Source organism: Gadus macrocephalus, chromosome 6, assembly GCF_031168955.1.
Source record: "Gadus macrocephalus chromosome 6, ASM3116895v1".
Lineage (NCBI taxonomy): Eukaryota > Metazoa > Chordata > Actinopteri > Gadiformes > Gadidae > Gadus > Gadus macrocephalus.
In genome coordinates, this window is record NC_082387.1 from 5952739 (window position 1) to 6024827 (window position 72089).

General features: G+C 44.2%; 1 protein-coding gene and 2 long non-coding RNA genes across 5 annotated transcripts; 2 read left to right on the plus strand and 1 right to left on the minus strand.

The window, feature by feature from the left end:
• The first annotated feature begins 19920 nt into the window (after positions 1-19920).
• On the plus strand, positions 19921-21195 carry LOC132459258 (uncharacterized). The gene is made up of 2 exons (XR_009526180.1): positions 19921-20138; positions 20670-21195. It is a non-coding gene; the product is annotated as an uncharacterized LOC132459258 (long non-coding RNA).
• LOC132459257 (uncharacterized) lies at positions 21106-25101 on the minus strand. Of its 3 annotated transcripts, XM_060053658.1 has the most exons (8): positions 24660-25101; positions 23781-23990; positions 23639-23695; positions 23059-23380; positions 22691-22980; positions 21864-22092; positions 21470-21616; positions 21106-21365 (listed from the first exon to the last, which is right to left on the minus strand). In XM_060053658.1, the coding sequence occupies exons 1-8, from the start codon at positions 24948-24950 to the stop codon at positions 21106-21108; spliced, it is 1806 nt and encodes a 601-aa protein (XP_059909641.1). In that variant the 5' UTR covers positions 24951-25101. The 3 variants fall into 3 exon arrangements, with proteins under 3 accessions (XP_059909641.1, XP_059909642.1, XP_059909643.1); XM_060053660.1 differs by lacking the exons at positions 21106-21365; positions 21470-21616 and adding exons at positions 22198-22320; positions 22416-22602 and having other exon boundaries at positions 21953-22092; positions 22691-23380; XM_060053659.1 differs by lacking the exon at positions 23781-23990 and having other exon boundaries at positions 22691-23380.
• Positions 25102-38871: 13770 nt separating this feature from the next.
• On the plus strand, positions 38872-42331 carry LOC132459259 (uncharacterized). Its single transcript, XR_009526181.1, has 4 exons — positions 38872-39152; positions 39242-39416; positions 39816-39940; positions 40228-42331. It is a non-coding gene; the product is annotated as an uncharacterized LOC132459259 (long non-coding RNA).
• Positions 42332-72089: the final 29758 nt, after the last annotated feature.

The following is a 72089-nucleotide window of genomic DNA, read 5'->3' on the forward strand; positions in this document are numbered from 1 at the left end:
AATATATAAAATACCAAACAAAATTATATTTAAACTTTCTTGGCACATTTTTATGAGTGATGAGATTTAGATATTAAAAGGACATTGAGTTATTGTTATGTTTTGATATTGAAATCGTTAGGGGACTTTTGTCCCAAATAGTCAGTTCATTAGAGGTCATTCAGTGTAATGAGATCAAGAAGCTAGGTCAGAAACTGATGTCATGTGACAATCTGTGACATCATCAAGAGGACCCCTGGAGACCCCTGAGGTGACACAGCAAGGTAAGTATATCCCATTACATTTTTTGAAATTGCATCTTTTCATGTTGTGGTAACTTGATATAGAAATCCACATGTCATTCAGTGTAATGCTAGCAAACACTTTTATTGTTAGATATTCCTCTAAACAAGTGTATTTAGTAAATAACTGTTATAAACTTTGTAGGTCAAGGTCATTGTTTGATATAGGTGGCTAACTGTTTGCCTGTAAAACATGTTTACTTATTAAAATGTCATTCAGTGTAATGGATGTCATTCAGTGTAATAATTAGAATTCATATAATGAGTAATGCTAATGTAGTAATACCCGATGCCCCGATCAGCATTTTCGGGCCCGATCACTGATTACCGATCACCAAAATCATGATCTGCCAATTGCCGATCACTGCCTATGAAAAATATGGAATATATATATAAAAAATATATAAAAACGTTTTTTTTTCCAGTTTTTTTCACATATAATGTGGTGGCATTTTACTCAACGATTAAAAAAACAACAAGGTAATTAACTATCTAATATTAATATTATATAATTCGGACAGATGTGAAGTAAGTAAGTCTAGTCGCGAGTCGTTGGAGAGTTGAGTCTTTTTGGTTCATCCTGCTCTGCTCTGGATAGGCTTGAAGGCATTTTACATTGTGCAAAGTAAATCCTCCACCCCAAAACAAGAAAGTAAAACACAAAGACTCAAAAACCAAAATGTTGCACTGAAGAGAGAACTTTTCCAACTTAGAAAACAATTGGCTCAAGCACAAAGAAGGAGTGAAAACCTAAGGAAGGGTTTGCAAAGGGAGAAGAAAAAGCTCCAACCAAAAAAGAAGAATCTGAAGAAAGTGAATCTGAAAAAATTGTAACTCGGCGACAGAAGGTCTCTGCTTTTCTAAGCAGAGACGAGAACAGCAGACAGCTCGCAGGTAAGAAGGATACCATCACGAGAAACAAGGTCAAACTTCAGAGACGCATTCTCTGCAGAACACTGAAGGAACTCCATGGTGTCTACAACACAGAGGCGGCCAAAGAGGACTCCATATCCTACAGGCAGTTCTTACGCCTCAGACCGTTCCATATAACCGAGCCGAAAGCAAGTGATCGGAACACATGCACTTGCATACACCACGAGAACATGGGCCTCCTGGTGGAAAGACTCAGGCAAAAGGGATTGCTCAAAACCTCAAGCATCTCTCAACTTCTAGCAGCTATAGTGTGTGATCCCAAAGAAAAAAAATGCATGTACCGCCTGTGCCCCAAGTGCTGCTACGAGGAGCTTGAAGTTCAGCTGCCAGAAGAACCTCAGGAAATTGTATGGGAACATTGGGAGAAGGAGCAAACAAATGATCGGGGTAAGATTTCAACTAAATTTGCCAAAAAGAGGAAATCTGGGACTTGGAGTGATCTTGTCAAAGTCTTTAACAGCAAGCTTGACAACCTAGCAAGACACCAGTATAACTGGATCCATCAAACTGAAAAGTGTAGACACCTAAAGGAGACTCTGTCTGAGGAGGAGGTTGTTGTCCACATGGACTTTTCAGAAAATTACGCATGCAAGTTGGCCACGGAAATCCAGGCATTTCATTTTGGGTCCACCCGGAAGCAAGCCACGATTCACACCATCGTTGTGTATACTTCTGGCAGCCATCAGTCGTATGCTACCATATCGGATTCCTTACGCCACGATGAGCGCGCAGTCTGGGCTCATCTCAAGCCAGTTCTGGATGACCTGAAGAAGGAGAATCCCTTAATCACCACACTGCACTGCATGAGCGATGGTCTAGTGACTCAATACAGAAATAAACAGAATTTTTATTTGATTAGCACCATTCCATTTATGCTCGGGTTCAAGAAAATGACATGGAACTTCTCAGAGGCATCTCATGGTAAAGGGACACCAGATGGCGTTGGGGGTGCTGTCAAGAGGCTCGCAGATGAGCATGTTGTTGCATATTCTCCAAGAAAGTAGTCCAATCCCGGGTTGCTTTAACTCACTTCATTCATTATAAAGTCGTCGGCATGGTAACTGAAGCTATACGGAGGGAATTGTATCTAACACGTGGAGAGGAAAATACCGTGATCTACTACTTGCTCTCTGTCGTCTACCTATTGATCTCTGGCCATCTCCACCCCTTGTCCTCAGGTAGAGACCGTCAAGTGGGCGTGGCCGGGGTGCCGTACTGGCTTCGGCTTCTTCGTATATATAAAAGCGCTGCTATCTGTGGCTGGAGCAGCCTCCAATAAGGTCTTGCTCCCCTTGTGGCTATGTATAGTATTTACGGCTTATATGTTTGGTCCTGCTTCATTGGGTCTATGTGTGGGTAGCTTAGATTCTTAAAATACGTAACAATCCCTCCTTGGTCATCTTAGATGACCATACAATAATATTTTAAATCATAAACACCATTTACCACACCGAAAACATATCCAAAGTAGGATCAATCATCAACACCATCAACCGTGTGGAAACGACTCTCGAATAGAGAAAAACCACTACGCGCTCATAATACTGAGACGGCATTCACCTTGTGGGTCTCATTGGAAATACAGGTCATTATTTAACAATACAACAATGAACATAAATCTTGTTGTCATACAATCACATGATCAAACAGCACACAAACAAAAGTATCCATAGAAATCCTAAGCTAATACCCTTCAGTTATGTGCTACAAGGTCATAAAATGTTCAACATGTGCAAAAGTAAAGTAAAAATTGGTAGTCATAATACTATTTTAAAAATTCAAGATTATTGATAGCCTAGCATGGATTCGGGTGGTTCAGGTGATCTTCGTGCATTGGTTCGCTGTTGCATGTGGGTGGTTTTGGGCGTTGTTATTATCGTAGCCATTCATGAACCCAAGACTCGTCGCTCCTTGTCAAGGGCTCAACTCAGAGAGGTTACTCCTACATCATGGGAGCCTCCAAACAGGTTCTCCGTCGTCGTCGTGTCAGTAACAGGTGGCCTGTAAAACAACCGTCTCAAAGAAGATTAACAGTACCATTATCAATGCAGCGATTCAGAAATAACGGGTTGCACTCGCAACCAAGCAACACTACACAATAACAAACATAGTCTGGTATGGTTGTTTTAAAATGTGTTATTCAAGTAAATCCGGGATATTGATTATCTTAAATACAGTCGATTCTACTAGAATAGTATAGTTGTTGACTATTCTAGATATTACAGCTGGATAGGGTCGGGCCCCTCAGGTAATGTAAGCCTGAATGGCACTTGGCACTTCTGTAGCGCCCACTGCTGTGGTGATCAGCAGATGCAGTAGCCCTCGTGCGCAGGGAATACAACGGCAGCCGGTGACAATTAACACGGTCTCTGCATTTATTCCCGCGACGGGCACTTACTGGATTATGCCTTTCCACCTCCCAAACATATTCTCCATCCATCCTGTGAAAGGGTCATTAATGCCGGAGTTCTCTGCCAATTCTAACCTGAGGGATTGTAATCATACCAGCGCCCTGGCCACCAACCCATCCGGAGCGATTCAAATCCTGCTGTTATTTGATCTCCTCATGTGACTGTTAGTCCTTGCTCGGCGGTCGTAGTTTGTAGGCTCCGGGTGTGTCTGCATCTGGTTCTGGAACTTTTGTTTCTATTGCAGAAATACAAACTCATGTACAGCAGTTAGTTGTTCAAAAACATATTTCCATGAATTCTAATTGTAATTGTTTTACAGTATCTACTTTGATTTAATTTCACACTACATCCCTCCTTGCGCATTGCTTCAGCCATGCGCATTGAATGACAACCAAAGCTATCCACGCCGTAGTGCAACCAAGTTGCTATAACCAAAAAGATGTAAACGGGAAATAACAATGTTAAAATTTGCATGTTCAATATAACTTCTGTGTTAACCGTATCTCATAATAACAGTTACCTTCATCATACTACCCGATTGTCCTACACTAACTATGTATATTGGATGACCTAATCTTCATTTATTCTACCTATTGCTCGCATTTGATGTTGTCCACACTTTGATTCACTCCTATGTACATCGCATACCACATCAAACGTGAATACGCCTTATTCTCTGCACAACATCCTATTGTGCCACTTTCTGCATACCACATCAAACGTGAATATGTCTTAAAGTAAAACCCAGTTTTATCTTTACTTATTTTATAGCTACACATGTCCCGGACACGTTCATTACTATTTCCAAAACAGTTTTTTTAGCTACGCAGGTCCCAGACCTAACTATACCATTACATGAACAGTATTTATTATTATAATTATCTAGTTTTTTGTTGGTCAACATCAAATCGATACATTAATTCAACCTTCTGACTTACTGACCTACCCATTTCTCCCCGTGTGAGCTCGCGAATGACAACTCTCCCGGGGCCTCCCCATGAGCCCCACCGCCACCACTCCCCATGTGAGCCCGTCAGGGTTTCCCCCAGCACTATCTTGTTAATGCGGCCGCCTTAACAAGACTAGGGCCCCGCCTTGACTACCAATGTATTGAAAAAAAAGTAAAAAAAAAAAAAAAGTGAAAAAAAATAATATATATATATACCATTCGTAATACTCAGGTAATACTGTTTACAACATTAGTCGTGCCAATAACGTTTTTTGAGTGTAATTGAGACGGGGACATCTGGTGGTTGAATATATTGTTGCATAGTCTATCATAGTCACCTGTCAATCTACCGCCAGTGACGTGCGGTGAGGTCAGTGAGTGGGTAGGCACTGAGTTCTGAAAGCCAGATTTCTCTAAACCTATATATTGTTAAATCAAAAACAATAAACAACAAACAGGCACGCACGGCCGATTTCAAATAAGTTCCTCCCTTTCACTCACACACACACACACACACACACACACACACACACACACACACACACACACACACACACACACACACACACACACAGACGGGACGTATATGAAATGTCACGACGGTGACTTCAGGTTTGCCCGTAGCCTACTGTAGTTTGGACTAAATGATTAAACATCGCATCCATCGACTTAACGGACCCCTCCCTCACACCGAGGGCCGAAAAAACGTAAGGCAACAAGTCAAACCTTTGCCGATTCAAACTACCGGTACTACTTCTATTCAACTTAAAAATGAAAGACAGCATTCATCATTATGTAGGACTACAGCATAACTGATGGCAACTCCACTCCATAAACTTTATCTTAATAGATAAAGTACCAGTAGCATATGCCCCATGGACCTGTCCAGCATCAGAATGTAACCATTTATCCACATTGCAGAGCTTAGGTTTGTCCGTCAGTAACAATGAAAACACAACTGCTCAATTGAATATAAAATGCAGAATGGATTGCACTCGGTATCAATTCATCCAACTTTATTATTAAATAAACCCCAAAAAAGTTTCTGACTCACCAATCTGACTCCCTGGCTGTAGAAATAAGCAATACGATAGTAATCCAGTGACCTCCAGTCTGAAATATCTGCGGGCACGGACACGGCAGCTGCAATGTTGACTTAAAAATCTGCGGCGGTAACGCAACGTGAATGAGCATAGCCAACGTAATGACGTTGGCCTAAGCTGCGTAAATGTCTAGTAATATCTCGATTTTAATTGGTCCATGAATGATATGTAACATAAAGGCTTATGTGGCATACCATTTACGTAAAAAAGGCACAAAGAATTATGCTTATTTGCGTACATTTTAAATCATACAGAATCAGGTGCGCATGCGCACCTGATTGCCGTCCACAATGAATAGGTGGTTAATTTGAACGGAATTCGACATCACAAACTGTCATCTTCCACAAACTGTCAATCAACCATCAGCTTGATTTTTCTTAAAAACCGGCTTAAAGCAACAAGGTAAGATCATTATTAACCTTAACTCTCATAAATTCAAGAATACTCTTAAATTCAAGAATAAACTTAACTTTACGTTCGAATTTAAAAAAAGTTGAAAACATAGGCTACAGTTATTGAAACCGTACCTGTGCACATGGTTTTATCTTGCAATAGGCCAATATAGCCTAGCTCAATGGATGGCAAAAGACAGCCCAAAATTTTGGGCTTCTTCATGCAAAGAAGCAGGCCAACTTCGCCGTCGTCGGCACCACCTCCTCCGCCTCCCCCCCCACCCCCGGATCCACAGCAATCCTCTAAACACAGAGTTAGTGGATGGAACACGGAGTGGGCTATGGACCAAAAATACGCCAGTTGGCTGTATCATACCGAACACGGTGAGTTTTATTTATTTATTATTAATTAATTAATATTTTGATTATGACATTGTAGGGCTTATTAAATCACGAGTCAATGCGTCATTCCTAGGGATGTTCTGCAGAATATGTAGATCTAACCGTCAATCAGCAACACGCGGCCCTACTCAAAGGCCATTCATAGAAATCCCATGCACAAACTATAGACGTGATGCCTTGGATCAGCACATGACGTCCAAGAACCACTCTGCATGTGTGGCCATCACAGCCAAAACCAGCAAAAGTAAGTGTTTCTAAATGATAAATGAATTAACAAACTAAGAATATTTTATTTCTTTTATAATAATAATAATAATTATTATTAATAATTTATTATACAACTTATTGAATATTTCTTAATTAGGTCTGTCAATCAGTGAGGCATTTCAACCGATTGTCATCATGGAGCATGAGGCCATAATTGGTGGTTTTAAATGCCTTTACTGGCTTGTCAAGCACGAGATTGCACACCACACCAACTACCCTGCATTGCTTGATCTGGCAGACCTTCTAGGTTGCGAATATTTTTCCAAATTGAGGGTAAGATTTTTCATTATGAATGTATTATGACTGATGACTGAGTATGAATGTAGTTATGACATACTTTTGGTAAAATTAACTGTTAAGGCACAATTTTTTTTCTTCTAGATTGATCAAAGAACAAACTACAGGTCCCACAAAATTGTGGACGACATGCTGCAGATTTTGGCCGAAGTGGTGGACAAGCCCATTTCAGCAGCAATCAAAACCTCAAAGGCTGTAGGCCTGGAAATAGATGAGTCCACAGACATTTCAGTCTTAAAACAACTGGACATTCATGTCAGGTAGAGTAGTTGTCACCTCTTAAGCGCCTTGTGATGTCCTCTCTGTGTAATAAAAACAGGATCAAATTTAATGATGTTATACACATTTCAGGTATACTGACAAAGAAGGGCAGCTCTTCTGCCAGTTCCTGGATCTGGTATCCATACCAGATGGCATGGCAAGAACCATTGCCGAGGCAGTGAAGGAGGTCATTATAGAAAAGGGAATTCCTCAGGATCGGATTTATGGCCTTGGCACGGACGGAGCAGCAGTCATGACCGGTAGAGTGAATGAATGAAGAAAATTTACTTTGAATTTAATGTTGACTATAATGAACAAGTTTGCCTTAATCTATAACTTTTAATGTTTTTAATTTAGGAAAACATAATGGCACAGCCAAATTACTGGCCGACACCTGGCCAGGATTAGTGACAGTGCATTGTGCTGCTCATCGCCTCGCCCTCGCTTGCAAGGATGCTGCAGATGGAGTGCCCTACATGAAGACCTTCAGAAAGCACCTGCAAGATCTTCATCTTTATTTTAGGAATAGTGCAAACCGCACTAGTGCCCTCAAAGCAGCTGCCAGTGTTCTCCAAGTAGCCGCCCTCAAAGTGACAGTAAGAGAAACAACTTAACATCGAGTTCCTTATAGCAATATGCATTTAAATGATTCTCCCATTAATCACCTCACATTGCCATCCCCAGGAGGTTAAGGACACTAGGTGGCTGTCTCAAGAAAAGGCCATTTCCAATCTGCAACGGAATCTGCCTGCAGTGCTTGCAACACTTGCGGAGGAGGCAGATCTAAAGAAGGACCCGGTGGCAAGAGGGTTATACACATACTGTGCAACGTACAGATTTGTTGCAGCTGTACATCTCCAGGCTGACATCCTGCCCCACCTGGCCCGGCTCTCCAAATTATTCCAAAAAGAAAATGTGAACTTCATGGCAATTAAGAACCATGTAAGTTGTCATGTTTTTTCAACTGATGTTTATTTCAATTTCTTAATAATTGCATGTCAGTTAGTCATTAAAAATAAAATTATGTTTGATTTGCATGTGTTTTTAGGTTCCTGTCACAATTGAGACACTGAGGCAAATAAAGGCAGCAGGTGACAAGCAACCTGAGGGCTCCTTTTTGGCTCAGGTCAATGAAAAGGTCAACAACCTTAACATTGACGCAGAGGAAGAGAGGGTGAGACGTGACAGAGGTCAGCCCACATCCACCGGGAGGTTTTGGACAAAGTTTCAGAACGAGGTAAGCTCAACGATGAATATATAGAATATTTTTTGAAATATATCTATCATTAATGATTATTTTCTCATGTCCACTGTTTAATAGGTCATGGACCCCTACATCGACCGTCTCGTGGAACACCTGGAGCTGAGGTTCCAGCAAGTGAGCATTCTGGGTGCCTTCAACGCTCTGGGACCACCAGGTCCACAAGCTGACGAGGGTCAGGCCATCTCGGACCTTAAGATGTTGGCGAAGCAGTTTCAGGTCATTCAAGAGACGCCACTGCTCCATGAGTGGCAAAGCTTCAAAGTGCTTGTGACTACTGGAATATTAAAAGTGAATATTTAAAACCTATTAAGTTGTTTGTATATGTTAATGCATATCAGTCAGACATTGACCAATTGTTTTCATCCATCAGGACAAATCCCAACTGGAAATAATGAAGGCAATGACATCTCAGTATGATGAGCTACATCAGCTGTATCCAAACCTGTCCCTCCTGTCAGCGATCGCGCTCACGATACCAGTGGCAAGTGTCAATTGTGAGTGAGATTTTTCTGCCATGAATAGGGTAAGCCCATCATCTTCTCACTATCTTAGTTCAAAATTTAAAATATTAAATATACAACATTGACTTCATTCACTCTATGTGTAGATAAAGACAGACCTGCGAAACAGGCGAAAGAGTCTTACAGCCTGCATGAAGATCAGCATCAATGGCCCACCAGTGTCTAAGTTCAATTACAGCAGGGCGCTGGAACTGTTCTTTGCACAGCCACGCAGAATTGCATGCACTGATGCCTCTTGTCAGCTGTGCCGCAAATAAGATCCAAAAAAGGAACTGTAAATAGTTGAATTTGCATACAAAAGTTAAGTGTATTGTCCATTATTTGTATTTAATTTGCACTTTTCTTTAATTTTATTTTGTAGTGTCTGCATGTTTGCACAACATTTGTACCTACTGTTGTTTATTTATATGGAAATAAACAGTCGTTTATTTCATTCATGCGTACTGGCATCTTTGAGCAAAATACCCCCAAAATTTTTCGGCGCGGCGCTTTGCGCCGGGCCAACAACACCACCGACTGCTTACCACCTTGACTGAGACATTTACTGGGGGAAACACTGCCCGTGATTGTTAACTCTCCCGGAGCCTCCCATTGAGCTCCACCGTTACCACCTCAGAACACTGCAGGAACGATTAGTCGATTAACGCGTGGCTCGGAGGCTCCCAAGGAGTGCCACAATCCTACGTCTTGACACCTGGTGCAGTTGATGTGTGGCTCGGGGGCTCCCAGGAAGTGCCACAATCCTACGTCTGACACCTGGTGAACCTTGAGCTAGGTCAATCAAAACCGTCTAAACTAGGTAGAATAAAGAGTCATCCAAACGTACAACAATTATGCACATCTGGGTATTAAATATATGGTGATATTCTATAAACAAAACAAAAACTGAACCTAAAAGAAAAATTCAGGAGTTATCGGTTGAAACAAATGTTATTGTAATTGAACTACAGCAGTTGAGTTAACTCCCGCCTTGTGCACCGGTTAAAACCATGAATGCCGGGCATCCATCACTGCTTGGGTTGCAAAGGCATGAAGAGGAAGAACAAATTTAGTGCACATGTGAACATTTACAGATCGTTTAAACTATTAATGTTGGTGAATCAAAAAACATTGATTACAACCTACACAAATATTTGCGTGTTTTGCCGATATCAACTAGGGCCTTGCTCCCTGTATTTCAGCACACAGACACACAGACCCTCAAATATACAAACACTTAACTAAATTTACATCTTGGCTAGGTGTGAGGGTGGGAGGGGGCAAGGGGAAGAAAGAACAATAAGACAAGAACTTCAACCCAACCAACAACAGCGAGGCCACTTGCCTCTCTATTGTTAGTTAAATCGAAGCCCCCGTCCCACCGTTCCCGATCTTCTTTAAGCAAAGATCCCATGCCATGCTATTTTATGGATGCTTTAATATAGGTATTAGTGGGCCACAAACACAGTATTCAAAGACGTCCCCGAAATTCAGCCGTGGTGCAGAGTTACAGCCACTCCGAACCAGTCGCACATTGAGCTTCCCCCAAACGCGCTGTTTCGGTGGGCGTGTCAAGGCAGGTCAAGGAGGGGGGTGGGGGTGTGGCCCTGAGCAGCTTGTAGCCGCAGTACCATGCGCTCTGGTTACGGTGGGCGTGTCAAGGCAGGTCAAGGAGGGGGGTGGGGGGGTGGCCCTGAGCAGCTTGTAGCCACAGTACCATGCGCTCTGTTTACGGTGGATGTATCACAATGGCTCTTAGAAACCCATATTATACATAGATATCTATATCATATAATATATATTATCACCTGGCCCTGAGCAGCTTGTAGCCACGGTACCATGCGCTGTTTACGGTGGATGTATCGCAATGGCTCTTAGAAACCCATATTATACATAGATATCTATATCATATAATATATATTATCACGGCCAAAAGCTGTGTGAGCCTCCAGACGATAGGCTATTATGAATCTCAAACGACCGCGTCTTCTTCAGATTGATGTGGAAGTGGAAGAACCAGAGACGTCGGAGAACCCGACGAAGTCCTTTGTGATTCATTATATCGTCTGGAGGTGCACACAGCTTTTGGCCGTGATAATATGTATTATTTGATATAGATATCTATGTATTATATGATATTATTTAGATATAGAGCCCCAGGACTGTAACGCAAGTGTTGTACACTTCCTTGTTATTTGGATAACCGTTCTGCTGTTGGTGTGATGGCGCATAACGCGTCGGACTTTCGTCTCTGGTATTTCTACAACGAGACTCGTAGTGGGGGTTATCTCAGCCATGGTTGAGAATGAATTGGGGGAAAGGAACTTTGGCTTTGACTCCCTGAAGTACATGAACCACGACATGGAGGAGAAGGGGATTGTTGGCCGCGAATGTATCCCGCTTGAGCCCTGCTTCCCGCCGCCTCGGCAGCGGTCAGCGCTAATCACCGCCTCCTGAAGCCGAGGCGGTGGTCCATCGGCAGCGAGGCTCCGGCGGGAGACGACCGCGGTCAACAATCCCTTTCTCCTCCATGTCGTGGTTCATGCCTACTTCAGGGAGTCAAAGCCAAAGTTCCTTTCCCCCAATTCATTCTCAACCATGGCTGAGATAACCCCCATTACGAGTCTCGTTGTAGAAATACCAGAGACGAGAGTCCGACGTGTTATGCGCCATCACACCAACAGCAGAACGGTTATCCAAATAACAAGGAAGTGTAGGCCTACAACACTTGCGTTACAGTCCTGGAGCTCTATATCTAAATAATATCATATAATACATAGATATCTATATCAAATAATACATATTATCACGGCCAAAAGCTGTGTGCACGTCCAGTCGATATAATGAATCACAAAGGACTTCGTCGGGTTCTCCGACGTCTCTGGTTCTTCCACTTCCACATCAATCTGTAGTAGACAGAACCGCGCGCTGCCTGCTGCCGGCGCAAGTTCATGTACTTCGATGTCGTTCTGCCATTGCATTCAAAATTCTGTAACTAGTCTGTTACTACGAACTAAGCAACTACCGTACACGTATTAGCATTTAGCACTAGCTCAATCACGACTCCTTCAGAATTCTTGTGGGTGGTTACGAACCAACCAAGTGGGCAGGGCCATGAATAATAGTTTGACAACGCTACGTCGCAGTGTCACCTTATCCAGATCGGCTCATTTCTTCTGCCTTTTTCCTTTCATTGCCTATTGCATTCAGCAGACAAACTGCATAGATTTCAAACTTACCACAGCTCACAAACTTATTCAGACCTATGTTATTTAACAAACAATAGGAAAAATGTGATTTTAATGGCATGGGCTCTTTAAGCAATATGAATAAGGAAGGGTAGGGGAAGAGAATGTTTGCAGGGACAAAGGGTGGGGAGGGGGGATCTGACGACTGGACCTGTGGACAAAAGGATGGGGGGGGGGGGGGGGGGGTCTGACTACTGGACCTGTGAAGACTGGGACTATGGGGTGGGGGGGGGGGGGGGGGGTACACGTGTGTAGGGGGCCTGGAGGGGGGGCGGTGGGGACTTTACGTGTGTAGGGGGTCAGGGGGTCTTTTACCTTTAATAATTCATCGTCTTTAATAACAAAATACCAACAGACTTGAATGTAAAATGAAGCATGCAGTCTAGGGCCGCTAGAGGCGAGGCAACAACGTTTCTGTGGAAACACAGAAGTCCTACCAACGCCGGTGTCCCACTCCTTATCGGTGCGTCGCTGCGGTCCAGGGGGCTGCTGTCTACCCCCGTAGGAGCTCTCGCCTAAGCAGCCGGCGAGTTTGATTGTCCGACACCTTTTTCATAGCCATATCGTGTTTAATCCGCTCCCTGGCTGAAAGCAAAGCTGTGAGAGTCTTGACAGTGTATTGTCCGTGAAACCCACGACTCACGCACTGTGCGACGCCCTTCCGAACAGTAGGCTGTGCTTTGGCGAGCTGAAGGCAGGTGAACATTGTTCCAGCTAGCTACCAATCCCGGATAGCCCAGCAATTCCTCGAAACAGAAGCTGCCTGAGAAAGTAAATAAATTAATAAATACATTAATAAATATTAATTAAAATAGTTAAAGGAAAAAAAACTATGTTTTTTTGTGAAACACGTTTTTTTTTTTTTACACCACGTGAGGGAGCTTTAGCAGAGCTGCGTGGCCAAGTTGACTCCTCCCAGTAGTATGGAGGGCACTTCAGGCCATCACTGTGTTGGTTGTAACATTTCCATGCCCCTCGAGGATGGCCACGATAATTGTGTGTTATGTTTAGGCCACCAGCATGCAATGTTGGCCAGGGATACACCCCAGTCATGCATGAACTGTTTCATCATGCCGATGCATACAAGGGAAGCCCGCTGCCGTTTTTTCACATCAAAACGGGGAGGGTTACCTACCTTGGAAGGGCCAGCAAGAAAGATGAGGAGGGCTTCCGGGGGGGCCGGGAAGCCCTCCTCCCTGTTCTCCCTCAGTGTTCCTAGGGCCCCCGTTTCTCTCTGAGTGGGTCCCTCTCGGCCTCCCAGTCTTTTCTCTGACAGGGAGTACGATGGTTCCGAGGAAGAGGACTTGGATGTGGACACAGTATTCTCTTCAGAGAGTGGGGAGTTTCCCAGTGAACAGCTTCCCTCAGCTAACCCTTCCGGGCGAGAGCTGGCTCACCTGTTTGGGGAGATTGTTGACAGGGCAACCAAGGCCCTGAACATCGTTTTACCCGGAAAGCCGACAGCTGCTGCCTCCAGGTTCGAGGCTGAGGCAGAGGAAGGTCTCAGGTCAGAGATCCCTCTCCTACCAGACTTCAAGAACCTGTTATGTCGCCAGTTTACTTCACCATCATCCTACCATAGATGGTCAAGGCAGACTAAAGTGTTCTCCAACATGGCCGGCCAAGAGCAGGTCTGCTGTGGGGCACTTCCAGCTGTGGACCAAGACCTGGCGCCACTCTTTCGCTCCCCAGGTTCTTTGTTTTGGGGTCCGGCCTGTCTGAACAAAGACAGTAAGGCGATGGAGAGTCTGTTGGGCAAGCTGCACAGGTCCACGGCGATGCAAGCCCGTCTGGTCCAAGGAGCAGGCAGTGGCATCAGGCCGCTCGTTGGCTCAGCTCTGGGTGGTGAGACGACATCTGTGGCTGTCCCAGTCGAAGCTACAGCCAGCAGATAGGGACCCTCTCCTCAGGGTGCCAGTGGAGCCCACAGCCATGTTTGGGCCACAGGCCTCCTCCCTGCTGCAACAGGCACGGGATCGCCGTCGCTGTGTGGATGAGGTGTCAGAGTCCCGCGGCAGTTGGGGGAAGCGGGCAAGGCGCCCAGGAGCACCTACACCTCGGGTGGCGTCTCAGTCAGTAGCCCAGGCCTGGGGCCCGGGAGACCTCAGACACCGGCTCCAAGCTCCCCGGGGAAATGGTGATTTCCCAAGAGGTGGTCGGAGGGGGTCATCTGCAAGCAGACGCGGCCCCTCCAGATGCCCGCATCGTTCCTGACGGTTTGCGGTCCAGCCAGCCCCGCCTCTCATCACAGCACAGGAGGGCTTGGCTGGCTCTGGCGGCGGACCCATGGGTGGTCTCTACCATGACCCAGGGGTACCGCCTGCAGTTCTGGCGCAGGCCCAGGGTAGCGAGATCTCCGATCTTTACCACGGTGGCCAACCAACGACAAGCCCAGTATCTGCGAATGGAGCTGTCTACCCTCTTAGAGAAGGAGGCGATCGGAGAGGTTGAGCGCTCCGACCGCCAAGCAGGGTTCTACTCTCGATATTTCCTCATCCCCAAGAAGGATGGGGGCCTACGCCCTATCTTAGACCTATCTTAGGGGGCTCAACAAGTACCTCCGCCCCCTAAGATGCAGGTTCTTGACGGTTCCGCGGGTTCGGCAGACCATCAAGACAGGGGATTGGTTCGCGACCATCGATCTGAAAGATGCCTATTTTCAGATTCCGATATGGCCAGGGCATTGGCGTTTCCTGAGATTTGCTTTCGAGGGTCGGATCTTCGAGTTTCAGGTCCTCCCGTTCGGACTATCTCTTGCCCCTCGGACCTTTACCAGGTGCATGGACGCAGTCCTCGCACCCTTGAGGCAGCAGGGGCTCAGTATACTGAACTATTTGGACGACTGGCTGATCTGCACAAACTCAGAGGAGTTATGTCGCCAACACGTGGCCCTGCTATTGACTCACATTCAGTGTCTGGGGTTGTGCCTCAATACCAAGAAGAGCAAGCTGCAACCCTGCCGGGTAACGAATTTCCTTGGCATGGTGTTAGACTCCAGGAGGGCTACTGTTACCCTCTCTCCAGCGAGACAGCAGTCCTTTGCTGCCTGTCTCAGTTCCTTCACCCTCAGGGCTCAGAGGGACTGGAGGGTTTGCCTCAGACTCATGGGCCTTATGGCAGCAATGGTACAGATAGTCCCTCTGGCCCTTCTTCACATGCGCCCTGTTCAGAGGTGTCTCCTAAGTGTAGGCCTGTGTCCACAGAGCCCCGCCCGTGCCAAGGTGACGGTTTCCCAAAGGCTCTACAGAGCCCTATGCTGGTGGAGGGACCCAGCCAACATCAGGAGGGAGTAGACCATGGGGTCAGTGACTCACCGCCAGATCGTATTTACAGACGCATCCCTAGCAGGCTGGGGAGCCGTAGACAAAGGTCAGGGTATCAACGGACCCTGGAGGGGCCGCTGGGGGTCTCAGCATATCAACTTGTTGGAGCTGAGGGCGGTTTGTCTAGCCCTAAAGCATGCATGTCAAAGTCAGAACCGACAGCACAGTGACAGCTGCGTACATCAACAGGCAGGGGGGTTTGGGCTCCCCAACCCTCTGCAAACTGGCAACAGCTCTATGGCTATGGGCTCATCCACAGTTCAGTTCACTCAGGGCCGTTCATGTGCCAGGGCCCCTAAACGTGGCGGCGGACATGTTGTCCAGAGAGGGACCAAGTCCAGGAGAGTGGAGACTCCACCCCCAGGTGGTCGAGGGAATCTGGTCCCGATTTGGCAGGGCGGAGGTCGACCTGTTTGCGACCAGAGAATCTTCTCATTGCCCACGTTTCTTCTTCCTGAGGAACAACGATCCTCCTCTGGGATGGGATGTGCTGGCGCACCCTTGGCCGCAGACCCTGCTCTATGCCTTCCCCCCATTCACCCTCCTCCAAGCCCTTCTGCACAGGGTGCAAATGGAACAGGTGAGGCTAATCCTGGTTGCACCGTTTTGGCCTCACATGTCTTGGTTCTCGATGATTCCTACCCTACTGGAGGGTCAGCCATGGATGCTTCCTCTCAGTGGGGACCTCCTGTCCCAGGCAGGCGGGAAATTGTTCCACACCTTCCCAGCAGGGCTGAGGCTGGTAGCCTGGCCCCTGAGAGGGACCGGCTCCTGGCCCTAGGGTTACCAGAGGCGGTGGTGCGGACGATGCAGGAGGCTCGAGCTCCATCAACTAGGGCAGCCTACACTTATCGATGGCGGGTCTTCACAGGCTGGTGCCAGGCACACCAAACAGACCCCTTCTTGGCCTCAACCCAGGACATCCTGCTCTTCCTGCAGATGCAGTTGGAGGCCGGTAAATCTGCAGTCACCCTGAGAGGCATGCTGGCAGCTATCAAGGCAGTCCGTATCGGAGAGTTTGCCATTAGTGAGGATGGCTGCCCCATGATCTCCCGATACCTAAGGGGGGCACGAAGCCTTACAGTGTCCAGTAGAGGTCCTCAGGTACCACCCTGGGACTTGTATCTTGTCCTTGAAGCTCTGAAGCATCCGCCTTTTGAGCCCCTCTGCAATGTGGACCTAAAGTGGCTCTCCCTAAAAACAGCTTTCCTCCTGGCCATCACTTCGGCTAGGAGGATAGGCGAGCTCCATGCGCTGTCCGTCCACAGGGACTGCTGTACTTTTTCTCCGGAGGGGTCAAAGGTGGTTCTTCGCCCCAACCCAGCCTTCTTGCCCAAGGTTCTGTCTGACTTCCATCTGTCCCAGAGCATAGAGCTGCAGTCCCTACCTGTCTCAGCGGCGGACCAGCTAGCACTCTGCCCGGTAAGGGCCCTGTCGGAGTATATGCGGCGCACTAAGCCGCTAAGAAAGTCAGACCAGCTCTTTGTGTGTTTTCGCATTGCTTGGGCAGACCACTGTCGAAGTGTCGACTTTCTCACTGGGTTGTGGACACCATCCAGCAAGGTTACACCCTTTTGGGCGCTCCTGCCCCCTCCAGGATTCGAGCACACTCGACCCGCAGCGTGTCGACTTCTTGGGCTTTGTGGCGGGGTGCCTCTCTCGCCACCATATGCGCAGCAGCCACTTGGTCCTCCCACTCCACGTTCACCAGATTCTACCGCCTGAATGTGGCAGCGGGACCCTCCTTCACGGAGCAGGTACTTGGTGTGGCTCGGACTCAGAGGTAACCCTGAGCCCTCAATTGGTCAGCCTTGCGTCTTGCGGGCTGACCTGGGCTGCTTATCTGCACAGAGTTGGCCCTTGCGCCTGGCGGGGCTATACCTGTGTTCCGGCGTCGGGTCTTGCGTCTGGCAGACCCACCGGAACAGCCTTCTGCCTTTCGGGCTTGGCCTTTGCGCCTTGCGGGGCATCGTCCAGATTGGCATGCAAATAGTGTAGATTTGAAAATAGTTCTTTGGGTGGGTATACTTCACATCCCTCGGGATGAATAAAGTATCTATCTATCTATCTATATCTATCTATCTATTAGGTGGCACCGTCTCCTGGCGGGGTGTCTTAAAGAGTTACCCCGTACATATGGAATATGTAACGGAGTGGAGAGATGGCCTCGATACGATAGAGAACGTTCGGGTTACGTGGTAACCCTGGTTCTCTGAGTGAAGAGACCATCTCTCCAATCCAGAGGCCGCCCGGAGACGAGTTCCGATCAAACCATCAATGATTGCACGTCTACACCGGTGTTTTATAGTGGTGTGGGCGTGACCGGGCGTGCCGGTGTGTCTTAAAGCCTATCCACGGTCCTTAGCAGTCATGGGGTTTATACCCCGTACATATGGAATATGTAACGGAGTGGAGAGATGGTCTCTTCACTCAGAGAACCAGGGTTACCACGTAACCCGAACGATCATTAAGGGAACATATCTATGGAGAGAGAGAGAGAGAGAGAGAGAACAGATCTATAGAGAGAGAACATATCTATAGAGAGAGAGAGAGAGAACATATCTATAGAGAGAACATATATATATATAGAGAGAGAACATATCTATAGAGAGAGAGAGAGAGAACACATCTATAGAGAGAGAGAACACATCTATAGAGAGAGAGAGAACATATCTATAGAGAGAGAGAGAGAACACATCTATAGAGAGAGAGAACACATCTATAGAGAGAGAGAGAGAGAACATATCTATCAGTGTTGTTTTTGGCAGGCATTTTAGATTTAGTTTTAGTCTTAGTCTTTTTGACGAAATGCTTCTTAGTTTTAGTCCCATTTTAGTCATTTCTATCTTTGAAAGTTTTAGTCTAGTTTTAGTCTGACGAAAACTCAAAAGGTTTTAGTCTAGTTTTAGTCCGACGAAAACTCGTCGGACTGTCGCACTCGTCGCACACGTGTGCGCCGTGTGCGTGCAGGCGCAGCTGCGCGCGAGCGAGGCTTTTAGTGTGTGATGGGGGCGTGACTGTTAGGACAAGCAGCTGGCTCCATTTCTCCATTTCTTTTCCGCATATTATAGTTGGCGGGAAAAAAGCATGTTTTGAAACTTTGTTCGTCCACTCACTAACAATTTAGTCTCGTCTAGTTCTCGTCTGACGAAAATGTCTACATTTTTCGTCACATTTTAGTCTTTATATGGCTTTGGTGACGTTCGTCTTAGTCTAATTTTCGTCATGGAAAAAAGGGGTCTGACGACGTCATTTTCGTTTTCGTCTTGCCTGACGAAAACAACACTGATATCTATAGAGAGAGAACATATCTAGAGAGAGAGAAAAAGAGAGAGAGAGAGAGAGAGAGAGAGAGGCGAGAACACCTAAACTGGGTAACCTGTTGCAATAGATTCAGGCAAGAGACCATGTGGCCCTTACAAAAAACAAGATGGCGACTATCGACCTACAGAACAGCGCCGCAAGCATGCAGTTTATGAAATGGCACTGTTGCTTTAAACAAAGAGATCATACACCATCGAAAATCGCGCCGTCCCTTCGAAAACAGAGACCATGGTGTTCCACTCAATGCCTGTAGACTTAAAGGGGTAGTTCGGAATTTTGGACATAGGGCCTGATTCCCAAGTGAGCATTGGTATTCTTTATCACTGGAGACAGTTTTCAACACATTTAATTCAGTCCTTCTAATTGCAGAGTTCGCTCGTGCTAGGCTAGCGCACGTCAACGGGCAATGCTAGCCTGCTATTAAAAACAGTCTTACCCACTCCACAGTACACCCGAGGTAAATCAATTATAACGACAAACTATACATTTAAATGTCTGTTTATAGAATAATGTTAGAAATAAAACCAACCTTGCATTGCATTGCATTTTGAGGGAATTGCTGGGTCTCAGCAGCAGTGTTATATTCCTGGTAGTAGGCTACGGCAGCAGCGGACTGATACCTAGGTTACCGGCTCTAGTTTATTTACCTGCCGCTGTCAATGCTACAAAACGCAGAGTACAGTGAACGAAGGAATTAGCGTATTCAATTAAAAAGATATGGCCACGTTTGGAGGGCTTAGCGACGCATCTGCTTTTGACGACGATTATGAGGAATTTGTTGTATCCAACGAACCGTACATGTACGAGCCGGAATACACGGATGAAGAACTGAGAGATGGATGCTCAAAGGGCAGAACGAGAAAGAGCGTCTTTAGAGACCGTCCCCGCTGGAGCTGCAGTAGAGAACCGGGACAGAACAACGGGAGACTGGTGGTGCCAGTGCAGAAAATGTATTCAAATTAGTCATCCCACAGATGCAAGAGCTGGAGCTGGACACTAGCATTCAGGATCTCGATGTGTCTGGGCATAGCGCCCCCCGAGACAGGGCAATCTGCATTACGGAGCACCAGGACTTTCTACCCCTTCTAAATCGAGGAGTGCTGGAAACATTCTTCTCCTTTGATAAAATAAATTGGAAAAGAAGACCCAGACCTGCTGGACCCAACGGCCAGTTGTCAATGTTGTAAGTGTGCAATCCAAACAAAATGTAATTGTGTGTTGCCATGCATGAACATACCATATATAATAATTTCATTGATTTATTAAAGTGCAATCAATCAAATATTATATATGGTATGTTCATACATGGACTCCAAGTCTGCTTTATTATAGGCTAGGCTCTTTACCATTGATGCAGGCCTACAACCACAGCCTCCGTCTAAAGAGTGGCTGATGGAGAAAGCTTAGAATATCTAGCCAGCTATTATTTTTTATTAACTAAGAAGTTTCTTAATTACAATATTGCTCTGGTCAAAAAGGTCCTACCAGGACTAAAGGCAAAAATGAAATACACAAGCGTGACTTGCTTGGACAAATTTTTTTTTTTTACTATATATAGACAGACCGTAGGCTTTTTAGCCTGATCAATTCAGCAAATCAGTCTACCACCATGAACAGCAGTAGGGCCATTGTCTTTGTGTGCTATTACCATAGTTTAGCTGTCTTTTGTAAGAGCCTGCTCCTAAAAGCTAACTTGTATTCCTTCTTGTTTTAGGCAGTACCGATTGGTGGCTTACAGAATCGTTCTTGAGTGGGGGTTGAAAGGAACACAGCTGGGAAGAGGAAACCGACGTGTTCTTCCATCCTGTGTAGTGACCAGCATCCGAAACAAATACCCTTCGGCCGCTGGACAATATGTTGGATTCAGGGAAGCACAAGATGCTCTGAGATTGTTTTGAACACAACACTACTGTAGTCTACTAGAAAACATTTGCTACTTCAACAAATCCTTTATATCAAACACAAAAAGAACACATACATTTGGTTACAGATGACAATACGATTGTTTACGGTAACATTTTAACAACAATGTACGCGTATATGGTTCAATAAATTGTTTGCTGTTGACCTTTTTGTCTTTTTACTAATGTTTGCAGACAGTATTTAGCACCACACTAAACTCCAGTTAGACTTTCATTTTCCCCTTTTAATCATGTTTTAAAACGGGAGACGTGCTCTGCAATACTTTGATCTTTGTCCGGTCTTGGAGTGGTGGCTATGTTGTCGGGTATAGTAGCTGGTTGCTGGATATAAAAATGTGGATCTGCAAACTTCACAGTAGGATCCTTGTGCCTTTCCAGGACCCGCTCCACCAAATCCTTCCTGAATGTCTGCCTGGTTGGCTCGTACCTCTTCCTGGCAACCCATCTTTTAGATGGTTTGGGAAAAACCAAATTGTATCTCGGAGTCCCTGAGGGAGACAAAATGCACAGCAACATAAACAAACCAAGACTCGGCAAGCACTTGTTAAAGAAGGCTTACAATTTTGCAGTTATCTATTATGTGTATGCTTACCATCACTGGTCGTTGCTTGTTGACGGCCAACATTCTCGTTGTTGTCCATCACAGAGAGTAGGGTGCGTGCCTTCATAGAGCTGTAGGCGAAGTGAAGCCTCTTCTCAGTGTACTTCAGCATTGCACTGTGGTACACTTCCAGGGCTCCTGCAGTTATATATTAGTTGGTTATTACCTTGTGAATGGTATCCAGAATGTTTATATTCAAAAATAGTTTGTATAACGATGTTGGACAGTCTATGCCTTTATTCATTCAATCGCAAACGGTTACACAGTAGAAACTCTCAATGGCAGATGTGCTAATATCTAAAGCACTCATGGCAGCATGTTATTTTAAGTAGAGCATTATTTTAAGTTGTGTAAATGCTCAACTAATTGGTAGCAGCAGACATACCTGTATGTTGGAAGAGAGTCATGTGGTTGAGGTCTTTCAACAGGTTCTTGTTCAGTACGTGGTCCGACAGTGTCTTGAATGCAGCAGAGTCGGTTTGCAGCCATTTCTTCCTTCTCTGCTGCTCTTCAGTGAGGTCCCGGTGGTAGCAAGTCCTCTCCTGTCCGTCTTCCTCCCAGCGATGTATGCCACAAATGTGATGGAGAACGGACGTCCAGCGGCGTTTCAACTCCTGCCAAAACAGTTTTTCAGGGACACACACAAACATTATACCAAAAACCCCAAGTCCAGAAAATAAGAAAAAATCATCACAAGAAAAAACATTGAATGAACTTGCCTCTGCATCACCCCCGCATGACTGGTAAGAACACCACAGGTGATTAGTAATAGCCTTTAGCCAAGGCTGCAGATCGTTGTTTTTTTTTGTTGTTTGCAGCCGCAGTCAACTTTTTCTTCAGTCCTAAGAAATAAAAGGACAATGAGGGTAGGGATGAGAGAGAAGAGGGGGCGGGGGAGGTTTCAACAGAGACTGATTGCATTTAGTAAAAAGCTTACCTTTTGCAACATGCCAAGGGTCAAACTGATGCTGGATGTCAGAGTAGGTCTCTCTCATAAGCTTCCTGATAGAAGGAGAGCGGTCTGTAGTGATGACATCCACTCTAACTCCTGCCTGAAGCAAACGGTCCAGACCCCTTCGAAACCCCAGGGTCTCCATGGCTGGTAAACTGGTCGCCTCTGTAACCTTTGTAATGACAATCAGTGTACGTTATGAGTGACTACTTCACCTTCCACCAATCAGACAAGCATTATAAACATTTCTGTCTATTTACCTGAACTAAATCCACCATGATGATTTCCTGTGTTTCATTACTCATGAAACTGTATGTAGTGTACTTGGCACTAAATCCAGGTGAATCAGAACGACCATCACCGCAGATTGAAATCCCTCCACCAACTGTCTGTAGTTGTAGATTGCTCATCATCTCTTCGTGATGGTCACGGTATGCATACTCAATCACTGGTATGAGGTAGGTGGATTGCAGGGAGTAAAATGTAGTCTTCTTTGGAATTTGGAGATTCAGTAGTTCAGCCCAATCAAAGATTTCCGTGAAAGTTGAACCTGTGAACAGGATGGATGAGGCAAACAGCAGGTTGTTTTTGGGCATTCCACGCAGTTGAGAACATGACTCCAATTCACCTGAGTGTCCTTTCATACAGCTCCACTTGATGTGTATGCGGGTCCCACTAGTGGTCACTTTCTTGTCTTCCTCTTCAATTAACACTCCACACTGTTGGCATGTTGTGAAGAGCTGCATTAGCTTGGACTCGTTTACTATCCTTTTTTTTTCTGACCAGTACTTGGTTCCTGCAGCCGAGAGTATGTCAGGTATGTCAGAGCTGGAGGAGCTTGATGTGCTGAATAGTGGAACAAAGCTCCTGTCAACTGGATGACTTGGAGAGGCCTCAATTGAGCTCATACTCAGATCCAGTGGGTTGTCATCTTCAGCTACTGTTTTTTCCTTATTTAGAAACAACAAAATTCAAATGAATATGCTAATACATCTACTGTTTCAATTGTGTAGTGGACAACAGATGTCTATTGCCGGTGAGCCTAAGAGCAGAGAGACCAGGTAAAACTGTGAACATGAATCAGACAAGTAATTGTTAAATTTTTACACTGCATTGTCCTTTTATAAGAGCGTATAATCATTGTCATCAGTGTATGAAGTCATAAATGTCAAACAGCTACCAGTATTTATTTGAGTTCAATCTCTTACTAGTGCTGATGGCATTTGGATTTCCTTCGGCTGGCCTGATGCTGCACTGTGGGTCACCTATACAAAAAACATGAATGCAATGAAAATACAGTTGTCACAGATCACAATATGAATGAAACAATCATATAAATCACAAAATTACATCAATTGACCTCCAATTTCGGAGAGGACGGAAGGCAAAATAGAAACCAGATGAAGAACGCCGTGTCTGTGGGCGTGGCGAAGCCTGTTCTGGAGTGGAGATGAACATCTTCAATGCACCAGAACACTCAGTTGAGTCCTTGGATGATCCTGGTCCGGCGGAGTCCTTTTTAGGGGTGGACTGTGGTACAGTGCACATCTCCTGTGTTTTCTTTTCAGATAACAACAATAAGATATACAAATTTAATGTATTACAACATAAAGACAAATAAACAACTATCATGGATTGTAAAGACGATCAAATTCAAGTACAGCTGTACAGTAGGCCTACGAGGTTTGAGAGACTGTTGGACCAATTCATAAACCACTAAAAGTTGCTAAACGACGGCTGCATCCATGATTGTTGCCTGTAGGCCATGCACAGAAGCCTCTTCTGTTGCCAATGCAATACTTTTAGCCCCAAAGTTATAGTACAAAACGTTAGCATAAACTCATGCTCTTGTTATGGAATATATCCTATATGTTTGCAAGATTCTCTCTCTCCCCCTCTCCCTCTGACACACACACACACACACACACACACACACACACACACACACACACACACTTTTGTCCTGATGTGAACTCTGCCAGGGAAGTTTTGCATGTACACATTAGGAGCGGACATAACTTTTCTATCAGCAATTACCTAAAGTTAGCAATTAGCCACTCAGGTACCAAGTGTGTAGCTATACCATTAGCTAACGTTGTCACTGACTCGCCAAAATGCATTGAACTGTAACTAATGTCCGCTAACATTGTCATCATGAATCTATCAGTAGGCTAACATTATGAAAGGGGCAAGATTTATTAGCTAGAGCAGCCTACAAAAAGTTATTACCTGTTCACCAGTGGCTGTTGGTGCATCTGAAAAGACGGATGGCACCGCATTCGATTTCAGCGATGCCTTGCTCTTGAGGTTGCTTGGTTTCTCAAAGTCGTCCGGTCTGAAATGATCGCTACAAATCTTCCAATTGCGCGCAGTTTCCGCCGGTGTTTTTATGTCCAAGCCTCCAGCAACAAGCCACAGTTGAGTCCTTTCTGGATCTCCCACTGGAAATTGGTGGAAACTTTGCGGTGACCATCTGTAGCGTTTATTTGTACAGTTTCTGAAAGCACACTGAACCACCATGTTGCCTAGTCGCTTCTGTCCCACGCTTCTCTGTTTACGTTCTTCGGTCGTGATTCGGTTACAAAACTAACTGGCGCAAAGTAAAATTCCGCTGCTGCTGAGAAAGTAGTCCCTCGATGATTCATGCGATGCAAGGTTAGTTTTATTTCTAACATTAACACAGACATTTAAATCTATAGTCTGGTGTTATAATTGATTTACCTCGGGTGTACTGTGGAGTGGGTAAGACTGTTTTTAATAGCAGGCTAGCATTGCCCGTTGCCTTGCGCTAGCCTAGCACGAGCGAACGCTGCAACTAGAAGGACTGAATGAAATGTGTTGAAAACTGTCTCCAGTGATAAAGAATACCAATGCTCACTTGGGAATCAGGCCCTATGTCCAAAATTCCGAACTACCCCTTTAAAGGGCAACTTCACCCATTTCACATAAGCTTTGTATTTTTAGAACCCCCGCATATTTTTGAATGGTCTAGCATCATTCCCTTATTTTCTGGAGAGACTGGAGAGATCCGTATCGATCTCCAACACTTCCTGTTTTCAATGACGCAATATGACGATTTTTGCGTACAAGAAAATAGGAAGTGTAAGAGGGGATGATTCTCGTAAGACTACAACCACTAGGTGGGACCCACTGACGCTACAGACCTATTAGAGCAGTGCCAGTGGGTGGGACTTCACCAGCAGAAACTAACATCCACAACGTCTGAAGCTAAGATAACAGAGGCTGTTGATAAAACTGAAGTACATTGGCGGAGGGTACTGGATCTGACATAGAAGATGGCTCCATGCAAAAGTTCACCATTTCGAAAGAAATGGTTTTCATATACAGGGCGCACCGGATTATAAGGCGCATAGAATAGAAGATACTGCAGTCAAACGGTTGCGTTATGCATCGACTAGACCGAGCTGTGCTAAAGGGAATGTCAACAAAACAGTCAGATAAAGTCCAACTTTATTAAGCGTTCTGACAACTCCGATCACTCCCATGGTAACGATGTTCAAACGTTAATGTGCATATTAACAATATCTCATCAATATCTGATCAATATCAATATCTCTTAACAATAAGCTCACTTTTTCAGTTCATTCCCCGTCTACGAATCCCTCGAATTCTTGTGTGTCCGAATTGAACAGTTGGGCGAGTACGGCATCCAACATGCCCGGATCCCTCTCGTCATTATCCGAGTCAGTGTCGCTGCTGTTGCCTGGCAGTTCAGTGATTATTCCTGCCTTCGTGAAAGCTTGGACCACAGTTGAGACTGTTATATCAGCCCAGGCATCCACGATCCATTGGCAGATAGTGGCGTAAGTCGCCTGGCGCTGTCTCCCCGTCTTGGTGACATGTGTCCGCCTTCTTGGCCCCGTCCACACGAAGCCGATTTTTTTGGTGAAACCGCATAAAAAAACGCTTTTGGTGGACACGGGAACGGCCACACCAAACGCGTGTAACGTGCCTAACTTGACGCTTGATCATTGTGTGTCACAAAAATGGTTCAACGCGCCAACGCGCCTGCGCTGGATTTAGGAGTCCGAGGTAGGAAACCCAAACGCCGCCGTGTTTGGGTGCATGATAGAGTTTAGATCTGGTTAGATTAAATAATCTCGGATATAAATAACAATAATCGGGTTAAATAACTTCACATGGTGTGTCTGGTGTGTTTCCAGCATTCGTAGTGTTGATCAGCAGATAGTCCGCCAAGACGTTGAGGTTGCTTAGCAACCAGAGACGCTGTCCATGCAAGTGAATGGAGCGTTCCCTCTTCGTCATAACTATCAAACCAAACATCCTTCACATTCAACGAGCGAACATTATGAAATTAAAATGCACATTTCTCGCTAAAAATGTTTACATAAACGCATTTAATGGCGTAACTATGTTACTATTTCCACCCAGAATAAAGAAAGATGTAGGCCGTATGCTTCTGTGCAAGCGTCACTACTCTAGTGACGTCGGGTCAAGCTCCACGCTGATTTGTTCCATTAGTAGATGGAACAAGGAGGTGTCCGATAGGCGGAGATGATCAGCGGGAGTGGCCGCCAGCGAAGCTGTGCATGGTGGGAGTTGTTGTCTTCAATCCACAAGCGCCAAAAAGTCACCTTCTGCCTTTTCTTGGTCAAGACGTCACCAAATTAGAATTTTATTTTATTATCCGACTACATATAGGACCCAATTTCAATACATATTCATGCCTCCACCGGTGAAATGCTCCTTTAAACAAAAGTACTCTGCAAATTGTCCGAGTTAACACTTACACAAACACATCGTATTGGATTATTGTAGGAAAGAAAAGCCTGTTAGTGCTTATGTCCACGGTGGTCAGTGAGGTGGTCTTCCACCTCACCTACGGAAACAAGATTACTTCGAAAAAGACGCTGCAATTCACGCACATTGGGGCACAGCTCCCGTGCTGGGAGCACCAATCACATTCAAACCCCTGGGCAAACAAAGCCCAAGCCACTGGTAGAATATGCAACCAAGTAATAGAGTAAGTAGACTATCCGACCAGTTTGCACCGCTCCGTAACGGCGATCAACGTTTATGGTCGGTTATAAATAACACTTTAGTGAGCACTGGCTGAACTTCAGTACATTCACCCAGGGGCGGTCCTGGGCGATTTACGCCCTGGGCGATTTACGCCCCACCCCCCCAAAAAAAAACGTACCCCCAAACCCTGACACCAACACAACAATATATTATATTATTTGTATTATTTTAATATATATCATCTTAAATACAAAAAGGTAACAAGAACAGAGAAAAAACAAGATAAATAAATACAGTATATAAACACCAATGTAAATTGCACAAGGATTCCACAGGATCTAATAACCATGCTTGAAAAATCCCTGAAGAAAGCTAAAAAAAAACAACAACAAATAAAACTACTCTGTGGAGCATTAAAAAAAGATTTGTGCAGTAAACTATTTTTCACCCTGGGTTTTTCACCCTGTTTACAACTGGCATTAACATTACCAACAGGTGTGAAGTGCAATCTAAAACTTGACTTTTCTAGCCTTCTTTGCTGCAAAATCATCAATTACATCATCATACGAAATCTGTTGTGCAACTGTATGATTGATGCTGATGATGGCAAGTCCAGAGAGACGCTCCTGGGACATAGTGGACCTCAAGTATGTTTTAATAAGCTTCAGCTTGGAAAAACTCCTCTCTGCTTCAGCTACTGTCACTGGGAGGGTCAAACCAATTCTAAGTGCAGTCCACAGATTGGGGTAGATTTCTGCGAGCTCTTTCTCGTGGATGAAAGTCAGTTATCTGTATTATGTTATTTCGTCTTTTGGAAACATGAGCCGAATGATTTTTGCAACCTGCCCGGCAACAGACGATCGCTTCGTCTGATGATCGCTTCGTCTGACGATCGCTTCGTCTGACGATCGCTTCGTCTGACGATCGCTTCGTCTGACGATCGCTTCGTCTGACGATCGCTTCGTCTGACGATCGCTTCGTCTGACGATCGCTTCGTCTGACGATCGCTTCGTCTGACGATCGCTTCGTCTGACGATCGCTTCGTCTGTTGCCAGGCAGGTTGTCAAGATGTAAACAACTGATGACGTAGGCCGGTACAATTTTCGCCCCTGGTACAATTTTAACGTGACAGTGGCCTAGGATCAGTCTATCCCCCGCCCCCCTCCCTCTTGCCGACCTCTGCAGTCGCAAGTTGATCCCACGCCGCCCCCCTCCCTCTTGCCTCTTCTGACACACACACATAACCTGTATGACTCTGACTCTCAGCAGCAAGTTGACGTGAGGGCGCCCAAGCGCCCACTCCACCAACTTTGACACGTAAATGAGCGGTAGTATAGAGATATGGCGAAAAAAAAAAAAATTGGAGGGCGCTCGCTCGTGTGCGCCCTCACATAGATTGTGCCCTGGGCGGTCGCCCACATTGCCCATAGCAAAAACCGGCCCTGCATTCACCATTCAACAATCAAAGCGCAATAATTGAAAGGTGGAAAACTCAACCACCATCTAACAATTAAAACCGCTATTACCCTTAGTGAGCACTGGCTAAACTCAGTACATTCACCATTCAACAATCAAAGCGCAATAATTGAAAGGTGGAAAACTCAACCACCATCTAACAATTAAAACCGCTACAACACCAGTGTGTACTACGATTCCTACACCGTGCAACAATCAAAGCGCAATAATTGAAAGGTGGAAAACTTAACCACTATCTAACAATTAAAACCACTATAACACCACAGTGTGTACTACGATTCCTACACCGTGCAACAATCACTATACAACAATCAAACTGCAATAATTGAAAGGTGGAAAACTGTTGGGAAAAATAACCTGATGAGCACATCACATGGCAGGCACATTAATATATAGTCGACTCTTGCTCTAAACCCAACGAACACATAACACAAACATGATAATATAGTCAGGTCAAGGCCAGAGCCGAAGGCCCCATTTCCCAGGCAAATGGTAGACACTCAGACAATGCACCAGTCATCCTCAAGAACGGGAGAGCCACATTAATTTATCACACAGGAGACATTTTGAGAGCTCTCCCCCGTTAGGAGGAACCAAGAGATACACCTGCCCATACCAGGGCCTGAGAGTCACATTAAATTATCACACACGAGACACTTCGGGGGGGCACTCCCCCGTTTTAATTTATCACACAGGAGACATTTTGAGAGCTCTCCCCCGTTAGGAGGAACACAAGAAGATCAAGGGCCTGGGAGCCAAGGTCCAGCAAAAACACACAGAACCACACACACCTCAAACGCACACACCTCATCGAGAGGAGGATACAGCTTAAAACTGTATCACACAGGGACTCTTGATCTTCTTCTGAAGCAGACCTTCCACGGAGGCGAAGCTCTGGACGAACCATCAGCGCTGATTAGGGACTTAGACATATTCGATCTCTCACGCTTTATGACTCTGTATAACCGTTGCCACTTTACTTAATAAATCCAAGGTCCTCGTGCCGACAGACTTTATTACCTCTCCGTCTCATTTCATCTGGTCCAGTAACTAGACAGACCGTTTTTCCCCTCAAAACGTAACCACTATCTAATAATTAAAACCGCTATTACCCATAGTGAGCACTGGCTAAACTCAGTACATTCACCATTCAACAATCAAACCGCTCGAATATGCTCCAACGCGGTACAAACATTAGAACTAGACGGGAGTGGATAACTTCTATCTACAGTCCCATAAAAACCTAAACCTAAATGTTCTTATAACTAATTCTATTGCAGGATTCAATCTTTAAGACAATGGGTTCTGCTTACCTAATACGTGTGTGGCCTGCGAAGAGCTTGTTTTGCGTGTCGGTGGCCGCGCGTCCGCGAGTTCCGGTTCTGGTACTTCCCAAGAACGTCGGGGTCACCAAATTTGCAGCAAATTTGCACCCGCTAGAGGCCGTCAAGTGGGCTTGGCCTATGTAGTGGGTGTGTCCAGGGTGACGTAATGGCTCCGCCCCTGTCTAAAGGTGCTGCCATCTGTGGCTAAAGTAGTTCTATTTCATGTATCCTGCTTCCTAATGGCTATGTGAGGGTAATGCAGCTTGTGTGTTCGATCCTGCTTCCTAATGGCTATGTGGGAGCAGCTTACGTACTTAAAATACGTAACATGTTACAGCGGTTTAATTGTTAAATAGTGAGGGGACGAAGTGCTCACTATCGTGTTACAGCGGTTTTAATTGTTAAATAGTGGGGGGACGAAGTGTCCACTATTGAACTATTGCGGTTTAATTGTTAAATAGTGAGGGGACGAAGTGCTCACTAATGTATTATTTATAACCGACTACTTGGGTTGATCGCCGTTACGGAGCGGTGCAAACTAGTCGGATAGTCTACTTACTCTATTAATTGGTTGCATATTGTCCCGGTGGCTTGGGCTTTGTTTGCCCTGGGGTTCGAATGGGATCGGTTCCCCCCGGCACGGTTGATGTGAACACCATTGTGCAATTTTTTCTAGAGTAATAACCCATCCGTAGAGGCGGCCTTGCGCAGTTTTAACCCAACTGCTTTGCATGCTTCACTAACCCGCCGTGGAAAAAACTTGCCGGCATCTCATGCCCAGTTCAAGTGTTACACACCTCTCTCTCTCGCTCCTGCTCTCTCTCTCTCTCTCCAGGGCTCCAGAGTGCGCCTAATTTGGGCGCACATGCGCCTACAATTCGGGGTAGTGCGACTGAAAATGTATGTGGTATAATTATAATTTTTTTTTTTTTTTACAGAGCAGCATTACTTAATATTGTAATGACCACGGAAGAGGTAGTGAATGAAGTATTGATTAGACAGCGATTTATTAGATACCTAATAAACCGTTGGAACACGCAAGACCGGTAACAATAGCAACGCCGGTAAACAAACCCGCGAAGCCCAATCCAGGGGCCTGTACTACGAAGCTCGATTAGAGGGTTTGCGAGGTATGTTGAGCTGAAAGCCTGGGTTATGTTGGGAAAAACGGTCTGTCTAGTTACTGGACCAGATGAAATGAGACGGAGAGGTAATAAAGTCTATCGGCACGAGGACCTTGGATTTATTAAGTAAAGTGGCAACGGTTATACCGAGTCATAAAGCGTGAGAAATCGAATATGTCTAAGTCCCTAATCAGCGCTGATGGTTCGTCCAGAGCTTCGCCTCCGTGGAAGGTCTGCTTCAGAAGAAGGTGAAGAGTCCCTGTGTGATGCAGTCTTATGCTGTATCCTCCTCTCGATGAGGTGTGTGCGGTTCTGTGTGTTTTTGCTGCACCTTAGCTCCCAGGCCCTGGGTCTTCTCCTAACGGGGAGAGTTCCTCGTGTCTCCGGTGTGATAAATTAAAGCGGGGGAGTGTCCCCCGAAGTGTCTCGTGTGTGATAATTTAATGTGGCTCTGAGGCCCTGGTATGGGCAGGTGTATCTCTTGGTTCCTCCTAACGGGGAAGAGCTCTCAAAATGTCTCCTGTGTGATAAATTAATGTGGCTCTCAGGCCCCTAGTATCTGCATGTGTTCCTTCTAGTGGGGGAGAGCTTCGAGGTGTCTCCTGTGTGATAAATTAATGTGGCTCTCCCGTTCTTGAGGATGACTGGTGCATTGTCTGAGTGTCAACCATTTGCCTGGGAAATGGGGCCTTCGGCTCTGGCCTTGACCTGACTATATTATCATGTTTGTGTTATGTGTTCGTTGGGTTTAGAGCAAGAGTCGACTATATATTAATGTGCCTGCCATGTGATGTGCTCATCAGGTTATTTTTCCCAACATATCCCCCTCAAGTCGTCGCAAGACGACTTTTACTCATTAGGGGTACGAGGGATAGGACTCCAGCGCGGGACTACCATTATAACACCATTAGAAATAACAGAAAGAAGGCAAAATGATCATAAAAACAAACAACCATGAGCATGGGACTAAAACAACTCGCTGGACCGGGCGTATGGGGAACCACGTGGGAGAAACGCTACCCATGCTTCAGACATGGGTATGCCATACACACCCCACCTAGGGGGTGGCATCCACCCCGGCCTTACATCGCGAGCAGACAATACCAACAATACTGGCAGCAGATGATACACAACAAAACCAACACCAAACCATAACAACAACAACAAAATGCAACAACAAAACTAACAGTAAACAATAACGATATAAACAAAAATGCAACAATCACACAAACACTACACAATAACAATCACAGGAAAGAAATGCAACCATGAAACGTGTCCCTAAATAATAATAATAATATCAGAAAGATATGAGGTACACAACGAATGGCAATCCCCCTCAACCCATCCCTAGATGACCACACACTAAGGATGTGAGGAGGAGTTAACTGGTCGTGTAACAATAAGCAATCACACGCATGGGGTATTTAGGGTAGGCCCGGGGCACGGGAACAACTGAAACCACGGAATAGTCCTGAGCGTCATCACGGGCAGGTGGTCGCAAGGCGCCACCTGAGCATTAGACCCTTTTATTCAACTGCGCTCAGGACCTCATCTGATAAACGGGCAATCAAGGCCCCTGGAATCTCGCCCGTGTGTATCCCCGAGCTCCATCTAGTGGGACAGCGATATAAACAACAACATTTGCGTTCCCGGCGTCGGTTGCGTAGACGCGGGCATAGATATGGGAGCGGCTAAAAACAGTGAAGCGTACAGAAGCGAATACAGCCAGGGGCGCCCTCAAGCCTTAAGGGAACGGGCCGCAGCCCCTGGTACCGGAACGCAGATCCCTGGTCCGGGCGACGTGGGTGCATCAGGTGGGAGGGGGGTGGTGCCGTTGGCGGGGACGGGAATGGGGCAGCCCACCATGTTCTCCAGCCGGATCAGGTCGGGCCCCTCTGGCGGTCCCGCGTCCAAACTCTCCGGTGTATACTCGATCCCCAGGTAAGCTTGGATGGCACCTGCTGCACCTGTAGCGCCCATCGCTCATTGGGCTCTCCATCCATCCTGTGAAGGGGTCATTAATGCCGGAGCTCTCTGCCAAATCTAATCTGAGGGACTGTAACCCTGCCAGCACCCTGGCCACCGACCCATCCGGTGCGAAATCTGATTGCATCATCCTTGGGTGGTTGGTCAGCTCCGGGCGTGTCTGCATCTGGCTCCTCCTCTGGCCCTGGAACTTCGTGTTTCTCTTGCTGGAATTACAAACTTATGTACAACAGTTAGATGTTCAAACAAATTTTCCTTAATTCTATTTCTGATTACTCTAATGGAAGTCCCTTTTGGGACCCTTGAATGTTAGGTGAAGGCATGGGTCGACCCTTAAGCATTTCATGCGGGGTTAGATGCGTCGTTCTGTTAGTTTTCATGCGATAACTCATTAGTGTCAACCGTAGTGCATTAGTCCTTTAATTTAGTACTCTAATTTAACTTTGTTAATCTTCGTCTCAAGCGTCCCATTCCTCTCTCCACCATACCTTGTGGTTTGAGGAATGTAGACACAGCCTAATCTTTGTTTGACATGCAGATGTTAAATCACTTGTTTGAGTGTTTTCTGAATAAACGCTGCCCTATTGCCTGAGCTAATTTGTGACGGAATTCCAAACCTTGGCATGACTTCTCTATTCAGAACCTTGATTACCGTAACCGCATTTTGGTCTTCTGATGGGACTGCTTCTACCCATCTGTTGAACACTGTTTTTTCAAATATTTCACACTCATTTAGCTGGATGTCAATCATTGTTTGCAAGTATGGTGAAGAAAAACCTTGTTTTCTAATTATTATTATTATTATTATTATTATTATTATTATTATATTATTTTTTATACATATATCTATATATTTTTTTAATTCTCCTCAATACCTCCCCCCTTGGGCAATGGTCAAAACCATGCACATTAAATGATAAGCAAATCTAAGAACGCCGTTGGTGCAACCAACGTCGAAACGTCTAACCTTAACCATCAGCAAACTAAAACCAATCTTTTGGGAAGGGAAATCGAAACCAGTATGTCCAAAACCAAAGCCCAATATGGGTGGGTTTACCATCAGCCGCCGGAGACCACGCTGTTCCAAAGTCATGCACTAAACCGAAAAACGTACATGCGTTAGTGGCCTTCTATACCACAAAGGTAAAATAAAATAAAACGCGACATGCCCCGTTCCAAGACCACCTCTGCTGCCAGAGCTGACATATCTGACTCCTGTTCCTCCTCCACCCTACACCCCAGACGGGCTTCCCATGATTGTTGCAGCTCGTCACTTCATGATCAAGTGAGCCAGTGCCCACAGCGACTCTGCCAAATAATCGTGACTGTGCCTGCCTTAGGTCGTCCCGGGTGTCAAGGTGGGATCTTACCCGTCGTTGGCTAACCAGCCTTCCATACTGGCTCGCTGCAGGATGCCGTACCTGGAATACAATCAATCCCCACCTATATGGTGGTATAGATCGCAAAGTGGAGGGATGGAGACAGAGTCTTCAGCCCCATCTGTTCTATGCAGCCAAGTGTGTGCGTATTGGATACACATCAGGGAAACTATAAAACAAAAGGTAATTTATCAGAGTTAAAATTATTGCAGCAGCAGTAGTGGCATTTGAAAGGTAAACCCACTACTTCCGAATCCAAATTGACAACATAGCATGTAGGACCCCTTCCCAGCAGATGTGGCTTCAATCCACCTGTCATCCTTGACCAAAGAGATACACCCCATATTTTAATAGGTGTAGTCCTAGTTAGCTGTAGAATGAAAGTCGATCTCTTTAAGCGTCGCTGTATCACCATGGTGATTTACGCTCGCAACCAAACCTGGTCGGGAGCAGCTTTTCAGCGAGTCTACCCGGAGATCGGCTACTTATATCGGCGTGCGCAGCTTCCTAGCCCCTCCTCCGATAATGGCGTCACCATTTGTGGGTGTTCCCATGGACCTCGGCGCTCTTATCGTACAGGCGTCTCTCCGGAGACAGAGGGTTTTTCGGGACAGAACCGATCCCTTGGCATTGTCTGACGATATTCTTTATGAGAGATACAGATTCGGCATTTATTTAAGGCAACAACTCAAAACTTGGGTGCACCATAAATACGTGCTGGTGCACGTATTTATTTGTTGCATGTGTAACTGTATGTGTAACTTGTATGTGTAACTTACTTGGAAGTTATGCTATAATCCAAATTGTCTTTTGTTTTAGTGCTGGCAAAATTCTATTTGTCCGTTTTTACTGCTTTGATGCTCAAGGATTCTGCAGGAGTTGAAGTGGATTCTGACATCTTTGATGAGCTTTTGAGGTCATCTCAGGTGTCCTTCAAGGCCTTCACTGAAGATTGCAATGGTAAGAAAATGCAACCTTATATTTCTCATAACTATTTTAAATGTAATAATTTATATCCAAAAGAGTTATATTGTCAAACTTTAAAATATAGTGTGTGTGTGTGTGTGTGTGTGTGTGTGTGTGTGTGTGTGTGTGTGTGTGTGTGTGAAGAAGAAAACGGCTTATTGAAGGACCCCCTGACAGCAGCAGTGCTCGTGATGTAAGTGACCTTTTAAACTAAGGTCTGAAGCTGCAGATAATAAATGATTATTTGTTTAAAAAATAAAAAAAAACATCTCTGCAAAAGGGGCAACACGCCAGAGAAGAAATGTATTGGTCTAGCCCCATGCAAGGGGACTACAGATGCAAAATAGCCTTTTGGCTAATTCTGGCATTTTTAACCCATTTATGATGATGTGTTTTATTAATTTGCACTGCCCCCTTCTTACTAAACTGAATTGAATTGAATTCAAATATGTTCTTGTCGTCTACCTGAAATGTTTGAATGCTAGGCAATTGTTGTTTCAGATTGTCAATGCAGCCCTGCATTCAAAGCCGGACGGTGACCAAATAATCACAGAATACGAGAAAACAAAGAGTCTGTCGGATGGTACAAGAAGAAGGATGATCAACATACTTGTGGCTGACATGGTAGAGAGCCATGGTTAAGTATTGCACACTTATAAACACATATTGATTTGACCAATGTTCATAATATAATATTTTACAATTTCTGTGTTCAATTCAAATATATATTTTTCTATCATGATTACAGTAATAATAATAAATACTATTAATATTGACAACAGCACAACAAAAGCTAAATGTACACAGCACATTCTCAGTCTTTGTGCTGCATAATCCAAGTCTTATGGTACGGCCACACCAAACGCGTGTAACGCGCCTGACCTAACGCTGGATCATTGTGTGTCGCAAAAATGGTTCAACGCGTCTAACGCGCCTACGCAGCCACCATCGCTGCACTGTATTTGGGAGTCCGAGGTAGGAAACCCAAACGCCACCGTGTTTGGGTGCATGATAGATCTTAAATCGGGTTGGATTAAATAATCTCGGGTATAAATAACAATAATCGGGTTAAATAACTTCACATGGTGTGTCTGGTGTGTTACCAGCATTCGTAGTGTTGATCAGCAGAGAAACAGTCCGCCAAAGACGTTGAGGTTGCTAAGCAACCAAAGACGCTGCCCATGCAAGTGAACAGAGCGTTCCCTCTTCTTCATAACTATCAAACCAAACATCCTTCACATTCACAGAGCGAACATTATGAAAGTAAAATGCACATTTCCCGCAAAAAAAGTTTACATAAACACTTTTAATGGCGTAACTATACTAAAATATCATATTTTCCACCCACAATAAAGACTAAGATGTCCTCCATGTGCTTCTGTGCGTCCTGCCAATGACGTCGGGTCAAGATCAACGCTGATTGGCTATCGCGGCTAAGCGTCACACGTAGGTGCCATGCCGTAATTCCGACGCCTCATTGTTCCGACGTCTCAATGTTCCGAAATATTTCCCATTAGATCGACATGCCACTATTCCGACGGTTCAATGTTCCGAAAACGAAACCCATTGGTCCGAAGGTCCGTTAGTCCGACTTTTCGAAAAGGAGGCGCATTAGGCCGACGGTTCAATATGCCGAATAGGAAAAATAGTTTTATACCTCACTCGCTCCCCCTCTCTCTCACTCTCACTCTCTCTCTGTCTCCAAAATAAAACCTAGGCCTACATATCACGTTCACGATGAATTTTGGAGGGCAAAAAGACAACGCTTCACTTCATTTCGACACGGTGTTGCAGCACCATGGACAGAGAGCGGAGGTCTAATAATTCTCAACACGGGCACGAACGCACACACACACACACACACACACACACACACACACACACAGTGAGAGTGAGAGAGAGAGGGAGCGAGCGAGGTATAAAACTCTTTTTCCTATTCGGCATATTGAACCGTCAGCCTAATGCGCCTCCTTTTTGAAAAGTCGGACTAACGGACCTTCGGACCAATGGGTTTCGTTTTCGGAACATTGAACCGTCGGAATAGTGGCATGTAGATCTAATGGGAAATATTTCGGAACATTGAGACGTCGGAACAATGAGGCGTCGGAATTACGGGCAGGCCCCCACACGTAGGCGCGTTAAAAGTTAAATCTTTTGAACTCGCGTTCGGTGCGTTGGGCGCGTTGCGTCAACGCGTGTAACGCACCTAATGCGCCGCTTCAACGCGTGTAACGCGTCTACGCGCCTAAACCAATGGTTCCCTATGCAAAAATGGCGATTTCCGACGCCCCTAACGCGAGTAACGCGTTTGGTGTGGCCGTACCATTAGATATGCAGCCATAGTTTCACTATGTCCCTTACATGTTTACACTGTTTTCCCTTGATGTTTTTTAATATTTTAAAATAAACTATTATCGGAATAGTCACCTTTTTTATCTAAACAAAATTCTAGCACCGCCTGCAATTAAATATTTTTCACCCATCACTTTAGTAATTCCTCTATCTTTTTGCAGGAGGATCCCTCCAGTAAATATCCGCAGTACGTACGCACTTGGCATTACAACCTTGTTCCCAAAATTGAAGGACCCGGATTCAAAGAATGTTTATGTAAGTATTGATATAAATATTAGAGCTGTCAAGCGATTAAAATATTTAATCGTGATTAATCGCATTAATGTCATAGTTAACTCACGATTAATCGCAAATTCTTTTTCTATGCTAAATATCCCTTGATTTTTTTGTCCCATAATTCTTCTCATTTTAATTCTCTTATCAACATGGTGAAGTGCATCGGCTTGCCTTGTGCAAATGATTTTTTATTGATAACCACATTGGCATATATACTGATCAAAACAGGACGATACAAAAAAAGAGCCTATAGTGCAATTAAACGACTGCTTTGAACAAATGTCATTTTTTTTTTTTTTTGAATAAAAAAATTGCGTTAATCGCGCGATAAATTTTTTAACGCTGTTAAAATTGGTTTGCGTTAATGTCGTTAATAACGCGTTTAACTGACAGCTCTAATAAATATACATTCATGCTGCAGTGCTTCAATGCATTGAATTAAAAGCATGACACAGCCCTGTTCAGGATCATTCCTTGTTCTAAACCGGGTAATGGATTATTTTTTTGCAATGTGATCTACAGGAGCATTTCTATGATCACCAGAGGAGGCTGAAAACTGTGCAGCACAACTCTGCCCAAGAGATCAAGAAATCAAGGTCCAGCTTTCAGGATGGCCCTAAGACTCATCGCAGCATGCATTCACCAGTGAGACAGTTGTCAGGTGATGAATGCAATGAAGCTATATCAGTGATGAGGCACTCGAGTGACACAACCCTCGTCCAAGAAAAAATGAAGGCAACATTTCGGAAAAGACAAAAGGTTGTTCAAGACCCAGCCACAGCTTCCACTGTCCTAGACCTTTTTCCGAGATTCCTCGACACACCAGGCTTGGTAAGAAATTATGACTGGTTGACAGCTTTGTTCTGTCTTCATTTGTTTGCCCTCTAATGTATTTTTTCATGTCATATTTTGCATTTAAGATCGACCAAGACTTCAATATGCTCGTTGGTGATGAAGTGACTGGTAAATTCCTCGCTAAATGGCCAACATTCTTCAAACCGAAGATCATTGCGGAGTGCAAAAATCTTCCTCGAAGTGTGCACGTGGATGACCTCCTTTTGTCTGCTCAATAGGAATCTGATGATGATGATGGTGGTAAGTGTAAATTAGAGACTTTAGACTATGCATGCCTCTAGGGCATTTACTGTATTACATGCATCAAAAATAATTTGGAGCCTGATTTTTTTAATCTGCTGGCTTTCACTCCAGGGAAAGTGTTTAAGGCAACACTAAGAGGTTGTTGAACATGGCTTTGTGTCATATAAACAAATATCTGTTAGCCAGTTTTGTTTTCTTTTGTCTTTATTGTGCAATACTATTTTTACATTCAAATGACATCACTGCAGCACAAATATACTTCCTTTAATTTAACATTAACAATCAACAAAGCTATCGAGAGCCAATTCATAGTCTCTGTAAGTGAACATTGAGAAGACATTGGTAAAGTCATTCAGGTAATTGCAATGGTGTTTTCTTTTTAATTTTTTTCTGTAGTATGGGACTGTGAGGTTGCCGCCATCTGCCTGTTGCTTCACCTGTTGCCTCCAACATCCAAGGGCAAGAAGTCAGCAAAGATCAGCGCAACGGATGCTACTGTCTGCCTGGTGAAGTTCCTTAAGGTCTGTTCTTACAATTGTGTTTAATGTATTTTAGTAGTATTGGGTTCTCAAGGGCTGATAGTAATTTTGTGACATGGGGTGCAGCAGATTTCTTCTTTTGGAAAAAAAAAAGGTTTCTAACAAGTGCAGCTTTGTCCTAATTTGAAATTAATTGCTCGTGAAATGAAAAAGAATTTTGCTCCTCTAGTCACTGAAGATTGTATCCTAATTCTAGGAAACAGTCCTGGCATTCCACACCATATCCCAACATTTTATTCCATGCAATTCATTCTCTCCCTCTCTCTTAGGTGGGGAGAAGCATGGAGACCTTCCTGAAGGAAACTGGCCCTGCTCAGCCCTTTCTCCTGTGTGTTGGAGAACGAAAAAACAGCATCCAGAATTTCTACATCATCCTGGACCAAAAGGCCATTCCCTCCAAGACGCAAACTGGAGTTGCTGCCTTTGACGAGCTCTTCAAGGCACATTTAGCTTTTGCTGTGTCCTATGATGAGGCGCTGTGCAACTTCTACACCTTCATCCAGACAACCATGTATGGCATTGACGTTGGCAGTGTGAAGGAGACCCCTCGAGTGAAGGAAATTCGAGTAAGACTTCTTCACAGTTCATTTTGAAGAGTAACTAATTTCTGACTTGAAATGTTTACATGTTACATTTGCAAGGTACAGCACAGAAATTGTTCATCGTTGTGTCGACATTTGAAGTTCCAGCATGGATTGTACCCAGGAAGGTCTTTGCGTTTGCGTTGTGGAGAGGCTGGTTGTTCATTTGTTTTTTGCACATACTTCGGTTACCAGCGGCACTTATCTCGAGCACATAAGGATGGTGGTGATTCAGATTCCGTCAGTGATGTTGAGTTTGTTCCTGCAACTAATGTTGGAGCTTCTGTTTTACAACAAGTTAATGTAGATCCTCCTGCGACTGTCACTACACACATTCCAATGGATCAAACGAAAATACTAGACATGTGCAGCTCTGTTATTGCTCAACTGCAATCCTCAGGAGTTCCTGAAAGTACGGTGCAGGGTTTAGTTGGTTCAATGGAGGAACTGGTCGATGACATCCATGCCCATGCAAAAGAAACATGACAAACATTGTTGAATGTTTGTCATCTGAAGCATCCGGAGACACATTGAAAAAAGTTCAGGATTGTTTTGGTCAGCTTGAAAATCCATTTTCATCTCTTAACACAAAATCTAAACGAAAGAAGCACTTAAAAGAAAAATGGAAAATAGTGGAACCAGTGGAGTATATTCTTGGTGTGCGTTTTGATAAACGTAGAGCTAGAACAACAGGAACATATAGGCAAGTTCCTGTAAACGACAAGTTCATGTACGTACCCATCATGGGGTCTCTTTCATCTATGTTTAGGAACGGGGAACTTTCTAACAGTTTCCAAAAAACTAAACCACACCAGGAGGGTTTTTACAGAGATGTAAATGATGGCTCATACTTCAGGAACCACATTTTATTCTCACAACAAGAAAATGCTTTGCAGATACAACTCTACTACGATGATTTTGAAACTGCTAATCCATTAGGCTCAAAAAGGGAATTCACAAACTTGGCTGCATTTATTTTATTTTGAGAAATCTTTCCCCGAAGCTTAATTGTGTGTTGATGAACATACATCTTGTTGCCCTCTTTCACTCTGAGGATTTAAAGAAATATGGGTTTGATCCGATTCTAAAGCCACTTCTCAATGATTTAAAGATTTTAGAGGCTGATGGAATGCAGGTGCCCTTTCAACCCACACCTTTGAAAAGTTCAGTTTTTCAGGTTACAGGTGACAACTTGGCTATACATGGCCTTTTTGGTTTTGTCGAATCGTTTAGTGCAAAGTACTGTTGTCGCTTTTGTTTAACTGAAAAGGGAGAGATGCAATCAGTTTTCAGTGAAGATCATCCAGGTTTAACTCTACGTTCTAAAGCCCTTCATTCAGAACACTGTGCTGCCGTTCAACAAAATCCAGCTTTGGCCTCAACATTTGGTGTGAAAAAAGCATGTCCTCTCAATTCCCTCCAGCTGTTCCATACGTCAGACAACTACGCAGTAGATATAATGCATGATCTACTGGTAAGGAGATGTGCAGTACGAGTTAAAGCTGGTGTTTCAGTACTTGATAAAGAACTCAATAAGCTCATTAAGCTCATTGTCAGAAAGAATCATGAGCTTTAACTATGGATTTACACAGAGAAAAAACAGGCCAAGTGGGGTAAAACTGGACGATGATAGCAACAATCTTGGCCTTAGTGCTGTTCAGTCATGGTGCCTCTTGCGCAATACCCCATTGATGTTTGGAGATTTAGTTAAGAGGAATGATAGCTGCTGGAACTTGCTGCTCCTCTTAATACAAATCGTTGACATTGTCTTTTCACCTATTGTAACCCATGGTATGACGGGGCCTGCCCGTAATTCCGACGCCTCATTGTTCCGACGTCCCCTCTCTCTCTCACTGTGTGTGTGTGTGTGTGTGTGTGTGTGTGTGTGTGTGTGTGTGTGTGTGTGTGTGTGTGTGTGTGTTCGTGCCCGTGTTGAGAATTATTAGACCTCCGCTCTCTGTCCATGGTGCTGCAACACCGTGGTGTCGAAATGAAGTGAAGCGTTGTCTTTTTGCCCTCCAAAATTCATCGTGAACATGATATGTAGGCCTAGGTTGTATTTTGGAGACAGAGAGAGAGTGAGTGAGAGAGAGTGAGTGAGAGAGAGGGGGAGCGAGCGAGGTATAAAACTATTTTTCCTATTCGGCATATTTAACCGTCGGCCTAATGCGCCTCCTTTTCGAAAAGTCGGACTAACGGACCTTCGGACCAATGGGTTTCATTTTCGGAACATTGAACCGTCGGAATTTGGCATGTCGATCTAAAGCCCAGTTCAGACCAAAGATTCACCTTGCAACGGCTTGCAACGAGACGGTTTTAGAACGTCGCAGGGGCGGTGTGAACGGGTCGTTGCAAGCCATTGCAAGGAGTTGCAAGCCATTGCAAGGAGTTGCAAGGCGTCGCAAGGAGTTGCAAGGAGTCGCCAGAGATTGAACATGTCAAATCGCAAGGTCCAGTTTTAGAACGCGGCGATTTAACTATTTCTCTTCAGCCAATCACAGCACAGAACAACTTGTACGTCACGGCCTTACTCCATCCCGGTACCGTACTGTCCACTCCAGCATACAAATATCCGAAGATGGCAGACTTCTGGTCCGAGGAGAGGGAGGAGAATTAAATTTGCTTGCTGGAGGAGCAACCTGTCCTTCTCGACATTGGCATGTTGTTGCGACATTGCGGTGGCACTGCGGTGGTTTTAAAGCGTCTTGGAGTACCATATTAAGCGCTATATAAATGTCATTTATTATTATTATTATTAAGTTCAACTCGTGACCGTGTTAACTGGTGACCATTAGCCGAATGCGTCGTTTGTTGTCGTGGCTACGCCAACTGTTGGAAATCGGGCCAGACACGTAGCTGTCCTTGCGAATGCCTTTGATTTGTCTTTCAATAAAATGTCAAAAACATACCCATCTCTCATTCGTATTTGGAGTGTAATTGGAAGAAACTTGTCACGTAGAACCGTTTAAAGCCGAAATAAATGAAAAACGAATGCTTAAAATATGATACATTACGGGATTCGAACTCATACTATCGTGGGGGGGAATATTAATAAGGTCGGAATTCATTCTGTTGTACCGTAGACCCACATAGAAATTTTCTGCCAAAAAAATATAAATTCTTCGTGAAAACACGAAAGGCAGCCAGATCAACTTGTGAACTTGCGTTCACAGTTGCTAGGGAAACCACCTACCGTCGCAGACCGTTGCAGCGCGTTGCAGCCAGTGTGAACTGCCCAGTTTTAGAACGTCGCAGCCCGTCTCGTTGCAAGGCGTCGCAAGAAGTTGCGAGTTGCAAGTTGTTGCAAGGTGAATCTTTGGTCTGAACTGGGCTTAATGGGAAATATTTCGGAACATTGAGACGTCGGAACAATGAGGCGTCGGAATTACGGCATGGCACCGGTATGACTTGCTATTTGAAACATTTGATATTCGATCATCACAAGCTTTTTAAATCTGTCTTTCCAGAACGTAATCTGCTTCCAAAGCACCACCACATGATACATTACCCAAGGTGTATTAGAAAGATTGGGCCACTATTACACATGTGGTGCATGAGGTTCGAAGGCAAGCACAACTTTTTCAAAAGGTCTGTGAAGAACTTCAAAAACATCACAAAAACACTGGCAAAGAGACATCAGAATCAGTTGGCTTTTCATTTTGAAGGTTTTTATTTTAAAAGATTCCAATTTGGCCCCATTACAGAAGTCTTGGTCAGCAGTTTGGAGGGCAGTGAGGCGCTGAATGAAACTTTCCATTTGTCTTGTGTTTCCACAACTACCTGGGTCAAAAGCTATGGCACAGAGTATCAGCCTGGGATGGATGTATGTTCTGGTGTTGAAAATGAGATGCCGTTGTTGCACAGGATTGTCAGTGTTATTGTAACTGTCCGTCCACACCAGAAGCGAATTGAGCGACCAAATCGCCGGAAGTCATTCACTTTCTATGGGCAAGAGCGACCAAAGCGACCAACGCTACCAGCGGCCAAAGTTGAGCGACCAGAGCGTCAAAAAGAAGTTGAAAACTTTTTAACTTTATGCAAATGACTATTATTCGCTTCAGCGACCAAACACTGACAGCCAATCGGAATGTAGACGCTCTTCGCTTGCGTGGATCCCAGGGAACATCGGCAGGCACTTTGGTTCCTACCTACCTTTATTCACTCACTGAACAAAATGTCGGCTGAAGTATTAATCGCGGCTGTAACTGGGCACCCGGTGTTGTACGAACCCACCCTTTTTCAGTTCAGAGATCGAAACGTCTACATCTAGAACGTTCGTATTTAAGCGGGAATCATTATAATTTGCTCTACATGCCACCAATCTAACCAACCAATCGCGTGTAGCATGCTTTAAACAAAACCGTCACATAAACAAACTAATCGACAAGACGAGGGATAAATGACAAGGGATATATCTCTTGTCTTTTATCCCTCTATTCCCCACTATTCACGGAGCCTGAGGTGAATAATTTTTAATTAAATAGTCTAGATAGATAGATAGTCAAGTCTTTATTAATACCAAACGACACAAATCGTCGGGAATCCATTTAGGTGGTTCGTTCCACACAGGACAGTAGCCTACAAGACCACACAGAACAAGTCTGACTGGACATACACACAATACATCACATTAAAACTAGACACGCGTTGATAGATAGATAGACAGAAAGACCTAGATAGATAGATATGTTCCATTATTTGCCTTGCGGAGCCAACCAGTCCTGTGCACGTATGCAAATTAGCCATGTGCGCTAACGTCTATTTGTTTTGAATGCGACGAATGAGTGCAGATCATGATTTGCAGATCCAGATCAGTGAAACATATTTCAACTACTACAGCACGCAGGGTTTTTTGTTCTCGGTTGTAATTAGCCTACATTTTAGGATTTTTATATTGGGGGGAATCACTGTCCTACTTGTTGTCGAAGCACTTTATCGAACAAGCAAAACCGTCTCGGCAATATGGCCAAGGTGTATGGGAGAGTTCAATATTTGATATGGCTGTCTGTAGGGCCTACTAAACGCATACGGCTCCTTTAGATGCGTCTGCATAATTGAATTGTACGTCATGAGCGACTTGAGCGACCAAAGCGAACAGAAAAATTCGCAGCGAAAATTCGCAGCGACCAAAGCGTCTTTGACGCTTTGGTCGCTCCTGGTGTGGACGTACAGTAAGAGATGACAGAGCTTATCTTCTAACTTGTACCGTCTCAAAAATGTATTTTGATGATCACTTAAATGCATTTAGCATTGAGGTGAAAAACAATGTCTTTACACTGATGTGTGTAGATGATCTGCTGTACTACAGGCCTTATGACAGGCAATTATCAAATTACACTGACGACCAAATGTTTATTGTCCCATACTCTGTTTTCGTGTGACTCCATGCTGTACTTGTTTTTAAGAATGTTTTGCATTTGTGCTGTACTTGCCTTTAATACACTATTTTGTGAAATGATTTTTTTCTTCTTGTATTGTCTTTCGTATTGTGGTTTTGACTGGGGGGGGGGGGCGTCCACAACATTTTTTACACCTGTAAGTGTTGATAAATTGGAGTCCAGTGTAGTTTCTAGTGTAATATTAACACTGCTCAGTGTTGATTCTATAACACTGAGCCTAGTGTAGAGTATTATTAACACTACTTGGTGTTGGCCGGTGTTGATTTTTTTTAACACTGACACTAGTGTTGAGTATTATTAACACTACTCAGTGTTGGCCAGTGTTGATTTTCAACTCAATTTAACTCTGTGTGAGTGTACAATCATTAACACTTTCAAAAGTGTCACTTTAACACCGAAAAGAGTGGATGCATATGCACATTAAAATTGGATGCATATGCATTTGACACTAGCGATTTTGCTGTGTAGGAAATTAGGCAACCAATTCTTAGAAACACCTATTAATTCAAGTTACAATTGTAATAATCCAAGGTTTATGTTGGCAACAGCCCAAGTTTAATGGTGTACTATCTAGAAATTAGCATAGTTATTTCCAATAAATTACTTTTTCTTAGTTATTATTCATAGCTACACCCATTTAGAAAGGGTTTATTCGATTTACCTTAGAAACTATGGAATTACTTACCTGGTAACAAGCTCCGCAGGAACAGTTTTCCTCTAGTGTCATGGTACATCTTCTTAAATACTGGGTACTATTGCATATTCTCGAAGAAAGTTGTCCAATCCCGGGTTGCTTTAAACTCACTTCATTTATTATAAAGTCGTCGGCATGTTTCGGCATGGTAAGTGAAGCTATACGGAGGGAATTGTAGCTAAAGAGTGGAACACGTGTGAGAGATAATAACTCTGGCTACTATGGGCCACGGGCAAAGGCCCGTGACCCTTCGCGGGTGTCGCTGAAAATCTCTCTGTGGTCTCTTCACACTGGGTGCACAGGTAAGAGACCGTTAAGTGGGCGTGGCCTAGTGGGCGTGGCCGGGGTGCCGTACTGGCTTCGGCTTCTTCGTATATATAAAAGCGCTGCTATCTGTGGCTGGAGCAGCCTCCAATAAGGTCTTGCTCCCCTTGTGGCTATGTATGGTATTTACGGCTAATATGTTTGGTCCTGCATCATTGGTCTATGTGTGGGTAGCTTAGATTCTTAAAATACGTAACAATCCCTCCTTGGTCATCTTAGATGACCATACAATAATATTTTAAATCATAAACACCATTTACCACACCGAAAACATAGTCAAATTAGGATCAATCATCAACACCATCAACTGTGTGGAAAACTCTTGAATAGAGGAAAAAACCACAATGCGCTCATAATACTGAGACGTCATTCACCTTGTGGGTCTCATTGGGAATACAGGTCATTATTTAACAATACAACAATGAACATAAATCTTGTTATCATACAATCGCATGGCCAAACAGCACACAAACAAAACCATTCATAGAAATCCTGAGCTAATACTTTTGGTCATGTGCTACAAGGTCATACAATTTTCATCATGTGCAAAAGTAAAGTAAAAATTGGTAGTCATAATACAATTAAAAAAATTCAAGATTATTGATAGCCTAGCATGGATTCGGGTGGTTCATGTGATCTTCGTGCATTGGTTCGCTGTTGCATGTGGGTGGTTTTGGGCGTTGTTATTATCGTAGCCATTGTTTCTTCTGACGCCGTCGAGCCTGTAATTCATGAACCCAAGACTCGTCCCTCCTTGTCAAGGGCTCAACTCAGAGAGGTTACTCCTACATCATTGGAGCCTCCAAACAGGTTCTCCGTCGTCGTCGTGTCAGTAACAGGTGGCCTGTAAAACAACCGTCTCAAGGAAGATCAACAGTACCATTATCAATGCAGCGATTCAGAAATAACGGGTTGCACTGGCAACCAAGCAACACTACACAATAACAAACATAGTCTGGTATGGTTGTTTTAAAATGTGTTATTCAAGTAAATCCGGGATATTGATTATCTTAAATACAGTTGATTCTACTAGAATAGTATAGGTGTGACTATTCTAGATATTACAGCTGGATAGGGTCGGGCCCCTCAGGTAATGTAAGCCTGAATGGCACTTGGCACTTCTGTAGCGCCCATTGCTGTGGTGATCAGCAGATGCAGTAGCCCTCGTGCGCAGGGAATACAACGGCAGCCGGTGACAATTAACACGGTCTCTGCATTTATTCCCGCGACGGGCACTTACTGGATTCTGCCTTTCCACCTCCCAAACATATTCTCCATCCATCCTGTGAAAGGGTCATTAATGCCGGAGTTCTCTGCCAATTCTAATCTGAGGGATTGTAATCATACTAGCGCCCTGGCCACCAACCCATCCGGAGCGATTCAAATCCTGCTGTTATTTGATCTCCTCATGTGAATGTTGGTCCTTGCTCGGCGGTGGTAGTTTGTAGGCTCCAGGTGTGTCTGCATCTGGTTCTGGAACTTTTTTTCTTCTATTGCAGAAATACAAACTCATGTACAGCAGTTAGTTGTTCAAAAACATATTTCCATGAATTCTAATTTTAATTGTTTTACAGTATCTACTTTGATTTAATTTCACACTACATCCCTCCTTGCGCATTGCTTCAGCCATGCGCATTGAAAGATGTAAAAGGGAAATAACAATGTTAAAATTTGCATGTGCAACATCACTTCTGTGTTAACCGTATCTCATAATAACAGTTACCTTCATCATACTACCCGATTGTCCTACACTAACTATGTATATTGGATGACCTAATCTTCATTTATTCTACCTATTGCTCGCATTTGATGTTGTCCACACTTTGATTCATTCCTATGTACATCGCATACCACATCAAACGTGAATATGCCTTATTAAATCGCCACTTTCTGCATACCACATCAAACGTGAATATGTCTTAGCAAAGTGACTTATTTTATAGCTATACATGTCCCGGACACGTTCATTACTATTTCCAAAACAGTTTTTTTAGCTACGCAGGTCCCAGACCTAACTATACCATTACATGAACAGTATTTATTATTATAATTATCTAGTTTTTTGTTGGTCAACATCAAATCGATACATTAATTAAACCTTCTGACTTACCGACCTACCCGATTTCTCCCTGTGTGAGCCCGCGAATGACAACTCTCCCGGGGCCTCCCCATGAGCCCCACCGTTACCACCTCAGAACACTGCAGGAACGATTAGTCGATTAACGTGTGGCCCGGAGGCTCCCAGGAAGTGCCACAATCCTACGTCTTGACACCTGGTGAACCTTCAGCTAGGTCAATCAAAACCGTCTAAACTAGTTAGAATAAAGAGTCATTCAAACTTACAACAATTATGCACATCTGGGTATTAAATATATGGTGATATTCTACAAACTAAACAAAAACTGAACCTAAAAGAAAAATTCAGAAGTTATCGGTTGAAACAAATGTTATTGTAATTGAACTACAGCAGTTGAGCTAACTCCTGCCTTGTGCACCGGTTAAAACCATGAATGCCGGGCATCCATCACTGCTTGGGTTGCAAAGGCCTGAAGAGGAAGAACAAATTTAGTACAAATGTGAACATTTACAGATCGTTTAAACTATTAATGTTGGTGAATCAAAAAACATTGATTACAATCTACACAAATATTTGCGTGTTTTGCCGATATCAACTAGGGAGTGGCTCTCTGCATTTCAGCATCCAGACACACAGACCCTCAAATATACAAACACTTAACTCAATTTACATGTTGGTTTCAACACATGGCTAGGTGTGAGGGTGGGAGGGGGCAAGGGGAAGAAAACAATAAGACAAGAACCTCAACCCAACCAACAACAGCGAGGCCACTTGCCTCTCTATTGTTAGTTAAATCGAAGCCCCCGTCCCACCGCTCCCGATCTTCTCTAAGCAATATGAATAAGGAAGGGTAGGGGAAGAGAATGTTTGCAGGGACAAAGGGTGGGGAGGGGGGGATCTGACGACTGGACCTGTGGACAGGGGGATGGGGGGGGGGGGGGTCTGACTACCGGACCTGGAAGACTGGGGCAAGGGGAGTGGGGGGGTTTCATGATAGGGAGGGGGGGGGGTGGAGGGGGAGGGAGAGAGAGAGAGGGGGGGGGTGGAGAGGGAGAGAGAAGGGGGGGGGGGGGGAAGAGGAGAGAGAGAGAGAGAGGGGGGGGGGGAGAGAGGGAGAGAATGTAACACTGTAGTTGGGCTCCCCGCTGCTCTTGGTCTCTGCAAGACCCAAGATGGCGGACGTCTGGACAAAGGAAACCCACGTCACGAAGACGTGCCGTCTCTTTAACACCACATGGTTACACTCTACGGCTGCGTTCTATACTAATCAAAATTGCACATTAGACTTAACTGAACCGGGAGGAATCAATCCAATTTGAACTCCTTGGCCAAGCCTCCGTTTTAATATGCAACTAAGCTAGATTAACGTTAAAAACCTGACCTTTCCTCCCCCCACCGTAAAGAGTTTGGAAGTTTATGGTCGGTAATAAATAAACCTTATAGTGGCCCGGCTTAACTTCGGCGCTTTCACTATTTACCTTATGATGGTCTCGGCTTAACTTCGAGACATTCACCAATTACCTTATGATGGTCTCGGCTTAACTTCGAGACATTCACCAATTACCTTATGATGGTCTCGGCTTAACTTCGAGACATTCATCATGTAACACAAAAACCACAGGTAATACGTCACAGACAGACACAGAGACAGAGACAGACAGAGACAGAGACAGAGACAGACAGACAGCATAACACACCGGGGGTCCCTTTGTGCAGGCTACCATTGCCTTATCAAACAGCCAGGAGAGCCCAGGTAAACAGGGGGGGTGGGGAGAGGGGGGGTAGAAGAGGGAGAGAGAGAGAGGGTGGGGGGGGGGGGTGGGGACTTCACGTGTGTAGGGGGTCAGGGGGGCTTTTAATAATTCATCGTCTTTAATAACAAAATACCAACAGACTTGAATGTAAAATGTTTTGTTAAGTCGAGGTCTAAGCCTCTGGAGCAGCATGACCGGACGGTGGCTAAAACAAACTTACACCTAAATGTTCTTATAACCAATCCTATTTCAGATTAAATCTTTAAGACCAAGAGTTCTACTTACCTCAGACGTGCGGGCCTGTTGAAGTTGTTTTAGTGTCGCGGCCGCCGGGATTTCTCGGGACTTCCTTCCAAACGTCGGGGTCACCATCTATTGCATATTCTCGAAGAAAGTTGTCCAATCCCGGGTTGCTTTGAACTCACTTCATTTATTATAAAGTCGTCGGCATGTTTCGGCATGGTAAGTGAAGCTATACGGAGGGAATTGTAGCTAAAGAGTGGAACACGTGTGAGAGATAATAACTCTGGCTACTATGGGCCACGGGCAAAGGCCCGTGACCCTTCGCGGGTGTCGCTGAAAATCTCTCTGTGGTCTCTTCACACTGGGTGCACAGGTAAGAGACCGTTAAGTGGGCGTGGCCTAGTGGGCGTGGCCGGGGTGCCGTACTGGCTTCGGCTTCTTCGTATATATAAAAGCGCTGCTATCTGTGGCTGGAGCAGCCTCCAATAAGGTCTTGCTCCCCTTGTGGCTATGTATGGTATTTACGGCTAATATGTTTGGTCCTGCATCATTGGTCTATGTGTGGGTAGCTTAGATTCTTAAAATACGTAACAGTACAAAGCCGTTTGTTTCCATGGTGTTACGTTATTACCATATAATTTATAATAGATACATTCCATTGTCCATGCAGTCAACACAAACTTGTACCATGTACGTTCTGCGACGTTACCAAGTAAAACGCGACAATTTACCCGGTAAGTAAGCTGAAACTGTACTGTAAAGCCCAGTTCAGACCAAAGATTCACCTTGCAACGGCTTGCAACGAGACGGTTTTAGAACGTCGCAGGGGCGGTGTGAACGGGTCGTTGCAAGCCGTTGCAAGGAGTTGCAAGGCGTCGCAAGGCGTTGCAAGGAGTCGCCAGAGATTGAACATGTCAAATCGCAAGGTCCAGTTTTAGAACGCGGCGATTTAACTATTCCTCTTCAGCCAATCACAGCACAGAACAACTTGTACGTCACGGCCTTACTCCGTCCCGGTATGTCGAGATCTGTTTCTCCGTCGAGATGTGTTTCCCCTAGTCCCCGCCCCCGTCCGAAATTACCCGAAAAGGCCCTCTGTTCCATAGGAAAGGAGGCTCACACATCTTTCAAATTCATACTGCTGACTTATTTCCCCACAAGAGATAAGTGCTGTGATTTTCAGGCTGATATCATTCAATTTTACCATTTAGAACAGGGGGAACGCATCCTGACAGCTTGGAATATTACTGTCAGATACTGTTCCCCCTCTGTTCCATAGGAAAGGAGGCTCACTCATCTTTCAAATTCATACTGCTGACTTATCTCCCCACAACAGATAAGTGCTGTGATTTTCAGGCTGATATCATTCAATTTGACCATTTAGAACAGGGGGAACGCATCCTGACAGTCATTATCTGGGACTAGGGGAAACACATCTCGACGGGGAAACAGATCTCGACACAACACCGTCCGTACTGTCCACTCCAGCATAAAAAGATCCGAAGATGGCAGACTTCTGGTCCGAGGCGAGGGAGGAGAACTTAATTCAGTTGCTGGAGGATCAACCTGTCCTATACGACGTTGGTCGATATCCCCGACTTCCAGCTCTCTACACAGATTGGCGTAGGCACCCTGTTTCTGCCGCTGAAGTACCCAACTGCGGCTCCATATTCTTGGCTTTATAACTCGCCGTCTTCTCCTTTTCATGATTAAGTTATCCATCTCCAAGTAATAGTTGAGCTGATGGTGAACAAAGACAGATCAAACTGAAATTCAACCAACGGAAAATGCAATGTATCCAACAACGGGTAATCTAAACTAACTGTAAGCTCCAGCTATTTACTCCAATGCAGATGTAGTGGAGAATGACAAAACACAAACCTAACTAATCACAAACCTAACTAATCTAACCTAACCTACGCAAATGATGATGTTGCGGCTCTCAGCTGTGCCAGAGCGTTCACAGTTGCTATGGAAACCACCTAGCGTCGCAGCCCGTTGCAGCCAGTGTGAACTGCCCAGTTTTAGAACGTCGCAGCCCGTCTCGTTGCAAGGCGTTGCAAGGCGTTGCAAGGCGTTGCGAGTTGCAAGCCGTTGCAAGGTGAATCTTTGGTCTGAACTGGGCTTAAAAGGAAGCCTTGTTCGTTTCCATGGTATTACCAGGTTCTTACCATATAATTTGTAAGACGTTATTCCCTTTTCCATGCAGTCAACACAAACTTGTACCATGTACGTTCTGCAACGTTACCAAGTAAAACGCGACAATTTACCCAGTAAGTAAGCTGAAACTGTACTGTAAAAGGAACCCTCGTTTGTTTCCATGGTGTTACCAGGTTCTTACCATATTATTTGTAACACGTTATTCCCTTTTCCATGCAGTCAACACAAACTTGTACCATGTACGTTCTGCGACGTTACCAAGTAAAATGCGAGGTTCTTACCATACAAAGCTGCAAACTTGTCGCTTTTCGGCGACAATCGCCGTTTTCTTGGTCAATTTGGTCATTCACGTGAATCGTGTAGAACCGGAGAGATTTGTTTTTTGGGGGGGGGGGGGTCCAGAATTGAGAAAAAATTATTGGATCATTCTTATAATTGACATTTCTCTGGGCCAATCGGAATCTTGAAGCACACAGCGCCAACTGAGCTCGCCATTGGATGAGACGGTCGCCTGTCTACCGCGCATGCATGTGGCCAAACAACGCAAGAGAGCTTGCGAAACGTCCAGGGCCCTGTACCACGAAGCTCGCTTAGAGGGTTAGCGAGGTATGTTGAGCTCCAAGCCTGGGTTAGTTGTACCACGAAAGTCGATCTCTTTTAGCGTCGCTGTATCACCAGGCTATCACTTCGGCTTAGTCTAGCCGAAGATCGGCTACTTAAATCGGCGTGCGCAGCTTCCTAGCCCCTCCTCTGACAATGGCGTCACCATTTGTGGGTGTTCCCGTGGACCCCGGCGCACTTCTCGTACAGGCGTCTCTCCGGAGACAAGGGTTTTACGGGACAGAACCGATCCCTTGGCGTTGTCTGACGATATTCCGATTTCAGACTTTATTGTCATTGTGCAAACAACGAAATTGGGGTTCTACATGAGAGATACAGATTCTCATCAGAGGGTGTTCGTTATTTGATCGTCCTTTTGGACCTTATGTAGACAATGATTACTGTTGCGCATTGTGTCTCAGTGACAGAGTGCTAGAGTGGAGGTAGCGCGTCAGTCTTGAATTTCTGCGCGGGGGGTTCGACTCCCAAGTGACGCGAATTTATGTGAAGCTTAAAAAGTCCTAATTCTCATGCATATGGAATACTTATTCACTAAAGCTTATGGAATTATATTTTTGTGCTTATTTCAAACCCATATTTTCAAGGCCGTGCTGGCACCACATCTATGGGGGTAAAATGCATGATGATAGACCGGCGAATTTGAACCCCGGTCACTGGCGTTCGGGTCTTACACTAATCCCCTACGCTACAGCCGCTACCTCTCAGCGGTCGAAAACATGCGATACATTTCTTAAATAGGGTGTATTTAAAGTGAATTCCCTAAATGATAGAATAAGGCAGGATGGACGTTGCTTATGCATTTTTAAATCATCATCATTCTATTTGGATTAATGGCGAACAATTCTGCATTTGGCATAGTTATTTTACAGACAATATGCAGAATCTTTTCACTTATACTCATATAGACTGCTTGATCTATCGTAAAGGTGAGAAAAATGACGCAAAAAACACCCCTTTCACGTGAACGCGCACTGAACCTAAAGCGGAAAACCTGGTTCTACTAATTGAATCTAAAGTGAGCTTCGTGGTACCATTTAACTCTGATTGCGAGTTGCGGCTCTGTCGAGCCAGGTTTTCCCAAGAAAGCCTGGGTATGTTCAGCGAGCTTCGTGGTATAGGGCACAGAGGGGTGTTCCATGAACGGAGGTTTAACAAACACTGAGTTAACGCTGAACTCTAGGTTGATTTACCCTGTGCCGACTAACCCAGAGTTTTCGGTTCCACAGCAGCGGTTATGCATTAGTTCAATCAACTCGGGGTTGGTTAACACAGGGTTGTGCGCGTCCACGCCAAACCTAAAAAGACGTAAATGTATGGATCATGGAAACCCTGATCGAAATGGCGAAACGGGCCGCTTATTTCAATGAAATGGAACTTCAGGTTCTCCTGGAGAGCTATGACGAGTAGAAGGACATTATCACAAGAAAAGGGAACGCTAAAGCCTCTACAACCCGGAGAACCAAAGCCTGGCAGCGGATCGCTGACTGCGTAAATGCATTAGTTACACGTCAAAAGCATGATCCTTAATATTTGAGCCATGAATATATAAATATCCCAGTTAAGCATTCTTAAAGATCCGACCACATAACCCCTTTCTTCTAAAAAAAGATGTACTCCGATGGCTTCCAAGCGGTCAGCGTATAAAAGTATAAAAATGAAGTATAAAAAACATACAAACTGGTAAGCTTTTGTTGCATATTCTTGAAGAAAGTTGTCCAATCCCGGGTTGCTTTTAACTCACTTTATTCGTTATAAAGTCGGCATGTTTCGGTATGGTAACTGAAGCTTAAGGGAGGGAATTGTATCTAACGCGTGTGAGAGGAAAATACTGTGATCTACTTCAAGCCCCCGGGCTTAGGCCCGGGGTGGCTCTCTGCCGTCTACCTATTGATCTCTGCCTCTGGAGTTCGAAATCACCCGCTAGAGAGGACGTCAAGTGGGCGTGGCCTAGTGGGCGTGGCCGGGGTGACGTAATGGCTTCGGCTGCTTCACCTAACTTAAGGTGATGCCTTCTGTGGTGGAGCAGCCTTCAATAAGGTCTTGCTCCCCTTGTGGCTATGTGAGGGTAATGCAGCTTCTTAAAATACTTAACACTTTTCCCACCATCGTATTGGTATAAATTTAAATAAGCCATTTTTTTAAGCCAACCGTGAAAAGGCCGACAGTCGGCAGACTGGATCTGGCCCTCAAATTTTCTTGACCCCGGTGGAGGAGCTGTTAATAAACATAAATTCAGGGCGCCCTTGCATGGAGGGGGTACCTGGAGGTACCTACCTACTCAGAGAGTCAGGGGCCATACCCCACTGGTTGAATGTAGGTTTTTGTGTTTTCTTGTATTTTAGATTTCTTTTGCCTTCGAAGTAACACATGCAAACCATGTGCTTGCCACAGCGCATACTATTCCAAATGTTTCTTTTTTTGGTAACTGGGTAAAAAACCTAAAAGTGACAATTCATCAACTTCCCAGATCAAGATCGATTAGTGCGTGTAACGATCAAACATTCTCCAGTGGATGCAAGTCTGTTAGGACTATTTTATACTTTGTGTTGTAAGAGCCTCTCGGCATAGTACTCAGACAATATTGCTCTTTGTATGATAGGAGGCCGATACAAATCTTGGATGGGTCATCTGATAGGACTGAGTTGTGCTCAGCATCTCCAACATTATAGCCTAGATAAAACTACCATTTGCAAAAAAACGGAGGGCTACGCAAATAGTCTGGAGTGAACTGAGGCCAGGTCCTCGATTGGTAGTGTTGGCTATGTAAGGCTATTTAAATATATTAAAGATTTGTGCGAGAATCTATAGGCCTATCTCTCCACTCCAGCAAAAAGTCACTTGATATGCCAAGATGTCGAGCCGTGGTCTTATCAATCGCTCCCGGTGGATTGCACGTATAATTTGCGCTCCGATATCAGCAGTTCTCTCATGAAAAGGGCATGCCATTGTGAACACATGAAATCTGCGGTGAACGCGGGTTTAAATACCCAAAACCGGGTTATGTTTCAAACTTAACCTGCGCAAAACCTGCTCCGACCAGGTTTGATTCAGAGCATATGTTTCTATAGCAACTAACATACCGTGATCCGTTTGGAATGGAAAACCTAGGGTTACAGCAAACCCTGGGTTAACTGACCCGGTAATGTGATAACATTTGTGGAACACCCCACAGGCTAAGAGACAAAAAAAAAAATTGTGACAGTTGTAAATAAAATATTTTTTATAAGCCTCAAGGATGTTTTGACATTGATTTTTGATAAAGTTTTGTTCAGTCATGCTCAGACTAGTGTCATTTGTATATTACAATAAAAACAAAATCCCCCCGTGACATTGTCCCCTTTTTTCCTATGAGGAGTTTGCAGGTCTGACCATATTATTTGTAATACATTATTCCCTTTTCAATGCAGCCAACACAAACTTGTACCATGTACGTTCTGCGACGTTACCAAGTAAAACGCGACAATTTACCCAGTAAGTAAGCTGAAACTGTACTGTAAAAGGAAGCCTTGTTTGTTTCCATGGTATTACCAGGTTCTTACCATATCATTTGTAATACATTATTCCCTTTTCCATGCAAACATCACAAACTTCTGCGACGTTACGAAGTAAAACATCACAATTTACAGAGTTAGTAAACTGAAACTGTAGGCTACTGTAAAAGAAAGCAATGTTTAATCCCATGGTAGTTACATTGTACTGAACAAAGCTTAAACTGTTGCTACCATGTAAATGTATAACTATGAGACAGTATGGTGATAGACAGAATAACGGGGACAACTCCCTACCAAATAAAACAAAAACACAACCCTTTAAAATATGTTTTTAGGGGTTCTTCAAACGTGATGCTGTTTTTTTTTACAGTGCAGTAGTGTGGCCCTCAGTCTAGACTTTATTTTTTGGGGAGCAGCTCTGAGTCGTTTAATCTTTTTGAATAATTACGCTGAAACAAGCGAAAGAGAAACTGTTCATGACATGGTAGGACATCTGTAGTAACTACCTCATCACCTTCATTTAGACTTCAGGAGGGTTGTTACACTTTGTAACATGCTCTCATGTCTTTAAATAAGCGTCCAAGAATGCCCTTCCTATGCTCTTTTCCAAGCCAGTGGCTCCACTCGATGAACCTTAAGTTCATCTTCAAGGCCTTCTCTGACAAGTTTCCCCTGTATCTGTAGATGTCCTCTTTATAATTACGCCATGCCCGTTCAATGTGCTGTGTGTGAGCACCACTCCCAGGGTGGACAAAATGTCTCTGGTGATTAACCTGATAGTGAATGTAACCATCATGCGACAATCTGTTGTACGCACCTGTTGGGAAAAATAACCTGCTGAGTACATCACATGTACATTATAAATATAGCTAACTCCTACCCTAGCCTGATGAGCACATCACATGGACACATTAATATATAGTCAACTCTTGCTCTAAACCCAACGAACACATAACACAAACATGATAATATATAGTCAGGTCAAGGCCGGAGCTGAAGGCCCCATCTCCCAGGCAGGCAGATGGTGGACACTCAGACAATGCACCAGTATCATCTCCAGAACGGGAGAGCCACATTAATTTATCACACAGGAGACACCTCGAAGCTCTCCCTCACTAGAAGGAACACATGCAGATACTAGGGGCCTGAGAGCCACATTTAATTTATCACACAGGAGACATTTTGAGAGCTCTGCCCCGTTAGGAGGAACCAAGAGATACACCTGCCCATACCAGGGCCTCAGAGCCACATTAAATTACCACACACGAGACACTTCGGGGGGGCACTCCCCCGTTTTAATTTATCACACCAGAGACACGAGGAACTCTCCCCGTTACGAAGCTCTCTCAGGGCCTGGGAGCCAAAACACACCGAACCGCACACACCTCAAACGCACACACCTCATCGAGAGGAGGATACAGCATAAGACTGTTTCACACAGGGACTCTTCATCTTCTTCTGAAGCAGACCTTCCACGGAGGCGAAGCTCCAGACGAACCATCAGCGCTGATTAGGGACTTAGACATATTCGATTTCTCACGCTTTATGACTCTGTATAACCGTTGCCACTTTACTTAATAAATCCAAGGTCCTCGTGCCGATAGACTTTATTACCTCTCCGTCTCATTTTATCTGGTCCAGTAGCTAGACAGACCGTTTTTCCCAACAATTTGGTGACCCCGACGGTGGTATTTTTTCTGAAATTGAACCGCAACTGGGAAACGAGAGACGGAGAGCGGCACGACCTCGAGACCCCGGAGCACCGGACCGATTCCTGCAGTCTCACCTCGCGATCGCCCAACAAAAGGTAGGCAGAACCTGTTGATAAAATCCAAACTCTGCATAGTTATATAGGAACCACATTAGGAGGTGAGACTGTGGGAGCGGTTCGCTACGGGATATCTCGTGGGGACGAATAGGACTGTATCCCAGTATTTCCCCATAAACCCGATTGACCCTGAACGCGTGACACATCGAATATCGGCTCGTTGCATGGTGAAAGAATACCCTCGAGACCATAGGGCCTATAATAATCGGTCATAGTGATACAAGACTACCGATGGCCAAGTGATAAATGCCCGGGCCAAGAGTGGACCCGGAGGGATGCCTGGACCGCGGGTGGAATCCAGAGGGAATGAGAAGAGAAACACTAGGGCCTATAATAATCGGTCATAGTGATACAAGACTACCGATGGCCTAGTGATAAATGCCCGGGCCAAGAGTGGACTCGGAGGGATGCCTGGACCGCGGGTGGAATCCAGAGGGAATGAGGAGAGAAACACTAGGGCATATAATAATCGGTCATAGTGATACAAGACTACCGATGGCCTAGTGATAAATGCCCGGGCCAAGAGTGGACTCGGAGGGATGCCTGGACCGCGGGTGGAATCCAGAGGGAATGAGAAGAGAAACACTAGGGCCTATAATAATCGGTCATAGTGATACAAGACTACCGATGGCCTAGTGATAAATGCCCGGGCCAAGAGTGGACTCGGAGGGATGCCTGGACCGCGGGTGGAATCCAGAGGGAATGAGAAGAAAAACTATGGCCAAATAATAAATGTGTATTAAATAATTCTATGTGGTAAGCTATATATTCATTGCATATGCGGGGACTGACGGGCAGACACCTGAACTGACGCAGACTAGGGATAGCAGAGACCTCTCACCTCCACCTTCACGACCAGAGAGCAAGTGCGTGTGTATGGAGTCGAGAACGAGAGTCAGCGTGGGTGGAAGAATAGGAGAGCATGGGTGAGAGAGAGACAGAGAGACAGTGTGTGTGTGCGCGAGTGAGAGAGAGGTTGAGACGGAGAGACTATGTGTGTGTGTGTGTGAGAGGCCCAGAGAAAAAAAAAAAAAAAGGAGAACAAGCGTATCTGTGAGCCGGCTAAATATAGAAATAAATCATTCAATGATAACCCGGGTGTGTGTGTGCAGCGTTTCCTTGTTTTGTTATGCTCAACGCTATGTGTGCAGCGCTTGCTTGCTTTGTTGTGCTTAACGCTATTTTGCTGTGTCTGATGATTGTGGGCGCGAGACACAGAATGAGAGGTCCGTTGATATGTTTCTGTGTGCGTCTGTGAGAGACAGAACGAAAGGTCTGTTGATGTGCGTCTGCGTGAAAGAGAGAATCTGTGAGTGAGTCAGTGGGTGTATGCGTGGTCCGCTCTATCTTCGCCCGTTAAAACGGGTAAAGGAAAGAATAGACAGATTGATAATAATGAATAATGTCTCTCTGACGTATTGCTTCGGTCTATGGCTTAACCTGCGGACTTAGATAAATTGACAAATGACAAATAACCTTTTACGGCGTTGCTTCCATTTACTGTTGGACCCGTTACAAACTAGACCTAGATAAGTTGACAAGGATAAGTGATATCTCTTTTACTGTGTTTCTTTGAATTACTACTGGACCTGTCGCATAGATAAACTACGTGTGTGCGTCTGCGGGAGACAGAACGAGAGGTCTGTTGATATGTCTCTGTGTGCGCGTTTAGAGGAGACAGAGTGAGAAAGGCTGTGTGCGTCTCTGTGCGCGTGTACGCAAGAGGTGATGTTTCTGTGTGTGCGTTTGGAGGAGACAGAATGAGAAAGGTCTGTTTAGGTGTGTGTGTGTGTGTGTGTGTGTGTTGGTGTGAGAGGGAGAGAGAGAGATAGCAAGGAGAGATAGCAAGGAGAGCTAAAGTCGGAGGACGATCGAGAGGGACCATTTTCCCTCTAGACAGTTGGAGGTAGCGATAGAGTGCGTGTTTTTCTAACAATGAACGGTTGTTTCAGGACCACGAGAAGGGGCTCTGTATGGTTTTCAGGCCCAGAGTGTAATCCCCTTTCCCATATGTGTAGTCCTCCCATTTGAGGTCCCCGTCCACCATATTTGAAGTCCTCTACTCCACCTCATGTTGTAGTTCCCCTCCCTAAAATTGTATGGAAGTTAGAACCTGTGAGGGTGTTTTGGTTCGGCCTGACGAGGCCTGTACCAATTTCGGTGGTCAGCTTCTAGTTTTGTGTATATAGAAATTTGGAAAGGGGGAGCAGTATTAAGTTATATATAATAAAGTGAAAAGTTATTTGTGTATGAAGGGACATAAGGATCTTTTTGTGTGTGAGAGATAGTTATTAGGCCTTGTTCCATGATGGAGAGTTGAGGATGTTGCATTCCAGGCTTATCTGTTAACGGTCCTAGCTGCTGCTTGACCCTAAGGGGAGTGAGGAAGGGTGAGAGAGAGAGAACACATTTCCCCCCCCATTTGTCGAGCTACACCATTCAGGCAGTACAGAGAGACACACTAACACACAGTACAGAGAAAGGAAATAGAGTGTGTTGAACTGAAAGCGTGTGGTGGCCATACGCCATAAAATACCACATATCCAAGGAATGCAGGTAGAGCTCTGTTGAGTTTTCAGGCTTTGATAAATTTGTAGTTCCCTGTCTGCCATGTTTGAAGTTCCTTGTAGTCTCTGTCCATAGGTTTCACCTGAACAACCCCTCTGCTGGCCGAGAAAAGGAACTACCCATGGTTTCTCTCACACCCAGCCCCCAGAGCACACTCGCTTTCAAGGCGTTATGGCCGCACCCAACGTGGGAGGGAGACACGCAGAGAGAGAGAGAAGCCACATTCCACCCTTATCTGTTGTCTTGCACCAAACAGCACCCCGTACTGAGGAGGGAGAGAGAGCGTGTTCTCCCGAAGGAGGGAGAGAGTCACAGGGAGACACGCAGCGGATATTCACATTATGGCTAATTTGTTTTTCTTTAAGTTTAGTTTTAGTTTTGTTTTTTATTAAGGATGATGAACATCCTGACACAGTTACCATTCAGGATGAAGAACATCAAAGTTCATGAGGAGGTTATAAGGACAATAACGTTGATACTTTAATAGGACAACAGTGATGCTAATCTAATGCAATTGGACTAAAGAAGGTGTTGCTATTAACTAAGTGATTCATATTATTTTCACACAGGAAAGAATAATTGAATAAATATGGATATGATAAAGAAGGAGAATAATAATAAAATAAAATAAAGTAATCTTGATAAACTGTACAAGTAGGACTACACCTATTAAAATATGGGGTGTATCTCTTTGGTCAAGGATGACAGGTGGATTGAAGCCACATCTGCTGGGAAGGGGTCCTACATGCTATGTTGTCAATTTGGATTCGGAAGTAGTGGGTTTACCTTTCAAATGCCACTACTGCTGCTGCAACACTTTAATAATTGTAACTCTGATAAATGACTTTTTGTTTTATAGTTTCCCTGAGGTGTATTCATTACGCACACACACTTGGCTGCATAGGGCAGATGGGGCTGAAGACTCTGTCTCCATCCCTCCACTTTGCGATCTATACCACCATATAGGTGGGGATTGATTGTATCCCAAGTATGGCATCTTGCAGCGAGCCAGTATGGAAGGCTGGTTAGCCAACGACGGGTAAGATCCCACCTTGACACCCGGGACGACCTAAGGCAGGCACAGTCACGATTACTTGGCAGAGTCGCTGTGGGCACTGGCTCACTTGATCATGAAGTGACGAGCTGCAACAATCATGGGAAGTCCCGTCTGGGGTGTAGGGTGGAGGAGGAACAGGAGTCAGATATGTCAGCTCTGGCAGCAGAGGTGGTCTTGGAACGGGGCATGTCGCGTTTTATTTTATTTTACCTTTGTGGTATAGAAGGCCACTAACGCATGTACGTTTTTCGGTTTAGTGCATGACTTTGGAACAGCGTGGTCTCCGGCGGCTGATGGTAAACCCACCCATATTGGGCTTTGGTTTTGGACATACTGGTTTCGATTTCCCTTCCCAAAAGATTGGTTTTAGTTTGCTGATGGTTAAGGTTAGACGTTTCAACGTTGGTTGCACCAACGGCGTTCTTAGATTTGCTTATCATTTAATGTGCATGGTTTTGACCATTGCCCAAGGGGGGAGGTATTGAGGAGAATTAAAAAAAAAAAAATATATATATATATATAAAAAAAATAATATAATAATAATAATAATAATAATAATAATAATAATAATAATAATAATAAAAAAATTAGAACACAAGGTTTTTTCTTCACCATACTTGCAAACAAACAAAAAAAAAACACAGTGTTCAACAGATGGGTAGAAGCAGTCCCATCAAAAGACCAAAGTGCGGCTACAGTAATCAAGTTTTGGACTAGAGCAGTCATGACAAGGTTTGGAATTCCGTCAGAAATAAGCTCAGACAAAACGTTTATTCAGAGAACACTCAAGTGATTCAACATTTGCATGTCGAATAAAGACTAGTCTGTGTCTACAATCCTCAGACCACAAGGTATGGTGGAGAGAGGAATGGGACGCTTGAGACAAAGATTAACAAAGTTAAATTAGAGTACTAAATTAAAGGACTAATGCACTACGACTGACACTAATGAGTTATCGCATGAAAACTAACAGAACGACGCATCTAACCCGCATGAAATGCTTAAGGGTCGACCCATGCCTTCACTTAACATTTGAGGGTCCCAAAAGGGACTTCCATTAGAGTAATTAGAAATAGAATTAAGGAAAATATGTTTGAACATCTAACTGTTGTACATAAGTTTGTAATTCCAGCAAGAGAAACACAAAGTTCCAGGGCCAGAGGAGGAGCCAGATGCAGACACGCCCGGAGCCGACGAACTACCCAAGAATGATGCAATCAAATTTTGGCAGGGTTTGAATCAGTCCTGTTTTGGTGGTCCACTATTAACAAAAATGTTGATTGGATAAATAATATATACTATAATCAGCAACGTTTTGTCAATTTTTCCACGGATAAGGTCAAGGGACTATATAGATATAGATATGCTATTGGCAGAGCACGGAGGGGTGTGTGGGATGATGAAGACGACATGTTGTACTTTTATCCCCAATAACACAGCACCGGATGGGTCGGTGGCCAGGGTGCTGGCAGGGTTACAGTCCCTCAGATTAGAGTTGGCAGAGAGCTCCGGCATTACTGACCCCTTCACAGGATGGATGGAGAGCCCAATGAGCGATGGGCGCTACAGGTGCAGCAGGTGCCATCCAAGCTTACCTGGGGATCGAGTATACACCGGAGAGTTTGGACGAGGGACCGCCAGAAGGGTCCGACCTGATCCGGCTGGAGAACAAGATGGAGCTCGGGGATACACACGGGCGAGATTCCAGGGGCCTTGATTGCCCGTTTATCAGATGAGGTCCTGAGCGCAGTTGAATAAAAGGGTCTAATGCTCAGGTGGCGCCTTGCGACCACCTGCCCGTGATGACGCTCAGGACTATTCCGTGGTTTCAGTTGTTCCCGTGCCCCGGGCCTACCCTGAATACCCCATGCGTGTGATTGCTTATTGTTACACGACCAGTTAACTCCTCCTCACATCCTTAGTGTGTGGTCATCTAGGGATGGGTTGAGGGGGATTGCCATCCGTTGTGTACCTCATATCTTTCTGACATTATTATTATTATTCAGGGACACGTTTCATGGTTGCATTTCTTTCCTGTGATTGTTATTGTGTAGTGTTTGTGTGATTGTTGCATTTTTGTTTATATCGTTATTGTTTACTGTTAGTTTTGTTGTTGCATTTTGTTGTTGTTGTTATGGTTTGGTGTTGGTTTTGTTGTGTATCATCTGCTGCCAGTATTGTTGGTATTGTCTGCTCGCGATGTAAGGCCGGGGTGGATGCCACCCCTAGGTGGGGTGTGTATGGCATACCCATGTCTGAAGCATGGGTAGCGTTTCTCCCACGTGGTTTCCCCATACACCAGGTCCAGCGAGTTGTTTTAGTCCCATGCTCATGGTTGTTTGTTTTTATGATCATTTTGCCTTCTTTCTGTTATTTCTAATGGTGTTATAACGGTAGTCCCGTGCTGGAGTCCTATCCCTCGTACCCCAAATGAGTAAAAGTCGTCTTGCGACGACTTGAGGGGGATATGTTGGGAAAAATAACCTGCTGAGTACATCACATGTACATTATAAATATAGCTAACTCCTACCCTAGCCTGATGAGCACATCACATGGACACATTAATATATAGTCAACTCTTGCTCTAAACCCAACGAACACATAACACAAACATGATAATATATAGTCAGGTCAAGGCCGGAGCTGAAGGCCCCATCTCCCAGGCAGGCAGATGGTGGACACTCAGACAATGCACCAGTATCATCTCCAGAACGGGAGAGCCACATTAATTTATCACACAGGAGACACCTCGAAGCTCTCCCTCACTAGAAGGAACACATGCAGATACTAGGGGCCTGAGAGCCACATTTAATTTATCACACAGGAGACATTTTGAGAGCTCTGCCCCGTTAGGAGGAACCAAGAGATACACCTGCCCATACCAGGGCCTCAGAGCCACATTAAATTACCACACACGAGACACTTCGGGGGGGCACTCCCCCGTTTTAATTTATCACACCAGAGACACGAGGAACTCTCCCCGTTACGAAGCTCTCTCAGGGCCTGGGAGCCAAAACACACCGAACCGCACACACCTCAAACGCACACACCTCATCGAGAGGAGGATACAGCATAAGACTGTATCACACAGGGACTCTTCATCTTCTTCTGAAGCAGACCTTCCACGGAGGCGAAGCTCCAGACGAACCATCAGCGCTGATTAGGGACTTAGACATATTCGATTTCTCACGCTTTATGACTCTGTATAACCGTTGCCACTTTACTTAATAAATCCAAGGTCCTCGTGCCGATAGACTTTATTACCTCTCCGTCTCATTTTATCTGGTCCAGTAGCTAGACAGACCGTTTTTCCCAACACACCCCAGCAATCACTTATCACATCACTGCCAGGTCTAATATATTTTCGGATGATTGGGAGCAATCGCCTTCTGGATCGATTTTTCACCAGTTTTAAGACAGGACGTCTACGGGACCTCTTCACTTCTACCATTCCAAAGACCCACGAGCGTCTTCGCCAGGTGTTTCCACGTCGTCCACGTCCGTACTGAAAATAAGCTAAATGTAATGCTTTAAAGGCAGTCCACCCAAAATGTATCATTTGATTATGTTACTCACTTCAGGTCTTGTTGATCCACCCCCATGGTCATGGTAATACTGCCTGGCATATGAACATTTCATAGGGCTAGCTTCCAAAGCAACATTTTTAAGTGTCAAATTTTTACACTTATACTCCATTATATGAGGCTTTTGGATGCCATGAAATGGTCATATGCGAGGCAGTATTACCATCCCCATGGAGGTTGATCAACAAGACCTGAAGTGAGTCTAACCTTTTATAGATTATTATAGATCATTTGGGGTGAACTATCGCTTTAACTCTATTAAAACCTTTTGCCACTGTATTTATAATACTGTAGTAATTCAGATGTACTGTTCTATACAAAACAGAAATGACCATTTTACTTACAAAAACGTACCTTTCTTTTGTGTCTGAATTTGCTCTCGTCTATTGATACAAAAGCTCTCCTCCCTCCAATTTGCATTTCCCGTCTTCTTTCCAGTCGTCTGATGCTTCACCGCAGATTTCCCTCAGAAGTGTAGTCACCCTGGTCAGTGATTTGCTGCTCCCACATATTCCATCCTCTATCATGTCCACTTGCCTCTTCCTCAAACCCTGTGACAAACTGAGACAAAAAAATACTAAACATTAAAGTTCCAATAGTTTAAGTCACATACAGATACATGACATGCAGTGAAATTAAAAAGTAGCAGTGCCTGCAGAGATTGTGCAAAAAGAGAGAGTAGAATAAGGGCAATAATAATTAAGACAATTAGCACCATAAAGAGTATCAAGTGAGCAATAATATTAAATTTAAACGTGCAAAAGAACAATATATGGTATGGTATACATGGTATGGTAAACTACCATGACAACTATCAACATACTATCACCATATTGGCAATTAATCCAGCCTGATTATAATAATACAACAATGATTAAAGATGAAATTAAATGTGGATTTAATGTATCAGGAATATTAGGCAATATTACAGGACATTGTTATAGCGTAACCAAAACACATTTGCGTAGCGTGAGAGAAATCGAGAGCACCTAACCTGTGCATTATTGTCATCCATGATGGTAGTGGAATGTGGGATCTGGAGAATATTGAGCCCTCTCTGATGGACCTTGTGATGCACCTTCCCCTGTGGTTGGCCTTTCTACAGATCCTGTAACATACATCATCTGTAAATATTCAAGATTCCATACCTTGTCAGACTATGTTAAGGCACAGGTTGATCATTTTATGTTTTAAATTTATTGATTTAATTGGGGGTTATACATTGTTGATGACATGACAAAACAATATCGTACATTTACAGTGAGCAACGGAAGTCTTTGCAAAGTAACACGTTTTGTTATTTGGTACTCCAACACCTTGAGTTTGAAAGGATTCAGTGACCAAGAGGTTAAAGTGCACACTGTCAGCTTTAGTTTTAGGGTACTTACATCATTTTTGGATTACATTACATTACATTACAGCACATTTTGTACTTGGTCCCCCCATTTTATGTTACCAAAAATATTTGGACAGATTAACGTTATGCACAATAGTCATATTAAGTCCTTGGTCACATATCCTTTGCATGCAGTAACTGTCTGAAGTCTGTGATCTGTAGGCATCACTAGAGGCTAGATCTTCCCTGGCGATGTTCCACAGGCTTTTTGTCTTCTCTTCAGTATGTGAAATATAAATTGGATTGAGATTGGGTGTTTGATTTGTGCATTATGTTAATCTGTTCAATGAATAGGAAGCCCTAAAATGGGAGGACCATGTACAAAAGCTGCTTCAATGTCATTTGATATGGATTTAAATACTCAACACTTAAAGTCTGCACTTTAACTTAATGGGCATCCTTTCAAACGGAAGGTGCTATAGTACAGAACCAAAATAATAAAATATGTGTCACTGTCCCAAAGTTGCTGCTCCTCCTATGGTTTTGTGTTTTCTGAGTAGTAGGAGAGAGAAACGGCAGAGGAGAGCAAGTTCTCCGAGTGGGAATTGAAATTGAAGTACAATGTTAAGATGCAGTATAATCTAATGGCACATTGATCTGAGTGTAGCCTGTGTGGCAATGATGATCGTCTCTTACCACCTGTATCCATCCTTGGTCGTGTTGGTTCTTTTGAATTGCATTCTGTTGTTGCACACAGGGCATCGTTTTTTCCTTGCAACCAGCCTCTCCTTCTGGAGCCATCTTATTAATCGTTTGCCCCCTTGCGCTGTCCTCTGCAGTAATTCCCTTGTCAATGTCATATTACTGAAAAATACACACAATTTAAAATGTAACAGATGTAACATTAGATGCATTTGTAGTACCGGTAGATGTTCTCCGGAGGTTGGTGCTCTTCGTGGGCATTCTTTTCAAACATTCTGCCAGATCGCTAAATTGCATTCCTAGCTAAATTTTACTTTGAGGCAAAATCACGTGTTGAATCACGTGATCGCCATAGCGCGAAGTACGATTTCGAAGTCGAACAAAATTATGTTTTATTTCAGTTAATGTTACATGTTTACTGTTCTTACACTAATGTACACTCATGCTGCCAACTATCAATCGATTATTCAAACATATTCAACATTGTCCAGATTCCAGTAACTGTATTTAAAGGGGTCGTTTGGAATTTTGGACATAGGGCCTGATTCCCAAGTTAGCCTTTGTGTTCTTTATCATTGGAGACAGTTTAACACATTTCATTTCAGTCCTTCTAGTTGCTAGGCTAGCGCACGGCAACAGCAACCGCCATTAGAATCGCGCAACAATCGATCAATTCGAATTGAAAATATGTGCGAATGGAAACATACATCATATTTGGTAGGAAATACAGATATTGATATAAGGGAATAAACTTACTTGGATCATAAAGACGCACGGAAAACGACAAAAAAAGGTGTCCTTCAGGCCTCTGCAAAGTGCGCCGTGGAAGTGAGCATGCGCAGTGCGCACTAACAGTGTGACCAATTAACGAACGTAAAGAGTGGCGAAGTCACGCCCTTTCCGGTAGAGCCAATGGGACCTCGAAAAATCGAAAAATATTTATGGGTTTCAATGGAGAGAAAGTAATTATCTTCTGGTCCCAGTCTTTATATGCCCCGGATTACACATGTTGTTTATGGATTTAAATGATACATTTTCATGTCAAGAGTTTGACCGTTTATTGTGCAATTGTTTAGTTAAAGGCTGTAGAGAAAACACAATGAGAAAGTACATGTCTCGTATCTTCTGTTACGTATTTTAACGTGGACAAGACCGACAATCTCCCCATCGGCATAACTGAAACTCTCTACATGCCCCAACTTATAATGGTTTTCACCTCTTTTGATGATTTTATCCTCCATCTGGAAAAAGCCTTACATTATCAAACTTCTTCACGAAAATGTTTAGTTTTCTTTGCATGGAAAACTATCATTTAAATCCACAAACAACATATGCGTAATCCGGAGCATATAAACACTGGGACCAGAAAATAAATACCTTCTCTCCATTGAAACCCATTTCGATCTCATATCTCGCATGGGCTCTACCGGAAAGGGCGTGACTTCGCCACTCTATACACGCAGATGCATCCGTATCCCCCCCCCCCCCCCCCCCCCCCCATTCCATCACCGTGACCTTGGACTGCAAGTCACATTTATTCGCCTCCGAAGAAGAAGAAGAAGACTGTCAGCTGAACACGACCACGATACCTCTATTAATCCCGGTAAGACAGCGAGCACGCGGATCTTCAAGCGGTCACTTGTGACCCGTGACCCATATTTCCCCATAAGTTAACCACAAACCATAAGTTAGCCAAAAAGTTAGCTAAAGTTTGCTACTGTTATCTAGTACATATCAGGTGCTAAAAGAGACTACAGCTCATTTAAAACAATTTAACCGGTGACTTGGCTTTGACATAATTTATTATATTCAATATTTTTTTAATACAGTCATGCCAAAGACACGAGGAACCAGAAGAACCGACAAGAGCCAAAACCCTGATGACCTGCTGCAGTCTGATAATGAAGGTAACACAATGTTACATTGTAAAGGGTCTAATAACCGTAAAACCTTATTTTTTTTTTTTTTGTGAGAAGGGTTTTTCCTGACTTAAAAGTACGGATGCACCGAATTTTCGGCCACCTTCGGTTTTTTCGGTTGCAATTGCAATGCCTTGATTTTAATTACATTAATTAAGTTACAACACAGTCATAGCCATAAATGCAATGGTAGGTACTAATAATTGGCATAATAATTTCTTTCGGTGTTTCGGTTTTCAGTTTTACACCGAATTCTGCGACCCTCCGAAAAGTGTGACCCCAGGGTGCGCTGTTGTACATTTTCTGCAACATGCACGAGTGAATTATAACAAAAACATACATAAAACATACGATCTCCCCCCACCGGTGGGTCTTTCTTTTCTTGATACTAACATTAATTCTAAACAGTATTTTACACAGTAGCCTATAATAGGAAATGCTTAAAGGTAAATCAGCATAATTTAACACTGACTGTAGCTTTTTATGGGTAAAGAAGGACCGTACTAAATGGCCTATCAATTGTATGGGTCCGTAAAATGCTAGTCAAATCAATCAAATGTATTTATTAAGCACCTTTAATAAAAAGGTAATTGGTTGGGGGGAGATCATATGTTTTATGTATGTTTTTGTCCTGCCTGTCTAGGCTTCAAACTCGTGCATATTGCAGAAAATATGCAACAGCACCCCCTGGGGTCACACTTTTCGGTGGGTCGCAGAATTCTGTGTAACACCGGCAACAATCCTCAATGCCACGGTTCAATCTGGACTTCAGATTTCCCGGTAAATAGGCGTAAAATTTGTAATAAATCTTTAAATGTATAAGTATGAAATACATTTGTGTTTGAATCTTTTTTAGTTGTAGAGATTCAACCGAAAGGCTCTGCTCCAACCATGGCTAAGTTACGGGAGGATTATAAATTACTAAAAGAGGAGAATCGGCTTCTGAAAGAGGAGAACCGGCTTCTGAAAGAGGAGCGGGATTTCCTTAGGGAAAAAGGTCTCAACCCTGTGAAGACTGGCCCCTCAACAACTTCTAAAGGTATCCAGACTGTTCCTTCCAAAACCAACACGGAAGACTATTTATATCGGTCTAAATTAGTCTAAATTGCTTTTTCTTTTGCATTCATTGATTTGATATCCCTACAACATGCAAATACATAAGATAGGTATACTACAGAGGATATTTTCAAGTGCTAAATCAGAAAAAAATAAATCTATAAAGAAAACAATTTTCTTTTTACGATTTCTGTTACACTGTGTAAGGGTCCCACAAAAGGATCCTTAAGGATTCTTCAGACTCTTCGGCATCTGACTCTGAGACAGACTCCTCCTCCTCTGAAGGAGGGAAGAGGAAGAAGAAGAAGACGATCAAGAAAACCCGCACAGCATTTGGGAAAAGAGGTAACTTCCATCATTTGGAAAAAGATGATTAGTAGCTTGTAGGTTATCATAGATCTCTCTAAATTGTTTGCACACCCAACCCCTTGATTAATCTTGCCTCCATAACCCACAAATTCTGATAACTTGTGCTGTTTGGTTGTCTCCTAATTTAATATTATTCAAAATATTATTAAAGTATTAGTAGGGTCAAGTATTTTAGACAGAAACCAGTCTTCATTGCATTGCATGGGAGAGACCCGGATGCAGCCCATATTATTGGTATTTTCTTATAACTGAATAGTGGTAGAAAGATTTAAACATTGATTCTGTTAACTGGATTACTTTTGGAAAGCAATACAATAGAAATTAACATTTAGCTTCAATACTATTCACTGCTAATATTTACGCAAAAA

Excerpts from the sequence above, each read along its gene's own strand:
- LOC132459257 (XM_060053658.1), bottom strand. The coding sequence starts at position 24,950 with ATGGTGGTTCAGTGTGCTTTCAGAAACTGTACAAATAAACGCTACAGA. Across the intron at positions 23,991-24,659 it reads CAACAGCCACTGGTGAACAG|AAAACACAGGAGATGTGCAC; the intron begins GTAATAACTTTT and ends TTATCTGAAAAG. Across the intron at positions 22,981-23,058 it reads CTGTATGAAAGGACACTCAG|GTTCAACTTTCACGGAAATC; the intron begins GTGAATTGGAGT and ends TCCTGTTCACAG.